This window comes from Miniopterus natalensis, chromosome 18 (genome assembly GCF_054644295.1).
Source record: "Miniopterus natalensis isolate mMinNat1 chromosome 18, mMinNat1.hap1, whole genome shotgun sequence".
In the NCBI taxonomy this organism is placed as follows: Eukaryota; Metazoa; Chordata; class Mammalia; order Chiroptera; family Miniopteridae; genus Miniopterus; species Miniopterus natalensis.
The window spans coordinates 9,539,953-9,609,981 of record NC_142098.1 but is presented as its reverse complement, the minus strand read 5'-3'; the positions used below and the strand labels follow the sequence as shown (position 1 = coordinate 9,609,981).

The window sequence follows — 70,029 nt, the reverse complement described above, 5'->3', positions numbered from 1 at the left end:
ACCCAGCCGGTTCATTGGCATCCACCGCATCCGTCCGGATCGGACCTCAGCCTCGCCACCAGCTCTTCCATCTCCTTTTCCTTCTGTGCCCCCCACATCTGATCAGGGACCAAGTCCTTCTTCAAAATTCCTTTTAGACATCATCGTATTTACTCATTAAAAAATCCTTCTAATTACAAAAAGGACTGTATGTTCAATGCAGAAAACTTGGAAAGCGCAAAGGAAAAAACATCCCCTGCAATGACACTACCACTTGATAATCTGATGTACACGCTTCCAAGGAAGTCCATCTCGATGTTCGTCGTAATAATCAGTAACCACGGCAAAGGAGAACAGCTTAAATGGCCACAGACTGGGAGGGGCTTTCATATCATGAGACGTGGATGCTGTTTTGTAACCTGCTTCTGCGTGTATCATCTCCAGTGTCACTGGGGAGCCTTCTATGAGACCAGATCTGAATTACCCTTTTTTGTTCTCGCCACACACTTTGAGGGAGATGTTGGCGCTTTTTTTTTTTTTTTTTTTTTAAATATATCTTTATTGATTTCAGAGGGAGGAAAGGAGAGGGAGAGAGAGAGACAGAAACATCAATGGTGAGAGAGTCATTGATCGGCCGCAGCCCGCAACCCGGGCATGTGCCCTGACCAGGAATCGAACCCTGATCGCCTGGATCCTAGGTCGACGCTCAACCGCTGAGCCATGCCCGGCCGGGCAGATGTTGGCTTTTTGTCTGTATTTAGAGGGGAGCCACTGGGGGGATGAGAGGTTAGAAATCCTTTCCGGAAGGGAGAGCTTAAATACACTGAGGCTACCAAGGACAGACAAGGGGAGACGTGAGGATGGGCACGGTCGAGTGTCTGGAAGTTCAGGATGGTCCACGCAGGTAGAACCAGGACTGATATGCAAGCTGCAGGGAGGTGAATTCAGCCCAGTGAGGGAGAACTATCTGCTCCAGAGGAATGGGACAGGTAGGAATCTGACCCCCCTCCCCGCTTGGTGACCCTGCTCAGAGCCACCTAAGAATCTCTTCAAGCTGACTGTGTCGCTCTCCTGTACTCCAGAGCTATTCACTGCTGCTCTGCTCGCTTCCCCAGTAACCGAAGCCTGAACCCCCAGCCTGGCACTCGAGGCCCTCCCAGACATGACCCTTCTCATTCCAGGATCATTTGCCGCTCCCTAGAGGTCCCCCTGGCCCAGTGGGTCATTCTCTGTCCCTCTGGCAGGGGGGGACTGTGGTGTGTCTGCACGCCTCGGCTCACTCTTCCCTCTCTTTAAAGCTTTGCACCCTGGTCCCATCTCCCCTTGCTCGGTCCTCTCCTGCTGCAGGCCCAGCACCAAGGTTACTGCTCCACGCTTCTACCCATCAAAAGGCCTTGCCCCCCTCTTCTAACTCCTGTAACACCAGCTGACGCCTCCCTCACAAAACCCACCCCTGTCCCCTTCCTTCCCCTTCCTTCGAGGCAGCGGGGTCAAGTATTTATGTGGCTCCTTCTCAGTGTCCCTACAAGGCTCAGGTTTCTGAGAAGAGGAGCTGCCTCTCGTTTGCCCTGTCATCCAGGGTGCAGCTCAGCGTCGGGACCCGAATGGATAAAGTTTCCAGATTCCTAAGCGTGGCAGCCGTAGGTCTGTCCACTCCAGGCAGCTGTCCCCGCGTTTATGGGTTACACGCGGCTGCTGTACCTCCAATTCCCATTCGCTCCTCAGGGCCCTCTGGAAGGACAGTTCACCTCCTCTCTTTTTTACATAAGAAGAACCCGAGGCCTAAGACTTGAAGCGACTCTTTCAGGGTTACCTGTGACAAGACCCACCTGGAATCCAGCTCAAACCTTTCGCTGCTGGTGGGTCCTCATTTCCTCTTGACGTCTACAGGGCACCCACCTTCGCCGCCTGTTGTGGACACCGCGCAGGGCCAAGTCCTGGGGAAGTATGTCAGCTTGGAAGGATTTGCACAGCCTGTGGCCGTTTTCCTGGGAGTCCCTTTTGCCAAGCCACCCCTTGGGCCCCTGAGGTTCACTCCTCCGCAGCCTGCAGAACCATGGACCTTCGTGAAGAACACCACCTCTCACCCTCCTATGTAAGCATGGGCATCTTTCAGGGGAATGTTTGCCTCGAAGGGATGCAGGAAGGCGCCAAGGCCAGCCTCTGAGCGGCTCATCCATTGTTCTGGAATCCTTAAGATACGGTAGATCCTTAAAACATTCCAGAACTCCCACAGCGTTCTAGAGCCCTTTATTCAACAAATATTTATTGAGCACCTACTGTGTGCCAGGCATGTTCTAGGTTCCTGGGCTCCATTAGGGAATAAAACAGATACCCCTGCCTTCATGGAGCCTGTGTTCTAGCAGGGAGAGATCGATAATAAACAATACGAAAATTAATATATAAGTGATATAATGTGTCAGAATATGGTAAGTGCTTTGGGGAAAAATTAAAAGTTGAGCAGCTGATGGGGATCAGAAGCAATGATTCTATTTTTTCTCCTGTCTTGAACTTTGCTATCTTTGGGGAGTGGGATGAGCCAGGAGGTGTGTGGGTGGGATTGCTTTGGGGTGTTGACCGGGCAAGTTCTCAATTCCCAAGTGTGTCTAGCTACCTAGTCACAAGGAGTAATTAATGCCTGGCGCACTGGGAGGACTCAATAAAGGTTACCAATTATCATCTATGCTGGCTTCTTCCAATCCCTTAGTAGGGCAAACAACAGCGCTTGCCTGGGATGGATGAGTTGATGGTAGACTCTTAGCACGTCAGGGCTGCAGGACCCTTACAGAATCACTCTCCTCGCTTAGGCCTGGCAGGTTGGGTCTCAGAGCCGGGGAGGATTCACTCAGGGTCACCCAGCACATTAGTGGCCGAGGCAGTTCTCCTGATACCGCCCTGCAAATATTTACCCTTACCTGTCTCGGGCTCCAGATGTCTGCTGCCAGTTGAGTGACTTCTCATGGTTAATGGAAGTCTCCTGTGGACTAGACCACCTGGTTTACCAGGTGGGGGAACGTGGGCAGCCTGCAGCCACCATGGGAGCCCAGTGGAGAGCCAGGGCTGCCTCCAGGGCATGCAGAAACTGTCACCTCCCAGGCAGGCAGGGGCTAGTTGCCTCCCCTCCTTGAGCCGCTGCAGAAGAAGGCTCCAGGATGGGGAGAGGAGCCCAACCTTCTTACTGTACACGGTCCTGGGAGACTTTAGTGAGCCCCAGGCCCCCCACTGTGACCCACCCCCTCAGATAGCTTCCTATCCACTCCAGCGCCCCCTCTGGGAAGAACAGCTCTGTGCAGGCCTAGAGCTCCCAGCGCAAGGCCCGCCTGAGAGCAGGGGATGGCTCTGTGCTCAGCTCTGGTTGAACCTCAGGACTTTTCCTTTCTTCTGCTCCTCGCAGGTGCTCCCAAAATCCAGTGACAGCCCAGGTGCTCTCCGAGCTCTTTAGCCTCACAAAGGAGGGAACTCCCTTCAGGTTTTCTGAAGACTGCCTCTACCTAAATATTTACACTCCCGCTGACTTGACGAAGAAAAGCAGGCTCCCGGTAAGTGGGCCAGCACTGGAAGGATCCTCTGGTGTAGGCTGGGGGAGGGCAAAGGCAGCTTGGGGTGGAGCGGCACAGCCACGGCTACTTCAGGGGCCTGGGGCTTTCTTTCCTCACCACAGGAAGCACAAGTTCTCCGTACTTCAGTTGGTAGCCTTGGCGCCTGGGGGGGGGGGGGGGGACCCTGCTGTACATCTGTAACCCTCAGTGCATCTCCACGCTCTCTCACGCTAACACAGGGACACAAGTGACCGCTGTTCTTTGCAAGAGTATGAATCTGATTCCCAGAGAAACTAAGACATCGTTTCCAATAAAGTTAGAGCTTGAAGGGATCTTACAGAGAAGGCAACGGTCCAACCCTTCCTTTACAGAGGGGGGAAGCGAAGCCACCCACCAGGGTTGGCACGACAAGAGCAAGAGTTTTCTGACCTCCAAACCAGTGCCTTATGGTACAGACAGGGAAACTGAGTCTGTGTCAGCAGCAAAGACCCTGCTCTGACAAGCCTCCCATGGTGACACAGAGGTTTGGAGACAGAGCCTGGGGCAGTCCAAGAAGTACTTTCCTTTGTCTTTGCCCAAATATCTGTGATTTTCTTTTAGCTAATTTCCCTTCCTTATTGTCTGTCTGGGTTGATGTCCCAGTGAGTCAACATTTCCTCAACACGCAGAGGCCCAGAGAAGGGGCAGGCTTCCAGCTGGAAGGTGGTGGGTCTGCTGGTGGCAAGCCCTGGAGTGCAGAGGGAGGGATGCGAGCACCCAGCGTATCCCAGGAACAACCCTTGCAAGATGTGCCCAGGGATGGGGGAGGGAGTCCCTGGCTCATGGCTGCATATTGAAGCAGCACCGCACACACTTGGATCAAAGAGATGGGACACAGGTTCATTCATTCATTCATTCATTCATTCATTCATTCATTCATTCATTCTTCTATTATGTACTCAGTGCCCCCATGTGCATAGCTAGACTTGGGTTTAGGGGAAAGGGAGAACATAAAACCATTACCAGGCAGGCCCCTCCTTCGAGGATCCCATCACCTGGGCTGCACAGACAGACCAGCTTCCTCAGCAAATTGCTGCTGGCCACCTGGGCTCAGCCTCCACTCAGGTGGTGAAGCTCAGCCCCTCTGCCTGGGGTAGGCAGGGTGGGAGATGTGGGAGGATCAGGCGCTCTGGGGGCACAGAGGCAGGAGAACCTTTCCTTATGGACACAGGCTCTGCAACTACAGGGCTTGGGTTTAAATCCTGGTTCTGCCTTTCACTAGCCGAGAGGCTGGCTCTGTGTCCTCAAAACAGGAATAGTGACATATGAGAACTCAATAGTGAATCCCAAGCTTTATCTTAGTGCCTGGCTCAGTACACGGGCAAGTACTCTTGACACCGTAGTTAGAAATGAAGGGAAGGTCTTATTCCAACCTAACAGCCAACCTACTGCACTGTGGCCATTGGCTGCAGTGTGCTGGGTGGCTCGGCATATGGGCTCTGGAGCCAGACTGCATGGGTTCAAGTCCTGCCTCCGCCACTTGTTAGCTGTGTGACCTTGGACGGGTTAATTGCCTCATTCTTTCTGTCTGTTAAATGGGACAACAGTAGTCTACCACATGGAGAGTTTATTTTAAAGTGCTTAGAACAGTACTTGGCACATAGTTCTTGTTAAGAGTTCTTTTATAGTTTCACTAACAAAATAATTACAATATTATTGTTTGAGCCACTCTCACGTCCCTGAAAAAGTGAGCTCTTTAAATATGAGAGCCACTCATTATGAATTGTGTCCACCCTCATCCTCAATTCTTACTTATAGAATTTTATAGGTTTTAAGATTATGTGTGTCAAATAATGGAAGACTTCTTGGAGGAGGTGGCATTTAGGCTGTTTTTTGGAGGACTGGTGGGATTTGAGGATGCAGAGGGAGAGGGGAGGGGTGTTAAGAAGAGATGCCACTGTGGGCACGTGTGCTGCTTGAGATGATGATTGACACGCACGAGAGGAGTTTAATTCACCACACAAGAGGTAACTAATGGAACTGAATTATAAGGGCTGCTTCAGGCAGAGTGTGTTGAGCTGGCGAGGGGTCCAGGCATGAGGCTGATGAGAGTATTAGGGAGAAGGTGACACCCTTGGCCTTGGCTGTTCCCATGATGGTGTTCTCAGCGTGAAGAGCTTCGGGCGGAGGCAGCGCAGGGGCTGGAGAGACAGGCGGGGCAGCCGGGGTGCACTGGGTGGGGCAGCGGCCTGGCCCCAGCTGGGAGAATGGGGAGGAGGGTGGCTGCCTGCTCCAGCTCTGCCGGGACAGATAAACTTTGGAGAATGGCCTCCCTGAGTCATGGTCAAGAGGGAGGTGACCAAACCAGACCACCTCTTGAGGTCCTTCCCAGCTCTGCTTCCTACAGCTAGTGTGGCTGCTTCCTCCCTGTCCAGGTGATGGTGTGGATCCACGGAGGTGGTCTCATAATGGGCGGAGCATCCACCTATGATGGGACGGTCCTCTCTGCCCATGAAAACGTGGTGGTGGTGACCATTCAGTACCGCCTGGGCATCTGGGGATTCTTCAGGTAAGATATTGGGCTCCTCGCTGCACATGGCCCTCAAACTGAGGGTGCTAGGACCCAGTTCTGGTCATGTCATGTCAGCCCTTAAGGAGATCTTTGCTAAGTTCCCTAGTAAGGCATCCAAATCCCTTCATAATTGGTTTCCATCTACCATCTCATTTCCCAGCCTCACTGCTCCACTTGCTTCTGAGCTCTTGCATGTGCTGTTTCCTCTGCCTGGAATCCCTATTCTACCTGACAAACTCCTATTCAGCCTATAAGGCCCAACTCAAATGTTACCTCCTCTGAAATACACATCTCCTTTTTACCTGTGCTGCCACAGCACATTGCACACCTCTGAAATGACAATTAACAGGACATCCGTTAGAGCAGCAGTTTAAACATCTTACCTCTCATGGGAAAGTAAGGAAGGGACAGACTCAGGGCTGGAGCTGGGAGGTTGTCAGAGCATCTAACTCCAGTAGACAACCTTCCCAGGAGGAATGTCGGGTTCACTCACCCCATTTCCTTCCGCATTTGGCACATGCCTGGGTCAAGGCTAGCATCTTCTCCATCCAGTCCCTGTGGAGACAGGAACCAAGTTTCCTTAGGACACAGTTACTGGTATATTTTCTAAATGCACTGGCCTCAGGACCTCGGACCCTGAGATGCTGCTAGGCTGGCTAGAGGTGGGGTGGACACTCACTGGAAAGATCTGTCGGCCTGGAGGAGGGTTGTAGGTGAGTCATGTCCCTGGATGCATTGCTTTCATTGAGATTCTTCATCTCTCTCACCCCCCGACCCGTTTTCCTGCACCCCTTTGCATTAAAACTGCCCCATCAGCTCTCCACGCTTTCTGTCCTTCCAGTCTCTCCTCTCCCCACACCAGTCAGGTTTCTACTCCGACCATGCCACTGGACTGTTCTGGTTGAGGTCACCAATGACCCACCCGGTCTTGACCCAACCTTGGCAGCATCCACACATGATCCTTCCCACCTGTTTGAAATACTTCCTTCTCTTGCCTGCATGTTCTGTACTCACACTTTTGTTCCCTGGGCCCCGGGGCCTTTGCACTTCCTGTTTCTGTTGCCTGGAATTCCTTTCTTTAGATTTTTGCAGGGCTCTTGTGCTCATTCATTCAAATCTATGCTCAGATGCTGCTGCCTCAAAGAGGCCTTCCCTGGACATATAAGCTGAAATAAGACCCCACTGCCCCATCCCTGCCTTTTCCCTTATGCTGTTTTACTTTTTCCTGAAAGCATTTTCACTACCTGGTGTTACAGTCTATATTTATCTATTCCTTTATGATCTTTACTGTGAGCTCTGTGTAAAGATTTTGCCTGTTTCGTTTCTCAGATGTGCTCCTGGCTCTCAGAACAGTGTTTAGCACATGGCAGTTGCTCAATAAGTAGATGCCAGGTGAATGAATGTAGAGCCCTAAATGAAACAATGCCACAGGAATGGGAGACAGTGAAAATCTCCGAGGCAGGGCTGTGGAAGGCTCACCCAGAGCCCCCAGCCCAATCTGTGGTCTTGAGAACCCTGCCATGATGACTCTACCCCCCCTCACCTCCCCCCCGTTTTTTTACTCACAGCACAGGGGATGAACACAGCACGGGCAACTGGGGTCACTTTGACCAGCTGGCCGCACTGCGCTGGGTCCAGGAGAACATTGCCAACTTTGGAGGGAACCCAGGCTCTGTGACCATCTTTGGAGAGTCAGCAGGAGGTGAAAGTGTCTCTGTTCTTGTAAGTGTTCCTGGCCCTGATGTGGCTGCTGATGGGGCCCTTGGAAGACCAGCCGTTCTAGCGATGGGCACCTTTATTAGCAAGACTTGGATTCAAGGCTGGCCCTACTCTGCGCAGAATCAGATGGTGGAGAGCTAATGACTAAACTCTCCTTGGCCCCCAGGAAGCTCAGGGTTCAGTTAGATTCCTGGGGCCGTAATAATCTCCAGCCCCAGCCAGCAACATTCCTCCTCCTCTAACTTGGCTGAGCTCTCTCCTTCCTAATCATTTTACCTGGGGCTCGCCTCACTTGTCTGGGGGAGCAGGGTGGGCAAATTACGAGGAGGAGGCAAGGGTGAGAGCTGGGCAGAGTGTCATTGTTCAGCTTAAAGCCAGATCTGCGTGTCCAGAGGACACGAGCACTAAGAACAGGGCAGGGGCCTCCTCTGATGGCTCGTCCGCACCCCCGAAAGGGGACAGCAGTCTCTGAGAAAGAGGGGGGCTGGGCTGGGGAAGCAGATGAGCAGGACTTGGGGGGAGATGAGAAGGTGGGATGGAAGTGGGGACCGGGCAGGGGATATACGCAGACACACCTGCAAGCCTGGTGTGGGGGATGGGGCCATAGGAGACCGAGGGAGGCAAAGATGGGGAACCCGGTTAGCAGGTGCTGGGAGCTGCTGGGGCCCCTCCAGCTGCCTCACAGCTGAGCAGCGGGTCAGCTGTGTTACTATAGTTTTAAAACATAGTATTTGCTTTCATAGTCAAATACTCAGAAGAAATTTTTATATTTTGTAAAGAGGAAAAGGAAATGTACAGATAAGTCTAAAGAAGAAAAGGAAACCCCACATGACTACGTCACCCAGGGATGGTCACCACGGACATTTTGATACATGTTTCTAGTCTTTTTTCCTTGGCTCACCCTACTATGGATCCATCTGTCAATCATTTATTTGTGATTTTTAAAAAAATATATTTTTATTGATTTCAGAGAGAGGAAGGGAGAGGGAGAGAGAAACATCAATGATGAGAGTCATCAATGGACTGCCTCCTGCACGCCCCAACTGGGGATCGAGCCCGCAACCCGGGCATGTGCCCTGATCGAACCGCGATCTCCTGGATCCTAGGTCAATGCTCAATCACTGAGCCACACCCAGCGGGGCTATTAGTGATTTTTAAAACAAAAACCTTCCTTAACATTATAATAGAACATAAATATGTCCCTAACCATTAAGTACTCTGCCATAATTTTATTTTTTATAGTTGCATAGTAGCCCATGGTGAGAATGAAAAATAACTTATTCACCCAACGTCATCATTTTGGAACCCTGGGTACTCTCCCAGTTTCCCAGTATAAACAGCATGAGCACGCCCACGGGGCATGGTGTGCCTCCATGATCTTTGTTTTTCTTTTTTCAATCCTCACCCGAGGATATTTTTCCCATTGCTTTTCAGAGAGAGTGGAAGGGGGGGAGAGAGAAACATCAATGTGAGAGACACATCAATTGGTTGCCTCCCATGCGCACCCTGATCAGGGCTTGGGATCGAGCCTGTAACCAAGGTACATGTGCTTGGCTGGAATCGAACCCGGGACCCTTCAGTCCACACGCCAATGCTCTAACCACTGAGCCAAACCAGCCGGGGCCATGATTGCTTTTCTTAGGGCGAATTCTTAGAAATGGAAATGGAGATGCAGAACTCTATCTTTAAAGTGTTACTAGGAATTGCCAAACTCTCTTTCAGATACTTTTGATTGTTACAATCAGCGCTTGCCTCACACTCTGCATCCTCAGCTTTCACCGGCTGAGGTTTTCTTGGAGAAGCCAGGCCTCGGGGTCAGCCTGGGGAACAGGCCAGGCCAGGCGAGGACCTGTCAAGTCCACTGAGCCCAGGGCCTCCAGGGGAATGGGCCAGGGCAGAGGTAGGGAAGCTCGTGAAGACCCCCTCCCCATGAGCCTAAACTCTCTTCCTCTCCATGCCCCTCCCAGGTGTTAACTCCCCTGGCCAAGAACCTCTTCCACCGTGCCATCTCTGAGAGTGGCGTGACCCTCACTTCTGCCCTGGTCAAGAAAGACACGAAGGCCTTAGCTCAGGTAGGTCACACTGGAGAGCCCTCACCCCCTTTGCTCTGCTCTCCTGGGGTCCTCAGGGGCCTCCACTCCGTGGCATCCAGCAGACACCGGGAATCACAGGAGAAAGGCCGAGCAGAGGAGCAGGGAGCCAACTCGCTCTCCCTCCCAGTGGCACTGCAGGGCAAACTGGGTCAGAGAGCAGAGCAGCTTGCCAAGTGACCAGCAGGTGACCAGGGCAGAGCTCTGACTCAAGCTCAGAACTCTGGACTGCCAACACGGTCACTGTCCACTGACCACACTCCCCAAAGTGGGCCGAGATGGGGTGCCGGGCCAGAGCGTGGGAAGTGGACTGCCGTGAAGCCTCATGTCCCCAAGGCCTGAGTTCTGGTCACCGTACCCTTGCAGCATGTGGGCCTGGAGAGGTTTCTCCCTGGGGGCCTTGTGACTGGGGTGGGTTCCTGGAGAATTTATTCATTGATCCATTTGTTCCCTCAACAAATAATTTTTATAAAGTCAGACATCTAGCAGCCTCGTGAGGCGTCCATTCTAATGGAGGCCACGGATTAGTGATTAAGTAATCATCCAATTATAGAATGTCAGCTGTGACAAGAGCAATAAGGAGAGGTACTTAATTTCAGGAGAGAATTCAAAAGGAGCACTTAGTCCAGGGTGTAGGGGGATGTTATCAGGAAAGGATTTCTGAAGAAAGTGATCGATAAGGTGAGATCGTAAGGATGAGCAGGAATTTACTTGGTGAGAAATGAATGTTCTAGGAAGCAGGGACATGTGTAAATGTCCTGTGGCAGGAGGAAGTATCTTGAGTGAGAGAGAGTAAGGCCGATGTGGCCAGAGCAAAAAGAGCAGAGGGAGCCTGGAGTGAGCTGAGGATGGGGACATTGGCAGGGGCCATGCTGCACAGGACCCTGGTGAGGACTTTGTCTTTATCTGGAGACTCTTAGGAATCCAAGGAAGGGAGAGCAACAAAGGGGTCTGTGGATGAGTGCCCGCTGGAGCTGGGGATGGGAGCATTGTAGTTGGGCTGTGAGAGTGGCTTCATGGTGGGGGGGGGGGCGGGGAGGTGGCAGGAGCCAGATTTAAAAGGGCTGGTAAGTAGGAGGGGAGGAAATGAAGACACCAAGAATTTTGAGAATGTTTTCCAGAACTCTTTGGCTGTAAACAACAGAAGTCCGCTTGACCAGGCTTAAGTCGGGAAAGAGGGAATTTATTTAAAGGAAACAGGTGGCAGAGATGGGGCTAGATTTCACTATTAAACAGGAACTAGAAATTGGCAAATGAAGGGAATTTAAGACTTTTATTCTTGCTCTTGTGTGCTTCCCTCAACCCCTTTAATGTACACTCTCCATGGCCCTGCCATCGTGGAGCCTGCCTTCTTCTATTTCAACTTCTCCTCTGGCCACACTTTCCAATATTTGGTAGAGGCCAAATGCTAGTAAGAGGATGAGCCAAGATTTGAAACCGGACAGTGGGATTCTGGGTTCCGTGCTCTTAAGCCCACTCCATGCTGCTCTCCTTTAGACATTCAGTTTCGGGATCATTTTGCCCATTTTATGAGAGATAAGGTAACTGAGACAGAGGTTGTATAATTGGCCTGACTGAGACCCAGGACCCATACCTGCTGGTCTAGAGAATTTTCCCCTACCCCCTACTGCCTTTAGAAATTGAGGTTGGGATAGAACACTTCCTACTGATTGACAAAAGGAACAAGGCTCTTGAATTCTGCTGTTGCCTGTGATCACTGCAGAAAATTGCTACCTTTGCTGGGTGTAAAACCACCACATCAGCGGTCATGGTGGACTGCCTACGTCAGAAGTCAGAGGATGAGCTCTTGGAGGCGTCAGAGAAAATGGTAAGTGTATCCATTCTCCCCTGGCCCTGTAAACATGGCCCCAGGCTTCATCATTCCAGCTGCCCCCTTGCCCCAAGAAAAACCGCCTGGGACAGCATCTTGACTCTCAGGAGTAATGTCACCCCTGAATCTGAATGGGGAATTTCTTTTTTTCTTTTATGTTATGAAATATCTAAAAATGTTAGCAAAGTCTAAAACTAACATAATAATCAATAGTGTAATAATTCCCCAGCTCTGTCAAAATTTACTCTTTTGTCATTCTTGTTTTCAAAGATATTTTGAAGAAATTAGATATTGTTTACTCCCAGGGGTAACTACCATCCAGCGTTTGGGGAATGGGGATATTAAGAACAAAGATTCTCAGAAAGGTTTTCAAAATTCATCTTGGTTAATTTAGAAATGATCAATTATAACCCAGTGGTGGCCCAATTTTCTAGATTTTCTGAGACCTTGCCTTAGTTGTGATTCTAGGGTAACCATCTATCCATCCATTCATCCATCCAACCATCCATTTATCCATCCATCCATCCATCCACCCATCCATCCATCCATTCAACCATCCATCCATCCATTTGTCATCTTATTATCTATCTGTCCACCCACAAATATATACAATTCATCAATATTATTTTATCATTCTACTATCAATGTATCCATAACTTTTATTAATCTATTATCAATCATTCACGAACCATCCAGCTACGATGTATCTTCACTCCACCATTCATCCTTTTAAAATCAGCGATCCATTTATCACATATATGCCAGTTATTACTCAACCATCCAATACATCCATACTCCATGTATTGACCAAATCCATCCATTTATCCATCCATCCATCCATCCATCCATCCATCCATCCATCCATCCATCCATCCATATATCCATCCATCCATCCATCCATCCATCCATCCATCCATCCATCCATCCATCCATCCATCCATCCATCCATATATCCATCCATCCATCCATCCATCCATCCATCCATCCATCCATCCATCCATCCATCCATCCATCCATATATCCATCCATCCATCCATCCATCCATCCATCCATCCATCCATCCACCCACCCACCCACTAGTATGGTGGAAGTACAGAGGAGAGGATCATTCGTTATGGTCAGCAGGGATGCCTCACAGAGAAGGTGACATTTGAGGACTGTTGCATGGCTATGGCGTGGGTCATTACAGGGAAGCTACAGTAGGATAGACACCAAGAGAATACAGCACCTAAGGCCAATGGGAATAATTCCCTTTTTTGTGGAGAGGGTATGAATGTGAGCCCCAAAGTAGCCTGAGTTTCTAGACATCCTGTCTGAACCCTGGGCTGTTGAATACATTCCTGGGCACCCGGGGGCTGGCCTCTCACACTGAACTCTGTTCTGTTTCCATGGGTTGAACCTAGGGTGGCCTTAGGGCTTGGATACTGGTTTCTCAGGCTCAAGTAAGGTGTTTTATTTAAAGAATTAAAACACAGCTGTTTTCTGATGCCTGGAAAGAGGCACAATTATTCCATGTGGCACAAGAGGACCCAGTTTGTAAGATTGTAAGGGGGAGAACTGGTGACTTTTGCAAAACCCAGAGAACCTAAGAGCCCATATTACCCTTCTGAGATTTTCTGCGATAATGTGGAAGTCTTTCCATATTTATCCACTCTCTCAACACACACACACACACACACACACACACACACACACATCATAAACACCTGGCCTGGCCAGTAGAGCTACAACTCATAATGAAGGGACCCTACTAGTTAGTTTCTGCCTGCAAGTCAGACCTGTTAGCTGCAGCGTAGCATTAAACCAGTGCAATATTGGTGAGCGTACACAAAGTGAAGCATGGGGTGGGGTGAATTTCAGCGAGGTTATGTGAGTGAGGACTTCCTGATGCAAGATGAGAAAACTCTTTGCAAAGTGTCTTGAGCAGAAAAAATAATGTATTGTAACAAAATCTTCAGATAACTGAGAAGTTCAGGAGTAGCTGGCTTCAGGCATGGCTAGATCCAGATACACATATGTTATTTAGAATCTGTCTCTACCCCTCAATTTTTTACCTCTCAGTGTTGGTTTTACTCTCAGGCAGGTTTGTCCCCTGGGGAGATTAAAGGCAACAAAAGCACTCTAGACATACATTCTATTGAAACTGGACACAATGGTCGGACTGCCTGTCACCACTTGAGCCAATTAAGCAGAGAGAGGGTTGAATCATATGAGCTTTTATTTCAATAATGCCAACAAATTGAGAGAGCAGGAGGATTTGCCCACATAAAATCTGTCCTCTCTCTCCTTCCTAGCTGGTTGATTGTATAGGGGTGAGGAAGAAAGGCTACATGTAAGGGGGAAAGAAAGGGGATGGTTGCAGGGTCTGTGGTTCCTGTGTCTCCTTCCAGGATCTTGAAATTCAATAACAAGGTAGTTAATTTTCAATGGTGTTAAAACCCAGTTCCATCTGAGATGAATGAAGATTTATTTCTGTGATATCAATGACATTATTCATGGAAAATTCATATTATTAGGTAAACTTCTCAAATGTATTATGATGGAGAAATCATGATGTCTCTGAGAGATTTCTTATAAAACGAAGCCAATGGATTGAGGGCCGCAGCTGACTTCACTACGATGATGATGTCACCAAGAGATTGCTGGAAACATTTTTGAGCAAATATTATATTAACTGCTTTTATCACTCGCTTTATGCATGAAACAGAAGTTCCAAATGCTTTCAGGTTACTTCTAAGTGAAGCCCATTTCTAATGGACAAAGATTTTTGATCAGCAAAAATAGTCAAAGAAAAGGTGCTGCAGGATTTACAGGCAACAATTTTAGAACCAGATTCCCAAAGTATTTTAATGAATAGCAACATTATTGAAAGAATTATATATAGCATTATTTAAGAAAATAACATTTGACTATAAGCCTTGCGCTTCTTTTTTGGAGAAATTTGCTTTCTGTTTTGCAAAATATATGATTTTGTGTTTTCTGTGAACTTTCAAAGACAAATATTTCAGGGGAGTGTGTAACATAATGAAGCACATGGGCCATGGAGTTAGCTAGGGATTAAATTCATGTCAGCCCTTTAAGTAGTGTATGAGACTCAGTTTCTTCATCTGTAAAATGGGGATAAGAGGACTTCAGTGGGCTGTTAGGCATGGCAATGAGTCAGGTACCTAGAACAGTGCCTGGTTTGTGGCAGATAATAAGAGGTAGTGATTATGAGTGCTATTTTTTTATGATATTATGTGTTTGACAAAAGGACTGTCAACTTTTTTCTTCTCATTAAATTATTCCCATTAGTCTTGAGAAATATGCTTTTCTGTTTTGGTTTTGTTACTTCAGTGATTGAAGTGAAAAGAAATTTCCCTGAAAAAACAAAACAAACAAGCAAACAAAAAACCAGTTCCAACAGTTCCTGGGACCTGAGAAAGGTCAGCATTCCTGAGGCAAACTCCCTGAGGCAGGTCAGGCTTCAGGCACAGCAACCAAGTCAAAGCACAGCCTGTCCTTTGTTCTCAAAATGCATTTTCTTTTCTAAGCAATGGACCCACCCAGGCCCCAAGGTGTGTCTTATCTTTTTACAGCCTCTGTTTTTCTTCTTGCAGCACACCCTCCAGTTTCCCAGGGTTTGCAAGACAACCTCTTATCTATAGTTGTTAGTAAGGTGGAGAATTATTGAACATCTATGGTCCGATCCCTATTAGGTGCCCTCCCCCCTTTCACAACCACAGTCAATTGAGCATGATCAACATCTCCACCCCCAGCACTATCTGCCTAGAAATCCCTTTCCTAATAACTCTAGCAAGAGTTATACTAGCCTGACGCGGGCACCATGCCCACCCATGAACCAATCTCTGTGGTCAGGAAGATGGGGCACCCCAGGTGTTATAGAGATGCCTGGGCTCACACAATGAAGTTGAGGGAGTCCCCTAAAGGAAAATTGGGGTGTGTTGTTGCCTAGGGAACAAGAAGAGGAATAGATGGAGGGCAGAGCAGGCACAAACAACAGACATCCTCTCCAGAGCTCCCCCCTCCTAGACCCTTGTGCTCATGCCCAGGGGAGCCAGTGTCCTGCCCACTTCCTCTTTGCCCAGTCCGGGTGGCACTGGGAGGGAGAACCTGGTACCTTCGGTGCACAGCTGACAAAGACCAGCCTTTCTCCCACGAAGCCTCCTCACCCACACCCTCTGCCTTTGTTTTCACAGAATTTTTTCAGTATGGATTTTCATGGAGATCCCAAAGAGGTAAGGACCTTTGGTTTCTTGATTACAGGTTTTAAATCTTGACACCGTTAAGCTCCAGTTAAAGATGAATAAAAGAATTCTCCCTGTGGACTCACAGTAACTCCTTGTGTTTATATTTCTGAAGCCCAGAGAGGGGCAGTGACTTGCCTGGGTAACACAGCTAGGAGGACCAGATGTGGGACTGGAACCCCTTCCCATGACTCCCAGTCCAGTGCTCTTAGTCATTAACTCTGTGTGCCCTGAGCCCAGCCTACACCCTTTCTTGGTTTCATTTCCTGCTCCCCAAAATGCCCCAGTGGGAGAAGGCTGGACTAGAAACTCCCACCACGGGAGGTGGAAGTAACTGGATGAAGGTTCTTCAGGAGCCTGCACTGAGGAGCCCAGGTCTTCTGCGAGGCTGCAGGTTGATTAGCCATATGGGCTGCACTGTTTGCAGGGCCACCAGGAAGGGAGCCAGGAATCTCAGTCCCGAGGACACCTCCCTCCTCCCAGCCATGCAGGAAACTCCAACAGTATCCCCCCCACCTCCTTCGCCCACTCCTCCCACCTTCCAAAGGGAGGTAACATCTTACAGTCCCGCCCTCTGCTTTCTCTCGGGATAGGAGCACTTATCTTAGAAGCTGTCTTGAGGATCAAGTGAAATTTATCCAGTCATTCGGCAAAGATTTCATTAGCACTTACTATGTGCCAGGGCCTGGGTTTTGAGCTGGAATGTACAGCAAAACAGGCAAAGCAGACACAAGCCCCTGCCCTCTTGGAGCCGGGAGAGAGCACCATCAACAAATTAAATATGTAGCGAGTCTGATGATGGCCGGCGCTACAGGGAAAAGACAGTGGGAAATGGAGATAGAGTTTGCCAGTGGTTTGAGCTTACATAGTGGGATCTGGGAATGACTCCATGCGAAGGTGACGTGAGAGCCAAGTTCCAGGGGAGGGGCGGGCCAGCTGTCAGGAAAAGTGGAGGCAGAGGAAATAGCAGCTGCAAAGGCCCGGAGGCAGGAGGCCAGTGTGGCTGGAGTCGAGGGAGTGAGGGGAGGGAACGGGCTGAGGCTAAATGGAAGGGAGGCGACGGGGTCGCTTAAAGGAATTGGATTTTGATTCCAAGCGAGATGGAACATCTTGGGGTTTTTGAGCAGAGGAGTTACGACCTTAGGTTTAACAAAGGGGATCTTTGGCTGCCAAGTTGAAATAGATGGTAGAGAAAGGACAGAAAGGCGCAGGGATACCAGCTGGGAGGGCCCTGTGCCACCCAGATCAGATGAGGCTCTTGTCTCTCCTGGACTTTCATTCCCTTCACCTCTACTTTCCTTCCCCGCCTCCCTGCTGCCATGCCTGATGCTGCAGGTCAGGGCACGTCACCCCCTTTTTACAGCACAAATCTCCTTGTCTCCATGGAGTTATTCCTTCAAAACACATCCGAGTGCCTGCTATGCACCAGGCATTGTGTGGAAACAGACTGCCCCCCCTGACCTCTCTCCAGTCTGCCCTGCAGCATCCCTCCAAGTCCAGGACTCTAGGGGTTTGAGTTCCTGGCATCCCGTCGCTCCTGCGGCTCCCCCTCTTTGGAAATTCCCACGTCTTTCTTTCTTCGCCTGCTGGTGCTGCTCGTTCCCCAGAGCCTGCCACAAAAGTCCGGTTTCCACGTGGCCTGCCCTGTGTCTTCCTTCCAGAAAGAGCTGCTCTGCTTGTTGGCTTGCGCAGCAGCCTGTCAGAGCAGGGGTGGCTCCCATGTCCTTCTCAGCGGACAGTCATATTGGGTTAGGATCTGGGCCCTGTCCTGCTGGGTCAGGTTCTCGTGACAGAACTGCAGGCAGCCAGAACTGGCCGCTCATTCCTCAGCCTTCGAAGAGCAGACATAGGCCCTGAGAACTGCAGGGTCTCAGAGCCTAGGCATGGCCCAGGCCCACCTTCCATCAGGGAGGGAAATGCAGCAGGCGGGACTGGTGTCCTCAAGCGGGATCTGTAATGACACTGCTCATGAGTCTACCTAATGCTTGCCAAGCCCTTTCAACGTACCAGGTACTGTGCTGAGCATTTCCACATGGTCAGTCATTTAATCCCCACAACAACCCATTTTCTAGATGAGGAAACTGTAGCACGCACAGGTGAAATTACTTTCCCAAGTGATCTGCTAGGAAGTGGCAGAGCCAGGTTTCAAATCCAGATTTGTGACCAGAGGCTTGCAGGAACCTAACCCTGTATTTCCCCTGGGAGCAGTGGCTCAGTGTTCACTAATTCCGAGTCCACGGTGACTCTACAGAACGTAACCACTGTGAAGAATGAGAATTGACTATAGCGAGAGAGAGATACATGTAGATATATGTACACTTCACACTGAATTTTTTATATGAAATAAAAATAATAACATAATATTTTTATATATTTCAATTTGAGGGAGATTTCCCCCCATCACCTGCCCATGCTAATCCCTCGGGGACTAGTTCTGCCCTCTGGGGTCACAGACTTAGCCCCTTTGTTAGGACCCTGAGCTCTGTGGTCGCTGCCCACAGGCACCCGGGTGTCAGTGCTGGCCCTGCCCAGGCGGGCTGAGAGGCGGGCACGGTGTGACCTGGAGACGGGCCGCACAGACACTCTTCTGTCCTCTTACCCAGAACCATCCCTTCGTGTCCTCTGTGGTTGATGGGGTGCTGCTGACGAAGATGCCGGAAGAGATTATGGCAGAGAAGCAATTCAACTCCGTTCCATACATCATCGGGATCAACCAGCAAGAGTTTGGCTGGATTCTCCCAACGGTGAGCACGGCTGGGCCTCTCAGACTCGCCTCGGCTCCCATCCCATCAGCCTCCCATCTCTGGTCGCAGGATCTTTTCCTCCTGACCCCGTCTGGGTTCAAGGCAGCTGCCCCCTGTGCACAAGTTGACATTTCCATGGAAACCTTCTCTGGGATGGCCCAATTGACACCTGGGTGGTGGAGGCCTGGGGACCCCTCTCCCAAACTCTCTGATTATCTCCAGCCCAAGAACCCTGAAATGTAGGTGCTGGGAGGGCCGGTAGAGAGAATTATATCTGCAGATGGGGAAACTGAGGCCTGGGAAGGGGAGGAGCTCAGGAGTAAGGGGAGTGAGACCTGGGGCTCTGCAGCTTCTCCCCTCGGGCTTGGTGCTCACAGTTGCTCCACAAATCCCCACGCAGGCTCTTAGTCACCTAATTAGAACGATTCAGAGGAGCTTGCTGCCCCTTGAGGTAAAATTGACCTCTCCAAGTTAGCAAGGGCTTTCCCTTCTGTCGAAGAGAAACAAAGCTGGACGCTAATTGAAGCAGTTTCAGGCTTAACTCAGAGCCTGAAACGAAAGGCTGGCGCCATCTCAGGGCTGCCGCGCAGGGGCCCGTCCGTCGACGAGGCCCGGGTCTGTGAAGCGGTTCTTACCTGGGGGAGCAGGAAGCCTCTCCTGTGTGTGTCAGGAGCAGTGCTGTGAGTCGAAGCAAGGTGCCCCTGAACCTTGGCAGCTCTCGTTCGCAGGGACTGGGAGACAGCAGGAGTTGTCCTGAGCACCTGCATTTCAGAGGGCTGGCTCCCAGGTCCTTGAGCAAACAGTATGGGTGGTAGACTTACCTCTCCAAGGGCAGAGACAGGATTCATAACTGCAAAGGGCTCTGAGAGGGGCTTCAAGGGCCTATCTGCCTAGCACCAGGCTTTGGCTGGAACAGTCAATTCTCCTGCAGCAGGAGCTGTCTCGGGGGCTGGGGTCAGTCATCCTAAGCTGCTAGGAGCCGCAGGAGAGTTTGGTCAGGCTCTTAGTGCGGAGGTGTCCATGGGATGGTTATGCGTAGAGCTGTTCTGCAGTTCTCACTTGAGACACGTCAAAGGTTATAGGGAAGGTCCAAAGCCACGATGACAGGATTCAGGGCTTCCTTGGTCATCCGAGAGGTGCGGGGGTATTTGTCGTCCACCCCAGAGCCCCATCCTTCAGCACCAGCTTGCAAAGGGCTGGGGCAGCTCCTCTTAACCTCTGCTTTGCCTTCTTTGCACTCCTTGAGTTCCTGGATATAAGTCCATTTCATTTATTGATTTTGCCCAACTCATCCAAGACCTTGCTGGTCAAGGCCCAACAGGTTGGCTGGTCAGTTTGGTTCTTCCTGTTAATTCCCAATGATTCACAAAAGCTAAACCATTGTTTTAACAGATGCTGGGTTACCCAATCTCTGAAGACAAGCTGGATGAGAAGACGGCCGCTTCACTCTTGTGGAAGTCCTACACCGCCACTGTAAGGGGCTGAGACCCAGGGAGGGACAGGGCATTGCCTCAGATCACTGAGGATTAAGTCGCTGAGGATTAAATTCCAGAATGAAGACTGGAGCCAGAGGGTTTTCTCCCCATTTTTTGCCTTTTCCACCTTGCCACTGGGGGAGGGGAGGGTTTGCACAGGACTTGAGAGTGTCACCATAAACACAAGCCTTCCTCGCTGGCTGGAGAAGCGGTGTCACTCACCGAGGGTGGCAGTCACTTACACTCTTGATCCATTTCAGAACATCCCTGAAGAACTGACTCCAGCGGCCGCTGAGAAGTATTTAGGAGGGACAGACGACCCTGTCAAAAAGAAAGACCGGTTCTTGGATATGATGGGAGATGTGTTATTTGGTGTCCCAGCTGTGATTATAGCCCGTGGCCACAGAGGTAAGTCCCAGAGACTGGACAGGAGGGGACATCAACCCCACCGACTTCGGTCTGTGTCCTGCCCACCCCTCAGCATAGACATATATGTGCAAACTGCAGAAGGTCAGGCCTCCTAGGCTGGTTCCATGTGGCCAGAGGTGGGGCACTGTCCTATTTTGGTTTCTGCCAGAAGAAGAATCTGAGAAAAGGGTCCAAATGCAACTAGTTTATTTGGAGATGATCCCAGAAGACACTGTTAGAGGAGTGGAGAGGTGACATGGGAAGGAGAGGGAGCCAGTCGTGCTGCATGGCCAAGCAAATACCCGCCATGAACACCTGGAGCTGGGGTGCCCTGGGCATCCAGCAGGAGCCATGTCTCAGGGTTACCCTAAGTGATGAAGGAGCCGGGGTATTTATCCTTCTACGTTGGTTAAAGACTGTTCACAAGGGGGTGTGAATTCCCTGGAGCGCCGACCTACTGTACTATGGGCAGAGTGGTCTTTGCTGGCTGAAGACCTCAGGCAAAGAGCTACCGATGCTGGAGGTGAAGTCAGGCTGGCATGCCCAGAAGTAGGAATCGGTGAAGCACCAACAGCATGTGCCCCAGGGGCTCCTCAGCTGAGGTTATGGGGTGTGTGGGCTAGATGGCCAATCTTGGAAGATGGGTTCTGGAAGGTTTCCAAGGTCAGAGCCAGTGGAGCTGGGGGAAGAGCAAAAGCAAGCGTAGGGTCAGGAGGGCTGTCCAGGACCAAGAAAACCAAAGGGGGGGAGCAGTGGCAGGTGTGGGGGCAGGTCCATGCCTGTGGCCAGCTTTTGTCCATCCCTATGTGTGTGGGGTCTACCACGGGGCCTTGGGCCTTCCGGCATTGACCCAAGGCTGTGTGGGCGGGTGTGAGGTCAGGGAGGGGTGAGCTCACCGAGAGAGGAGGTGCTCCTTCTGGGCCCTTCCTTTCCTAGGACCCCTCCTTCACCTAGTCAGTAAGCCGGGAAATGGTTCTCTGGTCCACACCTCTCTGTCTATGGTGCTGGGAGGGTTTTAAAGTTCTCAAGTGTCATAAACATGATAAAAAGTAGCTATAGCTGACCTCCTGTGTTTCCAGGTGTCCAGCACAGTGATGTTCATTCTAGTCACTGCTTCCCCCTCCCAAGGGTCCTGATGAAAGAGGTCAAATCTGTTCTTTCATAAACCTGGTCTTGCCTCTTGCTTCGTGTCTAATTGGCAGTACCCCTTTCTGTAATTTTTGCTGATCCCAGCCTGGACTTGATTTTTTTGGCTGATATCTCTTGACTTTGAGTTCAGGAGGGGTTTTTTTTGTTTTGTTTTGTTTGCCAGGACTACACAGATTTTCTGAATGTGATTCTTTCACTTTTGTATTTGTCTCACACTCTTTTTGATTCAAAAAACATTTCTGAATATAAAATTAATAACACAGTTGTAGAACGTTTTGAAAACCTGGGAACACATGAAGAAGAGACTCGATATCACCCACAGTTCTTTGCCTTGGAAGAACCCGCTATACATTTTCAATGTATTTTCTTCTAATAAGCTTTCCATGTCTTACATATAACTTGAAAGTTAATTTCATATTGTTTTTGTTCCTAGAACACTATGTGGTTGGCATCTCCTCAATGTCAATGTTTAACAAGGGGATCATGGGCCACAGAAGGGTTCATCTCCCAGACAGCACCTCTTGCCAAACCAAGAGGTGGGGAGGCAATAAGTAAATTACACCTTCCGGCTGGGATGGCAAATGTCGGTAAACTATTTTGTGGATGAATATTTAATGATGTAAGAAGTGATTACAGTCATTACCAGATAACATACCCAACATTATCCCAATTTTATTTAAATAGAAGGGATATGTGCTAAAATATTAACAGTGTTTTCTCTGGATGGTGGGATTATAAGTGATTTTGTTCATTTTCCTTTTTTCAACATTTTCCAAATTTTTACTGTCCCCAAGGGGTACCTATTGGGCTGCAGGTACCCTTCAAAGGGATGAAAAGTAGTCTGTTATCAGTGAAATATAGTAAACTGTATGTACTCGGGTGTTCCTGCGTGAATTCATCAATAGGCAGAGGGGTTTAGGTGAATTGACCCAATGCCCCTATAATAATAGCTATTTTGAGTGGATTTACCCAAGGTCTCAATCATTCATTCATTCATTCATTCATTCATTCATTCATTCATTCATTCATTCATTCAACAACTTCCTGGCTCAGATTTGTTCCACCTGCTCCCTTAATCAACTCTGGGAACTTCTCAGAGTCTCTGTTTCTCTCTTATGCTGACAACCCATGTGCAGGACACTGTCTAGCACACAGCTGGCGCTCACATGGGCAGCTGCTACTGATATGATTGTTGTTTTGTGCTCAGGACCCCAGAGGCCTTGGCGCCACCTAGCTGTGCATCCTGTGTTAATTGTGTTTTCTCAGATGCCGGAAACCCCACCTACATGTATGAGTTTGGGTACCGACCAAGCTTCTTCTCGGACATGAGGCCCAAGACGGTGAAAGGGGACCACGGGGATGAGATCTTCTCGGTCTTCGGGGCTCCGCTTCTAAAAGGTGATGGCCCTACAAGCTTGGAGATAGGAGATCTGTGGTCAAGGCTCAGTTCGGTGGCCTTGGGCAGGTTCCTCCTTCCCTCCGGGTCTTAGTTTTCCGAATTCAGCGTGACAGGTTGAACGACAAAGGTTCTTGCTCTGACATGCACGGTGGAGAGTGTGCATGCGTGTCCTCTCATTCCTGGTCACTCTGAAGATCCAGACCGGGGCATCAGTGATACAGGGCCATGCTCCAGGGCTAAAATATCACCAGTCACATCCCACTCACAGAGCCTATCAGAAGTAAGAGTAAGGCTAGAACTGGTGTTAACCTTGAACCAGGGCTAATGTACGCCCGCCCCTCTATCTACCCAACCACCTATCTACCTATCATCTATCATTTATCTAAGACTCTTATTTTTAAAAATGTAATGTATTTAGGAATATGATATTTTAGACAGCCTTCCACAAATGTCTTCAATACCGTAACTATCAGCAGTTATAGACGACTTGTGTGCGACCCGCCTCAGGGCTGTTGGACACACCAGCGCCATATCCTGACTGGATGACGCCTTAGGCTCCTTGGGCTCTGTGATTTTTCAGATTCTGTGAAAATGTGGATGGATGACAGAGATTAAGAACACACCCAAAAAACGACAATCCTGGGAGGTGGGGTGGCTGTAGCAGAAACCCTGGGTGTGGCATTGAGACTCTGAAGGGGGCAGGCGGGCACAGAACACAAAGGCCTTAGCTTGTGTGCTGACCAGAGTCCTTCGCCGAGTCCCCCATCAGTAACTCTCCAGTTCCAAGTGCACACAAATGACCCAGGGTCTTCGTAAAATGCAGCCTTTGACCCAGTAGGTTTGGAGTAAGAGCTCAGATTCTGGATTTCTAACAAGCACGCAGGTGATTTGGCTGCTGCCGGCCCATGAACGCACTTGGAGCAGCAAAGGCTTTTCCTCTTCTTCCCTCCAGACGGTGCCTCCGAAGAGGAGATTAAACTCAGCAAGATGCTGATGAGATTCTGGGGCAACTTCGCTCGGACTGGGTGAGCAGAGCAGGGCAGGGCTGGGGGGCCAGGGCATGTTTGTTGGGAGGAGTAGCTTCTAACATGGGGGGTCAGACTCCTGGCTGAGACCTCCGGCACGAGAGCTCTCTGAGGACAGACTGCCCGGGAGATGGTGAGGCCCGGGCTCCGGAGGCGTGCAGGTCCTTTGGGGAAGCTGGGGGATTCCTGCAAATTGCTGAGAGTTGTTTTGAGCACACAGTAGCTTTGGGGCATTTCTATTTAATTATTTTCTGTTCCCAGGAACCCCAATGGGGAGGGATTGCCCCACTGGCCTGTGTACGACCAGGAGGAAGGATACCTGCAGCTGGGCGTCACCACCCAGGCAGCCCAGAAGCTGAAAGACAAGGAAGTGGCCTTCTGGACCGAGCTCCTCACCAAGGACACAGCCAAGAAGACGCCCCAAACAGAACGCGTTGAGCTGTGAATGGGAGGCCCAGCCAGCCTCAAAGATCTGGGGGGATTTAGGGAGAATTGTACAGAAGATGTTTATGGGCTAAATAGGCATCTTATTGTCTGGTGGGAGTGGGCAGAGGCCACGGAAGGAGAACTTTTATACCTGTGGCCTTAATTTTGGAAATAATCTTTTGGTGACCAAGTCAGTGTCTGTGTCTTGAGCTGGAAGCTAATCCATCCCCTTGGCAGATGGTTGGGATAGTCCACTGTCATTCATCAAGGGCTTCTCTTCTCAGCACTGTGACCTGCCCCACGGAGAAGGGCATCTCGGGGGGGGGTGTGTGTCACAGGTGCCCACAGAGAGAAGCCACCAGTGGAGAGGAGACAGAGCACAGAGGGGACATGAGCCAGGCACTGAGAGTGTCTACTACTGAATTCAAGCTAGAAGGGCACCAGGGTGAGCACTTGACCACCTCTACATGTGGACACAGGGAGGCCCAGAGAGGGCAAGGAACTGGCTCCACACCACTCAGGAGTCATTGTCCCAACTACTGGAGCCAAACTGGGGCCTCCTCACTCCCAAGATGGAGTTCTTTCTACCACATCGCCCGGCCATCCCCAGGCTACCCCCTCCATGCAGGAATGGCACTGTCCCCTTGACCACGCTCTCTGCTGCCTGTCGCTGTGCGTCTGCCTACAGCTGCTCCCCAAGCCCCTCCAAGCTCCCGGGCACGAAACCAGCTTTTTAACGATACATTTCCCTTGTTCTGGGAGCTGTGAGAGGCCTGAGGCTTTGAGCAGAGGAGTGGGTGAGGGGATGCCCTTCGAAGACTCTCCTTCTGGTGGCAGCTGTCACACACACAGCCCCTAGGTGACAGATACAGCATGTTCCCACCCCACCCTTCCTCTCAATCTTCTGGCAAGCCTGGAGCAGGGAGGGGGTTATTTTTATCAGGTGGGAGAAATGCCCTATCCAAGGTCACACAGCTGGCACAACTGAGTGGACACACGGGAATTGGTGTCTGTTTTCAGATCCTGGTGGCTGCAGCAATTCGGTCCTTGGGCCGTCAGCTCCTTTCTGCTCACCTGTGCACTGGCACCAGGGACAGAAAGGAAGGCAAGTTAGCTAGTGACCAGAGGCTCTGCGGTTAGACTGTGGGCTCCTCAGTGTCAGGACCAAGGTCAGATTCGTTTTCATGGTCCCCAGCAAGTGACTGGCAGTAGAACTAGATGGACGGACTGATTGATGGCCAGCCAGATGCTTCTTCATAAGGCGGAGGTGGACAGCAGCCTTCGGTAATCTGGCGAATATGCCTCTGAATGCTCTAATAATAATAGTAACTGAGATTGTGTGTCTTCATGATCAATCACTTTTCATATTAACTCAAAGACTCTTCACAACAACCCTTTGAGGTACATACTTGATATCAACCCAATGAAGGTTACACAAGGCCCAAGAAAACTTAACTAGTAAGTGACAGATAAGACCAGCTACATCGTTTGCTGTGCAAAAATAAAACCAAGAGAAAATACTCTTATTTTAAAAATTATTAAGAATTTAAGATGGCAACAGCTGAGCATTAAAGCAACCGAGGAGCTTGGAGCCCTTCTGAGGGAGAGGGTCCCTGTGTGGCTGCCTGAGCCCTGGAGACAGAGTGGGACATGGACCTGGCCAGTCTGTCTCCAGAGCTAGGGTCCTTAAGTGCAAAGCAATCCTTCCTTCCTACACTGGACAAAGGTCAAAAGTCCTTATCTGGGCTTGCCCTGGCCTCTAACTTCATTCCCCTACTCTGGCCAGAGGCACCCATTTGGCTGAGGGTGATTCTCTGCTGTCCTCTTGTGGGCAGTGGCCATATAGCTGCACCTGCCTCAGGGGTGGAGCCAGGGCCCCAACCCCAGACCAAGACTCCCAGCGAAGTGCTCAATAGCAGTGACTGCCTGTGCGGACACATCCAGGGACAGCCTTCAAACTGGTCTCTTGCAGATTCTAGAGTTTTAACCATGCAGGGGCTGCTTGGGTGGGAGCTTCCAAACCTCATTCCTTCTTCAAACAGAGATTAACTGCCTTCTGGCCCACGAGTCCTTCCCAGCCTCCAAAACAGGACCAATCCAGTTCATGGCACCAGGGAAGTGCTCAGGAGAGTCCACTCACGTAACATTTCTCTGCAAAGGCTGCCCTTTGCCTGTCGCCTGGGCTGACCTAAGACTCCTAACTAGTCTCTCTGCCTCTATTCTCCACCCTGCAAACCAGAAGGACCCACTCGAGTCGCCACAGTTGTCTCCGCCTCTCCGCACACTTGCCCTTTGCCATGTGATTTGTGCTCCACTTGTTCAGCGTCTAGGCGGGCCTCTCGCGCGCTCCCGCAATAGTCTGGCGGGAGTGGTGGGTGCTGTGCCTGCCCCAGCTCCCTGGCGCTCCCGCAATAGTCTGGCGGGGGTGGTGGGTGCTGTGCCTGCCCCAGGGCCCTGGCGCGGGGATGTGCGGAGGGCTCGGCTAGGCTCTGAGCCGGGCCGGGAACAAAGAGCCCTGGTCCTGGCTTGCGTCGGCCTCGGCCTGGCAGCACGAGTGTGTGTCGGTGACCCCTGGTGGCCACAGCGCCCCGATTCCATTTTGATCAGCTTCTTCCATTGGCTAGGAAGGGGCTCTGTCAGCCCAGGGAAAGAGCGGCCAGCAGGGGTGGGTGGAAAGCCGGTTCGCTCGCCTACCCGCCCGCTCAGCCAGCTTAGTGGCGCCTTGGGGAACGCTCACCCCGGGGCTGTCTGTGCTCCCCCGCAAGACCTGAGTCCTTGAGCCCGAGCGGGTGACTGATCTGAACCCACAGGACAGAGACGCCCTTGTCTGTGGCCACTCGGCCCATGGTGCTCTCCGCAAGGAGCCCTGTTGCCAGCGGATGCTGGGACCTGGGGGGCGGAGAGCCTCAGGAACGGAGGCCCTGGCAGTGCCCTCCCCATACCCTCTTCCTAGGGCAACCCTGATTCCCAGGAACAAAGTCGAGAGGTTGCCAGGTTACGTGAGTCTGGGCAACTCGGTACAGGCAGGGCCTGGGTGAGGCCTGAGACAGCTGCTCGTGTCCAGAGTCTAGGGGGACAGACTCAGCCGCCCTCTGCCTCCCCCTTCTCTTTCTTCCTGCTTTTCCTGCTGCAGGTGGGTGAGATGTCTGCAGGGGGTTGGCCATTTCTCTCTCTGAGCATGGGGACCACATGCAGTGGGGAGCGGGACAGGAACCCCAAGGAGTCCGAATCCATGGGGACTTTCTTAAGTATCTCCGGGGCCATTTCGGGCTTCTGAGCACGTCCAGGTGGAGGCCCTCACTGAAGTTCTTATTCGGAACCAAGGATGCCCTGTCACCCTAATCTTCTTGCTTCTTGACAGACAGCCCAGGGGGACCCTCTGTCTGGCATAAAGAACAGAGAGTATGGGGTTGGGGTGTGTTTGCAGAAGGCCAGCAAAGGTATTTTCCCTGGGAGACAGAAGACCTCTGTTCAGATGAACTCTCTTCCTGTGTGACCTGGGCAAGTCATTTGTATTCTAGCACACCTTAGGCACTTAAATACATATACATGCATTCCTATACAGGTACTTATACAAGCATGTGTGTGTATATGTACATGTGTGTACGTATATGTACAGATTACATACATGTATATACATATAAATACATACATTTATTTTTGTATAAGTATTAAAAAGAGTGTGCCAGTGCTAGTTGAGGACCCATGGCCCTACCAGCTGGGCCATGTTATGCCTTTGTGTCTGGGGATCAGGAATATGGCAGTTCAGAGAGGTCAAGAGCACAGGCTGGAACCAGACTTTCTGGGTTCAAATCCCAGTCTCACCAACTGGTGTTATTTCACCTCTTTGTGTCTCAGTTTCCCCCAGTTGTAAATGGGGATAAAGATACTGCTTTACAGGGTTACTAGGGGAACTCAGAGAGATGAGATTTGTGAAGCACTCGGGAGAGGAGCTGGCCCAGGAGAGGCCACGTCTTTGCTAATCAGAGGCCAGCTCCCCGCACTGGCCTTGTCCAAGGTGCTGACGCTCCTCAGGTCTCCATCCTGGGGATCCTTGGCCGAGAGACAGGGATGGCCCCACTCTCTCTTTGAACAGAGCCAGGTACTCCTTGCGCCCTGTTTCCCTTCTAATTCCAAAACTCCAGTGGGGTCTCTATAAATTTAATTGCCTAGCTAATGATTCACATCTTCCCTCCGACGCTCCATGATTGTGCAACTCATTTAAAATGTGAGCTTTGCAATGTTTTTACTAGTGTCTGAAGTGGGTGTGCCTCAAATCTCAGCCCTGCCCTCTCCCTTCTCTCCAGCGATAGAGTATTGTTACTATCAAGTGACTAGAGATACTGGACATGGGGATCAGGGTTCAATGGCAACTACCAGGAGAGTTTGGGGGGCTGTGGTGCAAGAACAGAAATTTAAACAGGGACCTGGAAATGAGTTCAGGGTGGGCAGCAGGCAGATGGCTTGTTGTTGGGCTGACCATGGCCTTCTAGTCTGCACCAGGCCACTGTGGCCATGGGCTGGGCTTGCTTCAGGCCTCCCCTCTTCTGACCCTTAGTCTGCCCGTCCTAAGTGGGGACTCTGGAGTAGAGCCTGAACTGCAGGGGGTATAGGGACTGCCATTCTCTGCTGCAGAAGTAATGGCTCTGTTGCTCCTGTGTATGTCCAGGCCATGGCCCCCCTGGGGTCTTCTTTGGGGACAGAGATGATCTTCCCCGGGTTCCTGAAACCAAACCCCTTGCCTTCATGCCCTGCTAGTCTGGGCCAGCTCAGCCCCTCCCGGCCCGGGGGGTTGACAGCGGAGTAGCTGATGCACAAGACATGGGAAGCCAGGTAGCTGCCAGCTCTTTCAGAAGTCCCTGTCACCACTTCTGTCTCCTCTGAGGTCAGGGGGGGCCTGAGCCGAGGCCCAGCTGGAGGAGCAGCTCCCTTGCCAGCAGCCTAATGGGGGCTGACAGCGAGGGCACGTGGGGCAGCCGCGTCCTGCAGGAAGTTCACTGCTGCCTGGCAAGGCCTGTGAGGCTGGCATTTCTGGAAGCTTGAACTTCCTGCACAAGTGTCCACGTGCACTCAGGCCTAGGGACACTCACAGTTGGCTACCAGGCCCAAATTCAGACCTCAGGGACACCACCCCAAGGAGAGGACACAGGAACAGAGGCGCTATTTCAGCTGCATGAAAACATTGTGGTAACTGGGCTGCCTCTGAAATGGGCATGAGTGGAAACAGACATTCGTTCTGTAGCTGGCACGTGCTGAACACAAAACAAGGAGCTGTGTAGCTGGTGCCATTCTGGAGACAATATGAACAGCCAATCTTCCCAGGGCCCCACGAGGTGGCCACTATTGTCTTTCCCATGTGTTGGTGACAGCCTGAGGCCAAGGCAGGTTAAGCACCTTGCCCGTTTTCGCACATGAGCGATGGAACCGGGCTGTGCAGCCAGGCACCGTGGCTCCAGAGAGGCTGCTCTCGGTGCCCTCCTGACAACTCTCACGCGGTCTCATTCCCACCCTTTGGAAATAAGAAACCTCCAAGGTCTTGTGTAACTTCCTCCAAGATTCCACAGCAACAACTGGTAGATCTGGAGCTCAAAGCCAGCTGGAGTCTGACTCCGAATCCTTTGTTCTTTCCACCAGACCAAGGCAAACCACAGCCCGAAGGCAACTGCAGCTTACCTGCTGTTTCGTCCACATGGCTGCTTTCATACAGAAAGTGTTTGCCAAACCCTGCGGGGAATCTGTAGGATAAATGAAAGGCAGCAACTCCCACGTGTGTCTATCAGTGTCTGCTTAGAAAGGTAGTCATTCACATCTTAGTGTGAATGCTAGCTCCCCGAGAGTATCTCATAGAGCCAAAGACAGAAAGCACTTTACAGAATCACCTAATCCAACCTTCTCATTCTACTGATAGGGCAACCAAGGTTTAATTATGCCTTTTCAATGTGGCCCAGTCATAACATCAGAGTAGGTGGTCCCAAGTGGGCTCTGGGAGCCCAAAACATTTCCATAACCTTGACTCCTAACAGCAATGACCCATCCAGACTCACCTTGATGGTTCTATTTGAGGCTTCATCACAAAGTGAACCTTCCCAGTCCCTTGCAACAAGCACTCACTTGATGTCCAAGACTTCAGAGCCTTGCTATCCTTTCCAACAGCTCTGGGCTACCTGTCAAGACTTAACTGATAGTCCCACGTCATTTCCAAACATAATTATGGGAGCATGGACTTTGTGTCCTTCAGTGGCTCTGTGACCTTGGGTGGGTCACTTCTCAACCCTGGTCCTCCATTTCCTCATCTGTCCAGCAGGCAAATTGTTCTCGGTGCTGCCCAGCTTTCAGGACAAAATAAATGACATATTTGATGTGGGGTGGATTCAAATGGAAAGTCAATGTGATGCAGGCTGATGGTGGAATTCAGCCCTAGAAACGCAAAAGCAAAGCTAAATAACCAACCTGGTGTCACCTGGTCTCCATGTTCCACTTAAATACAAATGTGTCAACCTCAGAGGTAGGATTATACATTTAAACCCCTTCAGTCTCCTGCTCCGTGGGTTATAAAAAGAGTTATTTGAGTGAAAGGTGGGCCGCTATGAGCAGAAGCTCTTGTGTACTGGCTGGGGGCTGATCACAGACAAACCTATGTAATTTGTAGTATTTTACTTTTATGGCAGAAAGAACTCCACTACCAGATACATGGCACAGGAATATCCTTTATTATTCTATACAGTTATTTTTCCATGAAGAGAACACCTTGTGAAATAAATCCACACCAGACATAAAAATCTGCATGACACTGGAACAGTCCATGACACAGAGAGGGCACCATTGAAACGGTCCTTATTTACACAGACGTGGAGAAACAGAGGGATGAGGGCGGGCACCCCAAGAGCAAGTGCACGTGCACCAGTAGTTTGGTGACATCTTGGCTGCGGCAATAGCTCGCCTGTATAGCCACAGACCCGTGGATCCTGGGACTTACAAGGTCAAGGCAATGGGTTTCCTTCAAAATCCTCAAAACAAAAGGGTTGGATTTTAGGTTTTAAATACCAAGCGTTTCTGGCATCAGTTGAAGAAATATTGGAGAAGGTACCAAATGACTAAAAATAAAAATAAAAAAAAAATCAAAGTTCTGGAGGCCAGAAATCTGGCATTTCTCTGCTCCATAGGCTATTAGTCACCAGATCATTCTGGAAAGTTGTATCGTAAACGATGTGCTTCCTTCACTGTCAATTTAGCACAAGAACATCGTCAGGGAGACGTGAAATTTTTTTACCTGGATGGGACCTTTGATTATGTAATCCAGCTCTGCTTTTACAGGCAAGGAACCTTGAAGCTCAGAGAGAGGCAACCACTCTCCCCAGGAGCCCAGCTAGTCAGCTGCAACTCTCAATGCTGTGCTGTTTCCACCACACCACACTCCCTCTCTGTTCTTCTCCATTCCATGGCTTTCAAAGGAAAGAAACAAATGAAATGAGCTCGGTGGGCTTCTTTACTAAGAAATGACTTCTTTGGTAAGAATGTTTCAGCCTCACATTATCAAGGCTGCGGAACGGATCATACACAAAGAGACTGGCTCCCACCCGGGCGGGAACCCCCTCTGAGAATTAAGGCAGCTTTGGGGATTTTTATCCAGCAGGATATTTGGCAAGAGTTGGCCACTCCCTTCTCCTGGGTCTCATCTGCATCTAGAATAAAGACCAGCTAACAGGCGGATGCTAATTAACTAGATGCAGAATAGATGTCAACGTGATGGTCTTAAACGGATATTGTACATCTCATGGAAAATAATAATTCTTTAAAAATCTTGTAAAATATCAAAAGTGTCATATACAGTACACAGGAGCACCCTTATCCCGGGTAACCTCTGCTATTAAAAAAAAAGGGGGGGGGCACAAAAAAGAAGTCAAGCATTACTTATGAGAAAGCACATTAAGTGTGGGTGGAAGATGAACCCAGAGGTCTCCCAACATTTCCACGAGGACTTCCAAGGGCTTCCAGGTGCCCCACCGCCCCAGGGGCCCTGGGCTTGGGGCCAGCTGCCCCCCCCCCCCACTCCAGGCTCAGGAGCCAACATCTGCCGCACAGCAGCACCATTGCGTTGGTTTGGCATGAGTTCGGCTAGCACCACATCGCCGACTCACCTTTGGGACAGACAAGTGTCTGGAGGCAGAAGGGCCACATGCAGACAGCAGAGAAGGAACCGCAGGCTCTCTCAAGTGCGTTCCTGTCCTGACTCACAGGCCTTTCCGATCCTCTCCTTTCAGCCCCGGAGACTCAGCTTTCACATCCCACTGCCCCAGGGTGACTCTTCTCAAACGAGAGCGGCTAAGCCAGTTCCTCCCCCAACCAGCTAGAGGAGAGTAAACGACATCCTCTCCCCTCCCCCCTTCTCCCAACACCTTGTTCTCTGCTCAGAAACACTCCTCGGCCCCTTGACGGCAGCATTTGTCTTTATTTGTAAGGGCAGGCCTAGGTGGGTGAACCATATGGGGCAGGACATTTCCAAGTGCTCTGGGCTGAGAGTCAGGGGACCTGACTTGAGGGTACAATTGGGTAGCTGAGAATCTGAAATGCTGGGCCTTGGTTTTCTCATCTGGGAAATGGGGAGACAGAAGCTAGTCCTGAATGGGTGGGTGGGAAGTGACGCGGGTGAAAGTGCTTTGTAAAAAAATTCTATCAGCTAGGGAGGAATTGCCCTTCCTGGAAGGATTCGAAGTCACTCATGGACTCCATCAGTGACAGGTCACCCCACTCTCATCTCCCAGACCCCCACCTTATTGTTGCACTCTGTTGGATACTCCCAGGCTCCATCTGCCATTTGGGCTGCCTCAGACTTTGAGCTAGAGTTTTTATATGGAAAGATCAAAAGTCTCTCGATTCCCCTCTTTTCTCTAAAGAATGACCCAAGGACCCTGACTCAGCAGAAAACCACCTCCCTGCCCCCAGCTGGCTCTCACATAACCTTCTTCCGCAGGCAGCACCATCAATCAATCAACTGGGCTCGTGACACCCTACCTAGTTTTGTGCAAAGCATCTTCCGGATGTCTATCTCCCTACACTCCCAATGTAAGTGAAGAGGCCTATTTTTCCCCCCAAGACTCTGAAACAGGGGCTCCCACCATAACAGTGAGAACCCACAAATCTAGTGTTGCAATGTGGGTGTAAGAGACTCAAACTATAAACAGAAACCCCAAGTAGACGCCACCAACTTAACCAAACTGTGAATCATTTCTCTGAATGAGCAGAAACTAACCACTACTACCACCAGAGGGCACCACTTGCAAGTCTCTATCCAAAATTCTCTACAACTTCCAACCTGCTCCATCAACCCAGAATATTGTCCCTCTACCTGTGTGACAAGGTTGCTACGTGCTTGGTTCCACCCTGTCCTTCATGTGCCAAGTTTAGTCCATAATGAGATACAAAGGGAGTTTTCAGGGACAACCCCCATCAGTCGAGACCCCTGGCCCATGGTGGGTGGGATTTCCAGGGAAAGGCTGCAGGTGTCTAGGAACAATACATAAACAGCCAGCCTGACCTCAGGCACCCGCCTAGCCTCGTGAGGACAGCAGAGAATCCATGGTGGATACATGTCCGGCCTCACTGGGTCTCTCAGGAAGGTCTCGAGCCATAGCTGGGTTTCTGGGCTCCTTGAGCCAGACAGAGCGAGACCTCATGTGTCCTCTATGAGCCTGCCCGGCACTTCTGTAGAAGCTGCTCACAGGGGCTCATCTACAAATCAGACTCAGATTAACCTGTGAAAACTAACTACGAAGGTTTCTGCTTAAGATCCCCAAAGATCTCTCCACGGTTCCAAAGACCTCATGACAGGGACCAATACACCAAAGCTCCTGGCCACGGTTCAGACACCGGAGGGCTGATGGTGGGGCAAGCTTTTGTTAGGGTTTGGTTCATGGTGTCTGACCCATAGCAACATGTTCCCTCTGACTGGACGGACTGAGGGTTTCTTTTGTGACCCAAAGTACAAGTAGACATGGTGGGGAATTCTGCCCGAGCCATGGACTCAGCTTGAGCCGGCTCTCAAAGTGGGTGAGCGGTCCCCAAAACAAAAGAGGTTCTATAGAAGTCTTTTTCCTGTCCCCGCCTCTCTTTTCCCTTGAGGCTCACCAATCCAGGCTCACAGCCCCAGGCCCCAAGAACAGAAGGTGAAGGAAAACCGGATCGCGAAGTCATTTGTAAGTGGGAGGAGGGGGAGGGGTGGGAGGGAGCACCCGCCAGGAGGGGAATCCCGAGACAGCATCCGGTGGCGAAGCAAACACCTTGACCTGGACCTGGGCACGGCGGGGTTCCTCCTGGGGGCCAGGTTCAGATGGCCAGCCAGTGCTGCAGCTGCAGGGAAGAGGGCCAGGCCTCAGAGCTTGACGGGCAGGCGGGGACAGGAGGACCCAGGGCCAGCTGGGAAGCGCAGCAAGAAGCAAAGGGAGGCAGAAAGCATCCCCTCCCTTCAAGGACCCCAGAGAACGTGCAGACTGATTCCCTAACTGCCACTGAGGCCCCAAAGGGCAAAAGAGCCATCCCAAAGTCACACAGCCAGTCTGAAGCAGGGCGCTCACCTGGACCCTCCCCCACCCCCTGCCACGGACATTTTTAAGGGGAAAAAAGTCAACATATTACTGATATACCCAAAGCGCTTCCTTCAAGATAAGAAAGCCTCAGCTTAGCTTGGTGACACTCCATGGTGACAACTCACAGTGGGAGAACAGGGCTTAGCAAAGTTTGGGCACTTGGCATTCCAGGACCAGAGCAGAGAGACAAGCAGAAGCTGGCGAAGGCAGAGGACAGGCCCCTCCTGGCTGCTAGCACCAGACCCCCTGCGCTATGGCCCACCGCTGCTCTGGGGTTTCTGGCGTGTGGCATGTGGTCCTGCCTCGGGCAGCCGGCACACAGCAGGGAGCAGCTAGGACCCTCCCTGCGGCGCCCACCCAGAATGGTCCGGGCTGCACCCACCTGGAACTGCCTGATATCCCTCTGGGCCACCAGGTGATGCTCGTTCTCCGGCGTGAGGCCATAGGCCAGTCTCTGTGAGAGGTTGGAGAAGGGGGTAGGCCTCAGCTAGGCCCAAGGACACCCTCTCAGCGGCCCAGAGGGCACCCCCAGATAAGGGCCACCTGCTATTTGGCCCTGAAGTCCCACATGGACAGCGCACGAGGTCCACAGAAGGCCCCCTACCCTGGTCAGTGCCCTTTGAGTCATTTATCCAGCTGCTGTGGTCAGAGCCTGGGGTCCAGAGTTGAGGAGACCCACACAGTCTCTGCCTGGGAGGAGCTTCCAGCTCAGGGAAGGGATGAGCATTGGACAAATAAACACACAGGCAATTTTAACCCCAGGATGAGAGTCAGCGCTGTGGAGGACAAGCCCGGAGCACAGAGAGCGCGGCACATGGGACTGGCCCTGCACGGGATGGGGGCAGGCCTCCCCCGGGCGGGGCACCCGGCGGGACTCAGGGACTGAGGGGCTGCGTCTGGAATGGGTGACTGATCGACAGGTGGCGGGAAGCCCACCCAGCTCCCAATGTGTGAAGAATAAAAAGCTGGAAGCGGGTCCTGGTTCCCATGCCCGGGATGAACTCACAGAACACAGACTGTCCAGGTGAGCCAGCAGCTCCTGGACTTGGAACTCCATGGACATGTCACGAGGAGCTGGGGGAGGGCAGCCACAGCCCTGCCTGGGACCCTCTGCCCCAAGTCCTATGCGGCTCACTCCCTTAGGCCCTCACTTGTTCACCTGGCCCCTCGTTAGGAAGTGAGCTCCAGCCCCGGCCGGTGTGGCCCAGTGGGTGGAGTGTCGTCCTGTGCACTGGGAGGCTGCCGGTGTGATTCCCAGGCGGGCCCGTGCCCCGGTTTCAGGCTTGGTCTCTAGCGGGGGCCATCCGGAGGCAGCTGATGTGACTCACATCCATGTTTTTCTCCCCCCCACTTCCTCTCTCTCTCTAAAAAATCAGTAAGAAACTCTTTTTAAAAAAATTAGAAAGAGAGAAAGAAAGAAAGAAGAAAGAAAGAAAGAAAGAAAGAAAGAAAGAAAGAAAGAAAGAAAGAAAGAAAGAAAGAAAGAAAGAAAGAAAGAAAGAAAGAAAGAAAGAAAGAAAGAAAGAAAACTCCAGGAAGATTTGTCTGTGCTGGGAATACTCTGGGAGGTGAGGACAGTGTCATGATCCGTGACGTGAGGGGGTAAAGCAATGAAGGAACAAAATCTTTATCTCACAAAGTAAGGCTGTCGGGAAAGACCATCACCACTACCTACAAAGGAGGGGGCATTTTAACAAGCGAAGGGGAGGAAACACGTTTCAAACAGTCATCCGTGTGCGCAAACGCCACGCACACAGGTAAGGGGAGGAAATGCCTTTTGCAGTTCTCCGGTTTAGGCTGATCAGGTTCAGGTTCAGGGAAGAGGCAGGTAAAGGCTGACACACCAAGTCACAGTGAGCTTGGACCAGGAGAGCTGGGACATCCAGGGACATGACAAGCCTTAGAAGGGGACAGGGGAGGGCCCCAGTGATGGCTGCCTGTCTAACTCATCCTCAGGGGACTGGAGGGCTGAGCGTCACCTTCTCCTGTAAGTCGCAGCAGGAGCACGTACATCACTGTGCTCCTGACGTATGACACAGTGTCTGGGACACGTGTTGAATGTCTGCCAGGCACCAGGCACCGTGCTAAGCACTCACTCTCTCCTTCACAATCCGTATTATTGTCCCCAGGTCACCAATGTAGAAACTGAGGTTCGAGGGGGTACATAAGTGGCTAATGTGGTGGGTCTGTCTGACCCTAGTGTCCGGGTCCTATCTCCTCTCTCACCCCAACAGAATGACTCAGATGGTCCCTCCCATGCTGTACCCCGCCCCCCGCCCCCGGAGGGCCACAGCTCACCTCCCAAAGGGAGCCCCTCGTGCTCAGGAACTTGTAGACGATGTAGGTGGGCACCAGGGTCATGGAGGAGAGTGCGATGCCCCACCCGACCCAGTTGGCCCAGGGCGGGAAGACGTAGTCGTCGTAGGTGAGCGGCTTGAAGTTGATGATGCTCACCACCACCACAAACTGGGGGGGGACAGAGGGGAGACAGAGGGGGAGGGAGGGAGCAGTCAAGAAACAAGTGATGACAAAAAGGAGGCAAAGACACGGGGAACAAGAAAAGGAGACAAAGGAAAGTGGCCCTGGAGCCGCCGGGGACCTGGCCCAGGCTGGAGACCTGCTAGGTAGACGTCCCCCACAGTGTCCACGGGCCTGAGCATCCCCAGCACCCCGCCAGAGGGACCAGGGCTCTGCATCCCAGAACCTCCTCCCCTAAGAGGCCAGTGTGCCCACCCCACCCCCAGCCCGGGCACAGCCCCCTCACCCAGGATGCCCGGGCCACACACTACGCACCAGGAGGAAGGCGGGGCTGACAAACTTCCAGCACAGTCTCCAGTACAGGCCCGGCTTGAAGCCCATCATCTGCTCGATGTCATTGCTGAACCTGTCCACACCTGCACACACGGGCAGGCCTGTCGCTGTGGTCCCCAGAGCCCTGGCCCCCCTGCTGCCCATTCACCAGGGTCTGGCCCCAGGAGGAGAGGCAAGACCTGACACCCTGGCACTTATTCTTGGGGACAGGCACCTGGCTGCTCAGAACATGGGAGAGGGCACACTCATGAACAGCGTCCGAAATCCAGGTTTACCTGGGCATCCTTGCTTGCTGGATCTGGCAACCTTACTCTAGAATGAATCACACGGCTCGGGGAGCAGCAGCTCCTCCAGCTCCGCTTTATAAGCTGACACTGGTGCCTTCGGGCCTCCTCGGCCCGTTTAATGGGGTTCATGCAAAAATAAGCTGAGGGCCGGGGGAGCTGTTCCTGACCAGGAATCCACTCATCTCTGGAACTAGCCAACAGCTGCCATGGAAAGGAAGCCCCTTTGCTCTCCAGGTAAGAAGTCTCCAGAACACAGGGCCCAGCATGTACCGTAAAACCAGGAGACGCCGATGGCCTCCATGAGCACAGCAAACAGAATGGAGGTCCCCGCGGCAAACGTGTCCAGCAGGGTGAGCACGTATATTCCACCCTGGGGCAGGGAGGGAGAGAGCCTGAGGCCACTGGCTAGAAACGGCCACCGACAGTTACATCCATCACGATGCGCCTGTCCCGTTTCCCATCCCACTCACCCGGAACCCAGTGAGAACGTGGGTGACAGGGTGCGGGTGCCGCTGTACTGACGTTATTTACTTGTTTTGCATTCTGATAAAGGTTTCTGGAGGCCCTGGGTCTGAGGGCGGGTATTTCAGCCAGCGAACAGCGAGACGGGTGTCACACCAGGGGCGCCTGGAGAGCCCCAGGCTCGGAGGTGGGAGATGACAGTGGGGTGTAACCCCAGGGGATGGGCCGCAGGGTGGAGGATGTCGGGGTCCGCCCTGAGCTCATCTGGCCCCGCCCACGAGGCTGGACTGAAAAGCAGCCCCCAAGCTCCGGGTGACCCAGGGCCGGGCCCCTCTCACCTTGGTTATGCAAAACAGGGCCAAGAAGAAGGTCCCCAAGGTGACGCCAAGCGTGAAGAGTTTCCGGTGTCGCTTCAGGACCTGGAAGTCGTCGGCCAGGCCCGTGATGACGGCCTCCATGCCGCCCATCTGGAGGGAACCAGGCAGGGTGGGGTGCGGGAAGGGGGGACGCCTGGGCCTGGGCCTCAGGCTCAGCACCCTGTACCTCCCGGGGGTGGGGACTGAGCACGGACTTGCCTCTACGGAGAGCTCTGCCTGTGCTGCCCTCCTCCCAGCCTCTCACCCCGCTTCTGCCCCATTCTCCACCAAGCGCAGGACCCAAACGACGTGGGGGAGCGTGAAGAGCTTACTGTCTCCCCTAATCAACAGGCACCTGTCTCCTGCCCCCCACGGGTTCTGATGAGCCTGCAGGAGAGTGAAAGGCCGTAAAATGTCCAACACCCATGCGATGTATTTGCACATAAACAGGGTCTGGAAACAGCCACCAAGGGGGAGCTTCCAGTGCTGGGACTGTGGGCAGCAGCTCCTGCCAAGGATTCTGGCTGCTTTCCCCATTACCCCGCAGAGCGGTCACCTCCAGCTCCACTCTCAGAGTGCGAGAGGGTCTCTTAGCCCACAGCTATGGGCAGATTTATTCTTAATGGCCTCATATGAGTAACAGCCGTGTGTTTGCTTAAGTGATACCCCAAGAATGGGACGGCAGACAGGCAGGACTCAGGCCACCACTATCAGCCACATGCCTCCCTCCTCTCCCCTTGGTGGGCATTGCTCAGCAAGACCAGGATTCCTTCCCAGGGGCCTGGAAGCAGCCTCAGAATCCTTCTCAACACACTGCTCCGGGCAGATTTACTCACTGAAAGGCAGAGAGGAAGCCTGTCTAAGACTTCCTGCAGACTTACAGGCATGGCCCTAAAGGTAGACATAAATATAAACAGAGGGCAGTCGACCTGACGGGACCGATGGGTCAAGTAAAAGGCTCTAAGACACGAAGGAGGCCCCAAGTACTTCTGCTGGTTGTTGGTGATGAAATGATAATGGGAGGAGGGCCTGGCTCAAGAAGAGGCGTTCCATGCCCGCCTGAATCCATGCCCATCTGCAAGGGGGACTGTGGGGCTGGCTCGTCTGTGGTCCCTCTGATGTGGATTCCCACGATGCCAGTGGATTCCTATTGGTTCTCGGCTTTGGCCTAAGTCTTGCCTTTCTGAGTGAGGACTCCCTTTCTTGTCTGCATTTAAATAGGGCCTTCTGGAACCTACTACTAATTAGGGGTTCGAATGGTGGGAATTTGAGGCTGAGTCCTGTGTGTATGTGTGTGTGTGTGATGCGTGTGTGTGTGGTGGGGAGAAGGTCAGACCCAGTGGCCCTCATGCGTGTGTGTGTGTGGGAGGGGGGTTGCTGAGCAGGTTCACTCACTGAGCTGTCAATTCCCAGAGCCAGGAGCATGATGAAGAATACCACAGCCCAGAACGTGGATCCCGACAGGGTGGAAATGGCTTCTGGGTACAGGATAAAGACCAGGCCAGCTCCTGTAAGAAACAGCAAGGGCCTTGTCAATGGCTGGGGCTGTTGGTCTGGGCTGCAGGTGGGAGGACAGCATTTTGAGGCCCGATTGGCCTGTGGCACTTGGTCAGTCACGTGTGGGCTGGGAAAACCAGGGTCTGAAGATGACAGACAAAGCCAGCCCCAGCCTGCTGTTCCTCACACACCAAGGAGGTGGGCCTCGGGCAGCCAGACCAGAGAGCAGTGCCTCGCCTGGAAAACCACCGGCCACATGCTGAGAACCCCTCCTCCTGCATACCGCCAGGGATCCTCTTTCTCTCACAAGCTCCTCAGGAGCCGTTAGAGGCAACCCCTTCCCAGGTCTCAGCTTTTTTTTTGTGGCCATGAGAATACCGGAAACAGTGGAGAAAGACACAGACTCCAGAGCTGGACTGGTCAGCTGGATGACCTTGGGCAACTTAGCCTGAGTCTCAGCTTTCTCATCTGTAAAGTGGGTCTATTTACACTCTCACTTGTGAGAACTAAATGAAGGCAGGTCAAGTGCTCAGCACAGGGGCTGGTACAGAGTGGATGCTCCGAAATCTGCCCTGCTTAGCCGGACTCAGAGGGAGGTTCGGTTACATCCACAGACTGCCCAAGACTGCCCAGGATTCCCACAGACCCGAAGACAGCCCATCACGTGGGCAGTTTGGAAACCTCCATCCAGCCGCTGTAGAGCTGTGCAGCCGTGAACAGAGGTGGGTTTCTCAGCCCCTCTTCCTCAGCGGCCTAGGTCTGCCCACTCACCTTCAGTGGCAACATCCTCGATGTTGACCTTGTGTTCATGGGCCATGTAACCGAGGATGGAGAAGATGGCAAACCCAGAGATAAAGCTGGTGATGCAGTTGATGGTGCTGGTGAGCAGGGCGTCCCTGGGGGAAAGAACCACTGTTAATTCAAGTTGCCTGACTCTCCCTGACCCCGCGCAGTGACCACTGGACCGCCTATGCAATCCGCAGCTCCAAATGCCTACAGTTTCCTTGCTTCCCCGTGGATCTCAGGGCCCCACCAAAATTGTGTGAGTACCTATAGGTGCAGGAAACAGGTCAACAGCTTCTGGATGCAATACCCTGAGACCAGAGTCTGGTATCAAATTCTTGTTGAGGAACTGAGTCACCAGTCTCTTTCTCCGACCAGCTTTCCATGGCTCCCTAGTGTCTCTCAACTTCTCACCCAGGCATCCAAGAGCTTTGCTAAGCTGACCCAACCTTCCTTCCAGGCTCATTTTCCATAAGGCCTAATACACTCTGAACAAAACCCGGTCAACTTGCTGGCGCATAAGCATCTCACCTCCCTGGCTTTGCTCAGGCTGTTCCCCACCAGGCATGCCATCCTTTCTGTGTCTGCCTGTCACAGTCCTAACTAGCCTCCAAAGCCCACTTCAAACTCATCTCCACGCTCTTGTTGATGCCCCATCAGAGGGCTAATGACCCCTTTCCCTTGGCCATCCCACAGCCTGCCCCACGGGTACGCATTCATCCTGCTCTGTCTGCACCAGAGGGGCTGTGGTTCTGTCTTCAGCCTTTGATGGAGTGACGGAAGAGGGCCCAATGCGTGCCCAGGTGTAGGCTCTGCTGCCCCGTGCAGACCTCTCAGTCTGCCCTGCCAGGGCCTCACCGCTCATGCGACTAGCCTGGATATTCCACCCTTACCTGCCTGGGCCTCAGATGGACAGACAGACAGTGCTGTCTGCTCTGAAAGCCACACAGTGTCAATCTGGCCTCGCTACCCATCCCTAGGATCTCCTGGCACTAGGAGCCTCAACTTTCTCAGCCCCTCACCCAGCATTTGTTTCAGAGGTACCTGAATTGAAATGAATTCATCAGGACCCCACAGGCCATGTCAGCACTCATAGAACACCCAGGATGGTCCGCTCTGCCTCATTCCACGAAGGAAGAAACCCCAGAAGAAAAGTTGACTTGTCCCAGACCAGCCCCCTCTCTCTCATCCTTGCAAGGGTCAGTCCCCGGGATTGAGAGCTTTCCAGAGCCTCGAGAAGGACCTTACCTGTAGCAGTTGTTGTCAAATTTGTTGTAACTGGCAAATGCAATCAAGACTCCAAATCCAGCCCCCAAGGAAAAAAATATCTGCGTTGCAGCATCAATCCATACCTGAGACGAGCAGACAAAAGCCATCACCCTCTGCTTCCTCGTGAATGGGGTTCTCTCACTACTCCAGAAGGGCAGGGACACCCCAGGGATGCTCTGAGACCCGAGAAGAAGGGGTCTGAACCAGAGATGGCAGCACACAGCACCCCCTGCCCCAGAACCTGGACAAAATAACTGGACAGAGAGGCTGGGGTCTCTCTAGCTTCTCCAGGTCTTGGGTGGTCATGAGTAAGCTTACCCTGGAGGGACTTAATTTGATGTCCTGATTGTCAAAGAAAGTTAATAAACTAACAGTTCCAGGCTGTGTAGATGGAGTGAAGGCAAAGGGCTATGAGCACCTCGGGAGTTATGGAGACGCTATCTTCAGAAAGGGATGTGTTTCCTAGCAGCTCCTATCGGCCCACACAGTGGTGACTCCCGGGGGCCAATGGGGTTTCCTTGTTCCATCTTTCGAGTGATGACAGCACATGGCTGGAAGCCTGGAGACCTGAGCCCCTGTCCAAGCTCCCACCTCATGGTCTGGTCCTGGCCGAGTTCATGCCTCTGTACGTCAGTTTCCTCATCTGTGTAGTGGGGACAATGACACCTAGCCCACCCCAACTAAGCGGCCACTTGGACTTGTGAGACTCCTGCCATCGCTCCACTCACACTCCTGGGGCTCCCCCTACTTTGCAAGCGCAAGTGTAACGAGGGGGGCAATGTGATGGAGGCAGGTAGGTCGGCTCCTGGAGACAGGGCCCTGCTCAGGTTCTACTCATCAGAGAGTCTTAGTCTATTTAAACAGGCGCAGAGCAAACAGAAGTCGGGGTGTTTCACAGTTTACAAGGCTGATCCATGCCTTATGCCCTGTTACCTTTCTGACCGTTACTGAGGACATAGGTTTTCCTATTGGTTACTAGGCTATAACCTTGTGGTGTGTTGGGACGTTATAACTCCGGGAGGTGCGTGGTGGGAGGTGTCCCTCCTGGTCCTATGTTGCCAGAATCGTCGTGGGTTCGAGGAGAGTGTGAAGAGGCCTTCGGGAATTGTGAGGGATCGTGCCGAACTGCTGTCACTGAGGCGGGGCTGAAGGAGGAGGCTGGAGACCATCTCTGCCCTGGTCTGAAGATGCTCAAGGCACTGGGAACCTCCAGGTTTGCCTCTGCTCCCAACCTGCCCCACTGCTTTGGACTCTACTCCAAATTCACCTCCTTTCATTAAAATCTGGGTCTCTGGGCAGGACACAAAGCTGGAGAGGGCTGGGGGGAGGCAGCACGCAGGGTCCAGGTCTCCCCATGGCTGGTGCTGCCCCTATGCCGTCACCACGGGATGGTGGCAAAGGCCAGCGCTGGGGACTAGAGAATGGGAAGAGCCCTGGGGTGGCTGGGTGGGTCAGGGGCATGGCACAAGGCAGGGGTCGGAGCCAGGGCAGAGTGTTGGTTCTCCTGAAAAGAGGGGCTACAAAGGCCACCAGGTGGAACCACGGAATCCCAGACCATCAGAACCGGCCAGGCTCATGGGGACCCACAGGGCAAATCAAATCGGCCCTGGTCGCGTGGAGACGCCACAGCTCAGACAGGGAAGGACCGTCTCAGGCCACGCAGCAAGCCTGTGGCAGAGCTGGGGCCGGGTCTCCTATGGCTGCCTGCCCTGGGACCCTCCCACCCCGCCCTCGGTGGGGGCCACCGGGCACTGACCGTGGCCTCCTTGAGGCGGTGGAAGTCGATGTGCAGGTAGGCGCTGATGCCTTTGGAGGCGCCGGGCAGCGTGATGCCGTGGACCAGGAGCACGAACAGCACCAGGTAGGGCAGCGTGGCCGTGATCCACACGACCTGCCAGCGGACAAGCTCGCTCAGAGAGCAGGGCCCTGCCCCGGGGGCCTCCAACCCCCCCCCCTTCCTTTACCCGGTGCACAGGCCTTGAGCTCTGCCTCCAGGCCCGGCAGGGCCCCACTCCAGCACAGCCGGCGGGCAACGGGCCACGCCCTGGAGCGGCTGGGGCCGAGAGGAGAGTCAGCCACACCGGGCACAGCGTGGCCATCCGCGCTGGGGGTGTGAGGACAAAGGCCGGGCTCTCCTGCCACCTGCCACCTCCTCTTCTAAGAGGCACCTCTCATGACCCATTCAAGTTGCTCAGGAAGAACTAAGCACAGCCACATGTGCCCTGGCTCCCTTCCCTCCACCCTTCTCCCTCTCCCTCTCCCTCTCCCTCTCCCTCTCCCTCTCCCTCTCCCTCTCCCTCTCCCTCTCCCTCTCCCTCTCCCTCTCCCTCTCCCTCTCCCTCTCCCTCTCCCTCTCCCTCTCCCTCACTTAAGCACATCCTTCCAAGCTCTTTGTCCAAGCAGAGATGTGGCCGGGCAGAGAGCAGAACTCTGGCCTTTCTTCACCTTAGTGGGGATGTCTTGGGCCATAGAAAGGTGCATCGCCCAGAGTCTATAGAGGAAGAGATGCTTCCCAGACTAAAAAGAACCTTTTCCCCATCCTGCCCTGGGGGAGGAACAGAGAAGAAAGGTGGGGAGGGGAGGTTATGTGGGCTTCCTCCCAGCTCTGTCTCACCCTTGACCAACACTGAAATACTCTGGGGCAAGTGATCGATAAAAAGGTCAAAGTTTAGATCCCATTGGAGTTTCTGATTTCATTGGTCTGGGGTGGGGCCTGCACCTCAGTACGTTTTGAAAGCTCCCCCTGATGATATGAACCTGCAGTCGAGGCTGAAAAGCACTGCCACAGGCAGATGCAGCCATGGGCAGCCGCGGGAAGCAGACTGTGCCCCCAGCAGAAATGCACTCGGGGCTGGGACAGCCTGACCCAAGGCAGAGTCAGCCGAAACACAAGGACACATGACTTAAGGACCAGATGGCCCCTCCTCTCAAAGCCCTGACACTAGGCAGCCCCGAGAACCTTTACACATCCATAGGGAGAGAACAGAAGCCCTGAAACATGTCTGAGGACCAAGTTCTTTCCCAGCCTAGAGGAAGAAAGGCTCAACACAAAATTTGAGGTGTAGAAAGTAAAGTCATACGTGTTCCCGAACTATGTTTAAAGGGTGGGGTTATTCTCATCTATCTCTCCCACCAGACCATAAGCTCCTTTGAAGCAAAATACCCATAGCTTTCAAGCTCGTATCCCCAGCGCATGGCGCACATGGGTGCTTAAAAAAATGTTTGTTGGGTGGGTTGATGAGTGAGTGGACAGTTGTAAAATGAATGACTGGATTGATGGATTGATGGATAGATGGGATGATGGATGGACAGGTGGGTGAATGGATGGATGATTAAATTGTTGGGTGGATGGATGGATGGGTGGATGGATGGATGGATGGGTGGATGGATGGATGATTAAATTGTTGGGTGGATGGATGGATGGGTGGATGGATGGATATATAGTTGGCTGGATAGCTGGAAGGTTAGGGGGGAGTTCATGGTTCAGTGGGCAGATGGACTGTAATAAATCAGAGGGTTAGCGGATGGCTAAGTTAGTCAAAGAATGAAAGAATAAGCGAATGAACAAACGAGTCAGAGAGTAATTAAATGGTTGGTCATATCTTCTGAGGGAATCAGTAGGGGAATCGGACTCCTCTGTTTCATGTTACCCAACTGTTCCTCTAACCCTCTCTTGCTGCATGGAGGGTCTTTGCAGGTATGGGCTTTAGATTTCTGTCTTCCCCCAGGGGTGCAGGAAGTAAGAACAAGGAAGACAAATTGCCAAAAACAAATGAAGAGGAAAGCCTGCCTTAGAAAGTGAAGTCACTGCATCTGGATGGCCTCACAAAAATTCTGGATTTATTCTCCCAAACTGGGACAAATGAGCCTAATTGCTTGGTGTCGAGCACAAGAAGGAGCCCTCAGATATCCTCGTTGAGTCCTACCTGCTGTGTTCCTCTACAACTCAGGTCAACAGCTATAGGTCCACTACTCAGCCCAGCAGAGCATGAAAAAACACCACTCCACCCACCAAAAAACTGCATCCCCTCTCTCACTCTGTCTCCCATGGGGTCTGGAGTCAGCCCTTCACTGGCCATGCCTGAGGCTCCAACATGGATTCAATTTTCCCAGGAACACATCTGAGCTGACCCTGACCACAGTCAAGCATCAAGAAAGGGGAGTTTGCTTTGTTCATGCACATGTGTTCAAGTAAACGATCTGAGCCTTGTTGAAAGTTCTCAGAATTGATGGCAGGAGTGTTCTGCTGCCTAAGATCTTGTGTTGAAGGGGAGGATCTTGGGTCCTGGGCCAATAGCTCACTCATGCTCACGTGTACCCTGTACACACACTGGGTGAACAGAAGGGACCCTTGGGCTGTGTCAGCCCCACCCCAGGCTCCTCTGCTCTCACATTTTCAGCTTGCAGTGACTCTCTGGCCATGAGAAACCAGACTTGGTCTGTCTTTGAGCATGAGAGGCCCATTGGTTTTGACAAGTGTCATCAGGTCCCGAGGGAAGACACTGCTTTCTATCACCTCAAAGCCAAATTCTTCTCCACCTTGTGTTTCTGTGGACACAGGTTAAAATGTGCAAGGTTCCAGGGTGCCAACCTCCATGGCTGATAATCCCAATGAGGAAGATCTTGGCTCCACAGGAGAAAGAGCTTTCTAATGAACAGAGCTCTCTAAAGAGGAAATGAGCTGCCCAGGGGGGTGTTGAGGTCCCTGTCATTGCAGGTGTGCAAGCCTTGCTAGGATCCAAGCATGAGGCAAAGGATTACTTAGGTCAAGGTGAGGCCCCTGGACCAGGAGCATCAACAGCATCTAGGAGGGTATCAGAAATGCAATTCTCTCCTTGTCCCCACAGAATCACACTCTCAAGGAGGGACCCAGGCATCTGAGAAGCCCTCGTGTGATTCTTATGAGCATTAAAGGTTGAGAAGTGCTGTTCGAGGTCACCTCTGAGGACTCCCCTAACACAGAGATGATAGAAGATGCATAAGTTGAACCTCCAATGATTTATCGTTTGTAATCCCCTGAACTGGTTTTAGGGACTTTCACACTAATAATGAAGACATACTAAGATTTATGGAGTGAGGGGTACACACTGATGTTACTTAAGAAAACAATGAGCTGGCAATATTTTAGTCCATTCATTGTTCATACCCAAATGATGTTATTCATTATAACTGGGTCCTATGGAGTCACTAAAGCAAGCCAGGACCAGCCTATGTTGACAAATTAGTGAGAAGACTTGGCTAGAATTATAACTTGGACTCAAAAGTTAACAAAAAAGACATTCTTATTTAAATAAGGTTTACTTTGACTTGGTCCAGCTTTCCCTCCCCGATCCCACCAACTTTGCTAGAATTCAAGAGCGTGTTCTGTCTTTCCCCATTCCCCAAAGAGCCCAAAGCCTGGCAGTGAAGGGGCAGAGTGAGGTGGCTGACTCTGGCCAGTTCTGTTGTCTTGATTGAACTCCAGGCATAAAGAAGTCCAAGGTTTCCGAGAGTTGAGTTCAACGAGTAAACAGCAGGTGGAAGCCTGGGCCTGCCCCTCCCTTCCAGCCCCACAGGACCTCGGCAGAGTTTGAAACCCACAGAGCACTGGAGGGGGCACTGATAACCGGGACAAAGAACGACACGGATCGATTGTGGATCAGTTTCCATCTGCCAGCCCTGTACTGAGGACCTCTCGCCCTACCCTCCCAACAGCCCTGGGGGTGGGCACCATCAACACTTGCTGTCACTTTGCAGGTGAGGAGCGTCATTCGTCCTGAGGTCACCCAGCAGCAAATGATGACACCTGGACTCCAGGTGGTCTGACCACCAGGCCACGTAATTAATCACTAACTCTGCTGTATATTTGAGACCCAGGTTCGAGTCCTGGCTGTGCTAAAGACTGCAATGAAACCCTGTCCCTCTCTAGGCCCCAGTTTCTCCATTCCTACAAGCAGTAGGAAGTAGATGGTCCCTGAGTGTCTTCCAGGTCTACATACAGTGCTGGCATTAGGCCTGTCGTCGCTAAGAGCCAGCCCAGCCAAGGACTGCGAGATGGGGAGGCAGGCAGAGCTCCAGGATGGCAAGCTTTGGTGCGCACACAGCTGCTCGGCTCCCTGGGGGCTAACTCCTGAATCAGATCTCCACCCTCTGCCCTGCGGGGGTCCGTGGGGCAAGGTCTCAGGGTAACGGCTTTCCCTGGCTCACACTGCGCCCCACCGCACCGTCGCAGCTGGGGCAGTGGAGTGACACATCTTCCCGAGCAGGGCTCCCACGTGCCCAGACAGGAAGTGTGAACATTTGCAGTTCATCGCAGGCGCTGTGGCAGGGAAGCCTGCTAAGGAGAGCGCCGCGTCCTGTTCCAGACGCAATCTGGAAGGAATAAACAACGCTCTTGTTTTTTTCCTGGGCCAGTTTATAAAAACAATTAGAGACAGGGCACAAGAATGTCCTACGCGACGTCCCTCCCCACAGACTGCGGCATTGACGCAAATGTGGGCTGTGGCTTCTATTGACGTGTTCCCACCTGGGGGCTTCGCTGGGGCGACATTCCCGCCCAGCCCCTTATGACTCTCCCCGCCAGGGGACATGGGTCCTCCAAAAGTGCCTTTGCACAGAGGAGCCGAGGCGCTCAGCTCCATCACTCTGCCTGCAGACAACTCCTTCTCTGCTCTGCCAAGGGCTACACGGGGCAGGGCAGGCTCTGCCCCTCTGTGATGGCTGCAGGGAACTTAATCTCTGGGTGGGGTGTGGCATTAGAAGCCTGTATGGCCCCACATCCAGGCCAGGAGCAGTAGTGAGGCTCCTACACCTTCAGCTCTTACCGCTGCTCCTGATGCCCAGGAAAGGCTTCTGCTCCTCTGCCTTTGCTTAGGCTGTTCCTCCCACTGAAAACCCCTTCCCTCTACCTGTCTCCACCCGCGCCTGTCCTTAGAGACCTCGCCTGGGTGACACCTTCTCCGTGGTCTTTGCAGACCCTCTCGGATGATAGAACTTCCCTCTTCCACTAACGCAACCTCTCACACTACTGTGCCCGTGAGGCCTCGTGGCACGAAATACCTTCTGCACTGAGACAAAACACATGTAAACATACAGATGCTCGGCTACAACACAAAGTCCGCGACACAGCTCTTACGCTACACTATGTGCAATGCACTCTGTTATTATCCAGCCTGTTTCGGTTTTGTAAAATTGTTTGTGGAGACCCACTAAATTGATTTAATAACAGTTTAAAAACCCACAGTTTGTATTTCTGCTAAAGTACAACCTGACTACCTGATTCAAAACTATCTCCAAGGTAAAGGTAAGTTTAAAACAGCAAGATATATAATAGTGTGTGGCCATTAATCTTTATTTAATAATGTTTATTAATAGTTTGTGACTATTAATATTTATTTAAAGAGAGGGACACATATGTCTCTGGATAGAGTCCCAAGAAACCAATGACATTTTTTGGCCCACACCTGTCTATAACACACATGAACTCTAAAGCAAGAAGAACAAACCTGTCTTATTTATTCTAGCATCACCAGTACTAGCAACAAGCCTGGCACATAGTAGGTGTCCATAACTATTAATAAGTTGAACTGAATTCAACAGAACATTTAATGAAGGTTCTCAAATTTTCAAACTTATTTATCCACCCACTCTTCTTCCTTTCTTCCTATTTTCCCTCATTAATCCTTCAATAAATATGCACTAAAAATTTATGTGCCAGATGCTGGGGTGGTGGTGGTCCTTGCCTGGTTTTGCTCCATTTCCGAATTCCTCCCAGACTGGCATTCTATCTGGGTTCTTCCTTGGGACAGACACTGTGTCTCCAACATGCTAATAGGAAGTCCCACTTCAAGCTCTTCTTGAAAGGTCTCATCTCCACTGGCTGTTGGTCCCTTGCCTCTATCTTTGCTCTCAATGGCATGACCAAGAATGCTAGGAGTACCAGAGAGAACCTGACACACCCCACTTTGCAAAAACGTTGTCTATCTAATGAAGCATCTCACAAATTCACATCTACCTGATGCTTGTGGCAGACGGTTGCCTTGTGACCCCCCACTGAACCCACACCAGTGCGGAGTCCCTTCCCACAAGACCTCTCTTGGCCACTGGGACAATAACAACATGATACAAGCAGAGACTGAAAGAGACACTTGCACATCGGGGCTTGTCTGCTGGGAACATGCACTTGGAACTCAGCCGTCATGCTATGAGAAGCCCAAGCCACATGGAGAGGCGATGTGGAAACAACCCACAGTGTTCTGACTGACAGTTCCAGTTGAGTCCCCAGCTGGCACCAACTGCCACAGTGCGTGTGCCGTCTTGTACATCCCAGCCCAGTCAAGCCCCAGGTATGTAGCCCAGGCAATATCACATAGTGTGGAAGAGCCACCCCGCTGAGCCCAGTCAACCCACAGAATCAGGAGAGATGATGGAATAGTTGGTACATTACATCACCACATCTTGGGGTGGTCTGTTACCCAGCAATAGCTAACCAAAACACTGGAAAGAACAGCTCCCAGTTACACCCCCTTTAATGCAGTCAAGCTCCACATGGAACCCATCAGATCCAAAAGGGGTGATTGTTCCCATGACGTCCCTTAGCCTAACAATCAGCAGGGGGCCATGACCTTGAGGGGCTGGTTTCAGGGAGACGAGACACTGAGGTTCAGAATGCCAACTCTGGCCAGGCCCTTCTAAGTCATCTAACCCACGCTCCTCTCTCCAGGATGTCTAAGCCCTTGGGGGCATTCAGCACTGTGTCAGAAGAAGCACAAAGCCCCAGGACACATAGATATCTTCTAGAGCATTCTTTTTTACTCAAAAATGCAGAAAGGGGAATGACTAGTTTATAATGAAGCAATGGTTATGTGCCAAAGTAGGAGAGAACATTTACATGAAGTTTCAGGCCAGAATTCAAGATATATCAAGTACATGTCAATAGGTTGCTTTTTGTGGCAGGGGACCAATATGCTTTTCCCCAAGGCTCTTGGGGTGTCCCATTCCCAGGTCCCTTAAGGGAGTTTTGGTGGAAAAGCGTGGGTACCCTGGTCCACTTGTAGCCCCCACACTACAGTTGGAAGCCTGGGCTCGGGGAAGGGAAGGGATTTGTCCGAGGTCTCCCAGTGAGACAGTGGCAGAGCTGGGAGCAAACCCAGGCTTTGTGCCTCCAGCTTCACCTTTTCTTTTCACCATCTAACAGTTACAGCTAGAAAAAAATAATTTTTTGAGGCCAATCTCCCAACTGAAAGAGAAACAGCTCATTACCTTTCCTGATGTTTTCACACCTTTCCAGAGGCTAAAGAACAGGGTGACAACAACGACCATCAAGCAGAGCACAAGTTGCCACTGGGGTCGGCCGATGTCATGGATCCCACTGCTCTCATGAAGGTGCAGGACACCACGCCTGCCAGGGGGACCGGGGACGAACCAAGGAAGACACCATCAGTCAGGGAAGACACCCAAGGCCTTGACCACAAGCCAGTCCCCAAAGGTGCACAGTGGTAGAGACAGGCCGTGGGCTGCCTGGCCACAGCTCTGCACATTTGGGACTGCTCTGTGCATCCTCGGTGCCCAGGACTGCCCTCCCCGGGCCTGTTAGTCGCCTGGGAGACTTCCTGTCTGTCGATGTCTAGTGGGCAGAAGCCAGGGATGCTGCTAAACATCCAAAATGCACAACATGGTCCCCCTCCCCCGACATAAAATTATCCAGCCCCAAATGTCAAAAGCCCCGAGGTTGTGAAATCCTGGTCTAAAGCATAAAAAACTAAACCTTTCAGAATCTGAGGCCTTTCACGATGGTCCCGAGTCCAGTGCAACCCTTCCCTCACCACACCCTCCCTGTGGCTGCTGGCAGTGGTGGCCAGCCAGTTATTCCCTAATCACATGAGGCCCTCATTGCTCTGGGCCTTGGAATTTCTGTTTCTGTGTGTCTAGGACACACTTCCCAGCCCAATTTGTCTGCTTGGCAAACTTCTCCTCATCCTGTTAGTCTCAACTCAAAAATAATGTCCTGACTTGGGCCCCTTTCCTATGGGGAAGGGGGGTGGGAAGGGGAGGGGAGGGGAGGAGAGGGGAGGGTGGCAGGCACTGAATATATCTAAAAAGACAGAGAATTGGAATTGGGTACTAAACCCATCTGACTTAATTCTGCTTCTTCCCATTGCATTATGGGCCAAGTGCTGGATGCCTCTAGGGTCCCATCAGATGGCAGAAATACCCCCTAACAGGCCCAGGGGAGCCCACGTGCAGGTGAAGCCCACTCCCAGGGCTGCAGTGCTTGTGGAGATATTGCAGGGGTGCGTCCCAAGCAAAGGAAAGGAATGCGACCCAGCCTCCTCTCCCCAGCAGGCCCAGTCTTGGGGGTTAGCACACGTAGCTGGGGTTTGCTGCATTTTTCCAGCAAGTTAATGGAAATGGATCATCATGAAGTTTCGGGCTTGGGCCAGGCTTTCCGAAGCCTACGGGCCAGTGGGCTTAGTTTCTCACTTGCCGCTTAAGCGCGGGGTGCTGGGGGGCGGGGGGGCGGGAGCCCTCTTCCCCACCAGGATCAGGGGGGCAGGGGTTCTTTACTGCGGGGAGGCCCACCAAGGCGCCCTGTTGCAGATAAAGTTACAAGCGTCGGGGTTTCTTTTAGCCGCTGGCTCTGGCTTGGGCCCGGAGCCCGGGGAGGAGAGCAGTTTTGTTCCCTTGAATGACAGGTTCAATCCTTCGGCGTAAATGAGTACAAGGTGGCAACAGCGCTGGCCCAGGCCCCGAGGAAAGAGAAACGACTGACCTCCTGGGCGCTGGCACTCAGAGTCCCTACTTGCTCGTCCCAGACTGAGATGAGGTGACTGTTCTGGCGGAAACATTTGGCTAACAGGGCCATGTGCCATTAACCGAGGAACCCGGAGGCCACTCAAGGCTTAGTGGCCCAGAAGCTCAGTGAGCAGGCTCCAGCGAGAGAGAGGCTCGGCGTGGACCCGGCTCGCCTGTCCCCAACACGCCCGCTGCGGGCTCTGGGGGGTGAGGAGGAAGACCCGAGGGGGCCTGTCTGCGGGGGGGAGGGCCGTGACTCAGGCAGGCTGGGTTCTGGTCCCAGCTCTGCCTCTAACCTAAAAACGGAGCCTCCACATTCTTATCTGTACAATGGGAATAATCACCACCAACATGAACTGCGAAGACTAAATGGGACTTGGATGTGAAGGGATGCTAGGGGCCTGGCTCATGGTAGCTAGGAAGCTTGGGGGGGGGGGGAGGGCTTAACAGGAGAGGGAAGGAAAGGAGAGGGGAGGGAAGGGGAGGGGAGGGGAGGGGAGGGGAGGGGAGGGGAACTCTGTAGAGCAGAAAGCTGTTAAAATAAGCCTTGGATTCTGCTTCCCACTCCATCCCCAGTCCCTTCAGCTCCTCAGCGCTTAAGAATGTCACCTTTCCCACTAGAGTCTGCTCACAGCTGAGCCTGGAGGAAGTCTACGGCTGTAATTAAAGGAAGCGGGGTCTCAACACCCAGCTCACCTCTCCCTCCTGCTGGGCGTCTCTGTTGGGACAGACTTCCTGGCCATTCGGACAGTCAGAGGAGGAATCAAATAATAACTAGACTAGAGGGGAGGCTGCCATTTTCCATTTTAATTTGTAAGGACAAGGATTGCCAAGAGCAAAAAGAAAAATCCAGCTTTTCCTTTACCATGCGATGATAAAGCAGCCAGTGTGGAACCAGTTGCATGTGTGAGCAGCACCCTTTCCTGCTGGTCCAAACCACAGTCATAAACTAGGAAGGCCTAAAACCTCCACCCGCAAGCTCTCCAGGGGCTCTGGGATTTTCTGAGGCAATGTTCCTCAGGAGAGAGCAGAGGAGGCTGTAGCTTTTCCATGACGTCACATTGTGGGGACATCAGCCTGACCTCAGCAAGAATCTCAGCCTGTCTGAGATGAGACAGTGCAGAGGCCAAGCCAGAGGCTCTCAACCTTGGCTGGCTATTAGAATCTCGGAGGAACTATTAATACAAGCCCCTGGCTGACCTAATCAGTTCTTATGACACCTCCTCACAGTAGCCCTCCCTGACCACCTTTCCCTCCCACAATCACTTTTTACCACCTACCTGGTTTAGATCCTTAAGAGCACTTACACTCCCTAAAATGTGTTTTATTTCCAGAACTCTCTAAAACATTCTTGCTTCCTTACCCGTTTCCCTGGCTGTTGTCTCCCCACCCCCACTCTCCTGTGCCAGGACCCCGGCCCCTCCCGCTGGCTTGTGCACCGCTGTATCCTCAGCTCCTGGCCCAGGGTCAGTCCACGCTGCAAATGGTGACTGGCGTGCCCCCTCCTCTCCTGTGGGTTTCCTTAGTGTCGGGATCAGGTCCTGCCCAGCACAGGTCCCTGTGCCCATGTGAGCAGGCCGAGGGGGGAAGACTTACTCGTAAAACTCTGCTGCGGGCGTGAACTTGTACTTGGAGTACTTGGTGTGGCTGCCCAGCACGGAGGCGTTGAGGAGCTTGGGGTCGGTGCAGTTGGGGCTGTTCCAGGCGTGGCCGCAGTCGGTCCAGGGCAGGGTGAGGGTGAAGGAGGAGAAGAGGTAGTACAGGGACCAGGCGATGATGACGTTGTAGTAGAAGCCGACGTAGAGGGCGATGAGGATCACGGCGTAGCCGACTCCTGGGGGGCAGAGGGCTCAGGCAGGGCTCCCCCAGGCCCAGCCCGAGCCAGCTGTCCTGGCGGCCGACCCGCACCTTTCTTCTTCTGTAAGACGGCCAGAGCCTCTCTGTGTCTCCTAGGCACCCCTATCCCTTTGCCCGGGGGCTCTCTCTGGCCAGTGGAATCCCCTCTGCCGATGCACTGGGCAGACTGGGTGTGCCAGGGCCTTAATGTCCCCAGGGAGCCGCAGGGACAGGCATTGGAGAGTAAGTATCGCAGCGCCCTTGCCCTGGGCAGGACAGCACTGAGGCTGTGAATGAGCCCCTGGCCCTCGGGGGAACTGGCTTATTGACTGCCTGCCCCTCCCTATCCCCTACTGGTGTCCCCTGGGATCGCCTCCCCAAATAACTCCTTACATTGAGATCCTTGCCTCAGGACCTGCTCCTGGGGAACCCCAAACAAGCCCTCCCTGATCAGAACTTCAGCCCCGTGTCCTCTGGGTCTGATCTGTGTGCCAACCGCATCTTCCTGAATGTGTCCCAAGCTCCTTTAGGGCTAGTTCTACGGCTTTTGCCTACAGTAGACACGTTTCTGGCCTGCTCAGCGTGGCTTTAAGAGGGTGGTCTTAAGTATTCTTGTCATGCAAGGTTTGAACGAGGCTAGTCCCTCACTCCTTTCCTCTAGCTGTAAGCTCGACTCAGGTCTGACCATCAGAGCTCTGCTTCCCCATGGCCACAGTGACTGGTTGAGGGATGAGCAGATGATTCGCGCCAAGCCAATGACAGCCCTTTCTGGGACCGTTAGTGAGGCTCTGATGCTATAAGAGGGGTTGTTTTACTTTGTCATTGTTAAACGTGGTGGGATTCACTCCTGTTGCTGACGGCCAGCTTTGCTAGTGCTGAGGAGACCGTGCCTGAGACTGATGCTAACACCCAGGAAAACAGAGAAGGATTGGGAGAGACTCCAGATAAATCATTCAAGAACTTGAATCAAGCTGTACCTGAAGCTAGCAAGAAATTTCTGGACTTTACTGTATCATAAGCCAATGTATTCTCTTTTATATTGAAGCCCCTTTGAATGGGATTTCTGGAAATAAAAAATAATTCCCAACTAATACACTGATGGCTTATAAGCCTCTGGTACCGGCCTGTATCTGCTACAGGACAGAGCAGGTGGGAGGTGCACAGGAGACACATGCGGGCTGAGAGGAGGCTCAGAGGAGTCACGCAGGTGCTCAGTGGCCCCTGGGCCCAGCTGGCTAAACAGCACTTGGCAGACACTAATTCTTACTCCACACCCTTCTCACAGCTGTATAGGGGCCCAGAAATGGCAGATGCTGTGACCTTTTCCTCCAGACATGCCCTTGGTCCCAAATGCAAGCAGGCTTCATCTTACATCCCCGCTGTGACCCATTAGTTGTGGCTGTTGTATTAAGGATCGTGAGGCAGCTTGCTGGCTGAGCCAGAAAAGATCTGTGATCGATTTATCACGTCTGCCACGGGAGCAAGAGGGGAGAGTAGTGGTATGTGTGCTGGGTACTTCTGACACTTCTGTATTTCCCATGCAGGGAACAGACACCCTCTGGTCACTCAGCTGTGCAGCCTGGACTGGAAAGTCAGGTTTCCAGACTTTCTAGGCTAAAGCTATTCATGAAACACCAAATGCTCTCCAGGCAACTCTGAAAGGTGGACACGCTCATTGAATCCCACAAGAAAGTTGGTCTACCTCAGGTCCCACCTTTGGGGCAGATTCTCCACGGGCACAGGGAAGTCTTTCCGGACAACCTTTGACTCCCCCAGCCCTGTTCGTTACCTTTAAAGAACGGGCAGATCTTCCACACTGTGGCTGCCCCTTCCCGGTTGAACTGGCCCAGAGCCAGCTCCATGTAGAAGAGGGGCATCCCAGCGATGATGAGGAACAGTGTGTATGGGATCAGGAAGGCACCTGGAGGACACAGAGGCAGGGTGTGAGCCCACACCCCCTGCCAGCCGGGCCTGCCCCGCAGAGCTCTTGGACCCAGGGCTGCAAGGGCCTTCATTCCTCCTCTCGTCCTGCCACTCCCTGAGGGGGACTATGTGGCAGGCAAATAGGAGATACACAGAATAATTAGTACAAATAATCATAACAGCAATAATAATACTTTACCTGTACTAATAGCGTAATAATGAGGCATGTAATCAAATTTAGTAAAATCTGGGTTAAAGCTACCGAGGCATGTTTCTTGGAGGACTCTCCTGGCCTTAGATATACAAGCACACACTGTGAAGCACCATGGGGTGGATCACAGGTAAGTCTGCCCCAAGTTTATTTAAATACCGACCTTTTCTTTCATGAATCCTCACTCTGGGGAATGCCAAGTGCCCCAAACCTTTCCTTCTGTAGGTAAGAAAATTGGGACCAGAAGGGGAGAGACAGTGCCTAAAGTGACATGATTGAGCTTCTATTTTACTCAGATCTATGTAATTTTTAAAAATCCTTACCTGAGGATATATTTTTATTGGTTTTAGAGAGAGAGGAAAGGAGATGGAGAGAGGGAGGAACATCGATGTGAGAGAGAACCATCAATCTGTTGCCTCCCGAACACACCCTGACTGGGGATCAAACCTGGGTAAGTGCCCTGACCGGAAATCGAACTCACGACCCCCTGGTGCACCCAATGATGTTTAACCAAATGAGCCACACCAGCCAGGGCACATATCTGTATCATTTTAAAGTCACATAGGGCTTTCCCACCCACAATCTCACTGGATTCTTTTCAGTCCCACAACATAATCTGACAAGGTCATTATGACCCCCTGGGGAAACAAGGTAAAGAAGGGAATCGAATCGGTCCTATTTGCACCGCTGATAAGAGACAGAGCAGGATTTGAATCAAGGCAGTTGAAGGTAAATAGACACTGGAACAAATTGGCCAGAGGCCTAAGTCTCTGACCAAGGAAGGTGCCCACTCAGAGCAACTAGAGGGGTCCCTTGACAATGGGCAGCAACCGAACCCTGGGGGAATTCCAGGTGGAATTAGACACGTCTGAGTGCCAGAGACAATTCTCAGTGTGCCCAGAACCCTGGGGTGAGCTTAACGGGCTCTGACTCTGCAAGGTGGCTCACTGGGATGCATGCCCTCAGCCCGGCTGCAAGCCTGACCAAAGCACAACTCCAGTTTCTTTTCCTGGTGTGGCTGGAGGTGGTCAGGCCAGATGCACACTCTTCCCACCATTGGCCTTTGACAGAGATCCGCAGCCTTGGAAACCAAACACTCCCTGTCCTGTCCACACCAGGAAAGGGCAGAAATTGGGAAATATTTAATGATGGCAACATTAGAAATATAATGTCCCCTACTGTGTTTCAGGCACTTTGCATGCAATGTCTCATTCGATCTTCACGACAACCCTAAAATGCAAAGATTATTCCTTCCTCCATTTTACAGATGTAAAAACTGAGGCTCCCCCAGCTAGCAGAGAACTGTGGCTATCACATGACATCCAAGGTCAAATTCACCCTGCTCCTCAGACTGTCAGTTCTCCACTTTCTTCCCAGGAAGTCCAGGTCTCTTAGGGACAAAGCATGAAGTGTTGGTCCCAGTGCTCTGAGACCCAGTCCCTTCTGTAGCCGGAGATGGGCCAGCAGGGTGCGGAGTAGGAAAGAACTATCAGGAAATGAGTACGTCCTATGTATCAGGCAGGGCACTGGGCTCTGGACATCTGTGATCCCGTTTACCTTTTCCAGAAACTGCCTGAGATTGCAACTACTATACGCATTTTTCCGAGGAGGAAACTGAGGCTTGGAGAAATTAAGTGACGTGACCATGCTCACCCAGCTGGTAAGTGATGGATCTGGGATTCAGACCCAGGTCGGTCAGAACTTCAGAGCCATTCTCAATATATTCTGCAGATTCCAGAACATTCCAGCTTAGATGAAGGACAGAGTCTTGGGGGGGGGGGGGAGTTCTGAAACTGAGGATCTGGGCTCATTTGTTGGTCATAAGCTGGTCCAATGCTCCAGTCCCTGCTCCAGGTTGGACTTCTTTGAAACAGCCACATGCCACCCTCCCTCTTCCCCTCCTCATTTCTTGTTTTCAGTCTCCACCTTTGTCCCTCTCCGCCATAGAGAGGGCTGGTTTGGCACTTGAACCCACGTCTGTCCACAATACTGACAGTCAAGGTGGTGCTGATGAAGGAAGATGGTGGTGGTGACAATGAGGTTGATGAAAATAACAAGGACCATTTATTGAGCACCTATTATATGCCAAACCACACACTAAGTTTTTCCATAATTATTCATTTAAAACCATCCCTGAGAGAAAACTGCCACTGATCCCATTTAACAGATGAGGAAACCAAGGGTTAGAAAGGTCAAGTTGCTTGTCCAAACTAGTAAGAATGCAGCTTGGCTTCAAACCTGGATCTGCCTGAGCCCTGCTCTGCCTTGTGGCCACTTGCTACCCCCATGGGGGCCTGGACCCAGAAAGTACGGAAAATTGATGTATTAAAGTTTAACAGGCCCGAAGTCAGGAATCAGGGGCCCAAGGGACTTTGCGGAAGGAGAAGTCAGGAGTCACGGCTCAGGTCTTGGCACCGTGCTTTGCCACTGACGGTCCTATGCTCTTCTGCAAGGAAGGGAAGAAGCAATGGGAGCCAATTAACGGCGTCGCATGTCGGTCGGTGTTCTCAACCCTAACACCCTGGGTAGCACTGCCAACAGGCTGGAGAATTGCCCCCTCTGAAATTTACTTCCTCTTGTGCTGGCTGGGAGCCCAGCCCGGACAGGGGAAGGAGGATGGGTCTGCACAAGCCCGAGGCGCTTATCTATGACAGCGTACGAGAGCATGTGACGTGGGCCAGCCAGGGCTCCGGGCGGAAACAGGCCGCGAGCACGCGAGAATGATGAAACGGCTGCGGAGGAATGAAAACCGCAGCTGCCCGCAGCCAGGGCCTTTTTCTCAAAAAGGACGTTGACCGGCAAGTTGGCCCAGGCCCCCTTGCAGAGGGTCTGGAGGGAGCCAGGGCCCAGCCGAAAGGTCAGGAAGAGTCCACCGAGGATGCTTCTCTTGGAAACAGTCCTGAAGCAGCCCCTGGGAAACTGAGGCTCAACTGCACATCTTCTAGAAGTTACTGCCTTGAAGGCAGGTAGCTGCCTTGTTTCCATGGCCCTGCTCCATCCCCGTGTGGGGCCGTCTGAGAGAGATGCAGGCAGGGCGCCTCTCCCAGGGGTCGCAGCTCCTAGGAGTCTCTACCACATAGACGCACCACAAGTGCGCACCGTGCCTACTCACACAAAGGGACACATATGCTTCTGCACACCGACACGCTCACAAACACACAAGGAAAACCCCGCCGACTGTGAAAGGGACTCCGGCCAGTAGCCTTTGGGTGGCTTTAGTAAGGAAAGCAGCTGTCCATCACCTCTAGCCCAGCACACTCTGCCTGTACCCCACTATTCGCGATGAACCCTATTGCTCACAGAGGGGTTCTGGAATCCTCTGTGCAAGTGCTGAGTCCTCAGGAAGGGAAGCCCAGTGGTTGCCAGGTTCTGGGTGGGATGCGCTGGAGCAGAGCCTAGGTGGGTGGGGAGGACCCCAGGAAAGGGGAGGGAATGCCTGCAGGAGGGGCACAGCAGGAGGCCAAATGGCTGGCCAGGGAGGAACTGAGGGGAGGAAGAGGGAGTGTGACCAGGGAGGGGCTGCAGGAGGAGAGGAGGGCCCCCCGAGACCTTGCTGGACCAACTTCCCAACTGTTGAAGGCACAATTTCATGAAGTGCATTCCAGCCACACCCTGATATACTGAGGAGCGAAACCCCACAGAGCTGTTCTCTGGTGCCCGCAGCTCAGCTTACGGGCTGTCGCTGCCAGCAACCTTCACCAGAGTCCCAACTAAAGCTGGGTCAAGGCCTAGGGCAGCTGGGTTTGTCCCTTACCCGCAAACATTCCCAGGGCACAGTAAAGGTCAGTAAGGAGAGTAAGACAAGGGAAGACAGAGCTGCCCCCAGCAGGCCGCCCGGGGCACCTGTGGGCAAAGGCTGGCATGGAAAGCTGCACTGCACGAGTCTAGCTGCTAAATAAAACATGCGCTATCTGTGTTCATAGCAGCAGAGTTTACAATAGCTAAGATCCGGAAACAGCCCAAGTGCCCATCAGCAGATGAGTGGATAAAAAGCTGTGGGACATTCACACCATGAATACTACGCAGCTGTAAAGAAGAAGGATCTCGTACCCTTTGGGACAGTATGGAAGGACCTGGGGAAAACTATGCTAAGTGAAATAAGCCAGGCAGAGAAAGACAAACATCACATGATCTCGCTTATACGTGGAACCTAAAGAACTTAATAAACTGATGAACAGAATAGATTCAATGACATGGAAGCATAGATGAGACTGACGAATGTCAGAGGGATGGAGGAGGGTGGGTGGGTGGAGGGGAAGAGAGTAACCAAAGAATTTATACGCATATATGCACAACCCAAGGACACGGAACAATGGTGGGGAGAGGGACTGGGGAGGGGGATGGGATGGGGTGGAACAGGTCATTGGGGAGAAAAAGGGACACCTGTAATATTTTAAACAAAAATAAAATTTAAAACAAAACAAACAAAAAAACATGCACTATTTTCCTACCTTGATGGCTAGACCTTGGCAATGGTGCCAGTGTAAAGTTCAAGTTCAGAGCCCTCAGCTCCTGGTGCTCTGAACTGGAAAGTGGGGGCATGGGGGAGCCCCATTTGCCCCACTCCCCCCCCCCCAGCTCCATCCAGAGAGGTGCCAGGCCTTCCTCACATGCACATGGTCTCTTGTGCCCACAGGTCTAAGCACTGCACACAGCCTCTGCAGAGAGTGGGTGCCGGCCTCCCCTTGGGCCTGGGGCTGAGCCAACGTCTAGCACAGTCCATGTTGCAGAAGGAACCAGTTAAAGGGCCATGCATGCAGACCTAGAGGGGGTTGGGGTGCCTGGGCAGGGAATTCCAACACCCAGTTATCTGGAGTGTGGTGGGTGTTGAGGGGCAGTGTTCTGGGTGGGCCCTGACCCCAGTGAGACGAGGCGCAGGGCAGAGTGGGACTCTATAGCACAGGGTTCAGGGCAGACCCCTGTGACGTAATAAGAAATACATATATTTGGTCTATGCTCCGAGTTCCTGACACAGAGCTCCTGCAACCCCTGTAATCTCCCAAGCGATGGGATTAATAGAGTTTCTAACACAGAGCTCCCAAATCCCTTGGGTGATAGGAGTGGCTTTGTTCTGGTGAAATGACTCAGTGGGCTCCTGGATGGTGACTCGTGACCAGAAAGGCCAAGCCATGATTAGAAGTTTGGAGCTTTTAGCCACCCCCCATCCCCTGGGGAGGGAGAGGGGCTGGCAATGGACTGAAGATTGACCATGCGTAGGTGACGAAGCCTCCATAGAAAACCCTGAACTACAGAGCTGGGAGGACTTCCAGGTGGGCGGACACATCCACGTGCCAGGAGCTGGCACACCCCAACTTCATGGGGACCGAGTTCCTGTACTTTGGATCCTTCCAGACCTCACTCCATGTGCCTCTCTATCTGGCTGCTCAACTGTATCCTTTATAATAAACTGGTAAATGTAAATAAGGGTTTTTTACTGGGTTCTATGAACTGTTCTAACAAATGGTCAAATCTGAAGACAGGATGATGGGAAGCCCTGATTTACAGCTGGTTCGTTAGAAGCACAGGTGACAACTTGGGACATGGGACTGGCACCTAAAGTATGGACAGTCTTGTGGGGTCCGCACTAACAGCCAGTAGATAATGTCAGAACTGAATAGTAGGCCACCCAGCTGGTGCCCGGAAATGGGGAATGGTCAGTGTGGGGAAACCCCCCACACATTTGGTGTCAGAAGAATATAAACCTAAACGACCTTTCTTTTACCCCCTTGCCTGGATCTAGAGACCACTCCGGCCACCTCGTCCTGTTTTTATGGCTCTGTGACCTTGAGTAAGAGCAGAACTTCTCTGAGCCTAAGTTTCCCTTTGTAAGTAGGGCTAATGATACCTATGTCACTGCTTTGCTGTGATAATTATAGATCATGGAGGCCAAATACCTGCACTTAGTAGGTGCTCTATAAATGGGAATGTCACCCTGCCTTCATACAGGAGAGCAGATGGGACACAGCTCTGTAAGCTGGAAACCATGGCTGAGGATCGCCCGTTGGCTGAGGGTGGGTGGGCCTTTGCAGTGCACAGCCATGGACGCCTGCCGGAGGCTCGCAAGCACAGAGGATTTTGAGGCAGGCCCTTGGGCTCCTCATGTCACTGTTCCCAGTGAGGCTTGTATCCAAATACACTGCTGACCACGAGCAAGTGCAAAGCCAAGGAGCCCCCCAAGCCACCGCCACCAGTGCTGCCCAGGTCCTCTTCAGGAATGAGGACCTGTGCCCCCAGCGGGGACTGCTCAGGCCTCAGCTGAAGAAAGCCATGTCAGTCAAGGCCACATGCTTTTCACAGCGCAGCTGGCATCCAATGACTGATCAACACTGGGACATACAGTCCCTGCTTCTTGCCCAACTCAGGACAGTCTGGAGGGCCCTTCTAGCCTCAGGTCCCACCATCTACCGGGGCTCTGCCCAACCTCTACCCGGCCGCTTCCTTCTTCCCCACATCCCTCCCCTCAGTCTCACCTATGCCCCCATTCTGTCCCGTAGAGCTACAGACAACACAGCAAATCAGTGTTTTCCAAAGCAATTCTTTGTACCCTGAGTGCCAGGCATAGGGTCCCCCTCTGAGTTTTGCTAGTTAAACAGCTGGCTCCCTGTGGCCATTTCTGTAGGGAAGTGCGCCAGTTCTTAGAATAAACCAGACCCAGATCATTCAGGTGTGTTAACCAGGAGCCACATGGTGCCAACTAGTGTCTCCTGCCCAAGACTGACCTCCTTGGGGCCCTCAACAGCCACCATGGGCTCTGGGTCCCTATAATCTCAACCCAAGTGGGGCCTTGCACCCCTCCACTCCTTCCCCTGCACTTGACTGGGTCTAGCCAGGAGCTTCTGCACAAGTTCCCCCTGCTCCAAGAGGGGAATGCCACACAAAATGACAGCTGGTACTTTTGGCCTCAGAAGGGGTCACTCCCTCATCTTCATTTTGGGTCCTTCCAGCCAACCTTTGGGCCTTAGCTCTGAGACCCGGGAACACACTCACTCCCCTAAGGGTTTGAAGCTCCCTCCTCTAAGGAGGGCAATGGGGGTGCAACTCAGGGAAATGAGTGTTAGAGCTACCCCTCTTTATGTGGTAATTCTCCCTCTGCCACTGGCTTTGCAGGGTCTGGACTAGATTTTTATTAATGAAGCTGGGGCTCTCCATACAGCTGCTTGAAGGTTCTGGTTTCCCACCTCCTCTATCCCGTTTACTTTAAAGCAGGCGTGGAGAACTTCTGGCCCAAGGGCTGTATATGGCCTGCGAAATCATGTGGTCTGGCCCTGCCAAAGCAACCACAGGCAGGACTTGAAATTCAATAAATCTAGGAGCTTTTTTAATAGCTAATTTTTAAGTTGATAATTTTGTATGGCCTGTGAACGATGTTATCAATATCCAAATGGCCCTCAGCAGAAAGAAAGGTTCCCCACCCCTGCTTTAAAGGAACAAACTACAGGGGTCTGGGATGCTCAGATTACATTAGAGAGGGAAATATAATCCACAAAGAACAGAGTAGGACCTCCTCTCCCTCATTTGGGATCTAATACCTACAGTAATAGGATCTTAAATGACATTAGCTTTTAGGTTATCTACAATAGACTATGAGGCCCCTGAAGGAAGGAATTGCCTTTTGCTCATCTTGATATTCCTGGCATATGATGGACATTTTGTAAATGTTTTTCGGTTAAATAAATGGATACTAGCAGTGACTTACACGCAGCTAATGAAATCCCGAGAGCCTTTCTCCACTCATGCATGCTCTGACCTAATGCTTACTTAGGCAGTTGGGTTTGGAACCGCAGGGTAGAATGTAACATTTATCCCCGTGAAATCCCATCGTGCTGGAAAAGATCTTTTGGGCCAGTTTGGAGCAATGGGCCAAATCATGCTGGCGACCTCAGCCCAATGTCTTAGCTTCAGCCCCCAGGGAGCGCCTCATTCCTGCAAACCTGTCAGCCATACCAGCTGGCTGGCTCATGGGCATCTGAGCAGAACTTGGCTTGCCACGCTTGGGGTGTAGACAGCACCCTTAGCCAGATGTGAGGGCACTGAGTTTGCAAACAGCTGCCCTCTGTACCAGCCACCACCTCCTCCTGGCCTCAACAGCCTCAGCTATTTTGGCCAAGAGAGTTCCTAAAGGGCTGTGAGTACCTGAGAGCCAGAGCTTACTTGGGGAAGGAAGGGAACTCCATTTGGGGCCCAGAACCACGTGGGACCCCATGAATGTGGGGAAACATTAATCCCCATTCTCCAGGCGAGGAAACTACAGAGAGACAAGATTAGGCTGTCAGAATATAGAGGGACGCCCAGGTCTTCACTCCCCATTCCCCAGGCCCAAGCATGACTGCTTCCATCACTTTCCCGTGGATTTCCTCTTAGAATCAGTCCGCTCCCTCTCTGGGCCTAGCCTGTGGTTAGAAATCACTGAACAATAACAATGACAGTAACAACTCCATTTATTGAGCCGGGCACTGTTTTGGGTTCTTTGCATACGTTCTCTGTAATGTCCTATCACCCTGCAGGAAGGTACTGTTACTCTCCTTTTCTGCACAAGGAAACTGGGGTGCAGAGAGCATGGGTGACTTGTCCACATTTCCAGGAAATGTCAGATGGGGATTCAAACCCAGGTCTGCCTGAACCTTAAGACCCGTCAGCACGACATGTCTCAAACGGAAGCAGCCATTTGTCAAGGATAATTCACAATGGGAGGGAGGCAGAAGTGGGGACCCAGTCGACCGGCCCACTCTCCCCCTGGAACCAGCAGAGGCCAAGCCCAAGACCACAGGTGCAGGGCGAGGTCTAGAGCCCTGAAACAGCCCCGCTTCCCGGCACTGCCTCCCTGCTGGAGAAGGTTCTGAGTGAAGCCCTGAGTGGCTTTCCCACCAGAAGCCTCCCGCGCCCACGCACCCCAGCAGCTAGCCTAGGGAACATGTTCACGCAGACTGACCTTTCCCAGCAATTCATCCAGGAAATATTAGCCAGGGGCTTAAACTATCAGCACCTCTATCATTTCAAAACAGCCTCCAGTCTGGAAAGGCACGAACAACTGGACTCGGAGGTTACCATGCTAATTCTGGCACCAGACGAGCACATGGGGTGCCAAGTAACAGGGCGGTGAGTCCTGGCTTGGGTGCAGCGCTGGGCAGGGAGAGGATCTTGGGAAGGTCCTCTAAGCTCACCTCCAGTTGCAATGGGGAGCTTGGGCTCAGAGAGCGACTGCGCCATGCCCAGGGTAACAGAGCTGGGGTTCAAACTCAGGTCTTTAAGCTGCTTCCACAATTCCAGATCCCTACCTGCCAGCCCACCTGCCCATCTCTAGGGCTGACTTCAGAATTAATTACTGGATGAGAATTGACCCACAAGGAGCAACCTGGAGGTCTCACCAGAGGTAAAGCCCAGAAGGGACCCGCTGAGCATCGCCTGGAGGTGGTGGGGAGTAAGTTAGAAAAAGAGCTGCCTCAGACTGGACTCTGAGACAAGGGCTGCCCTGCTGCCTTGTGCCAGCCACGGACACCCTAGCGAGAGATGGAAATTCACTGGCAATACTTCCCCACCCTTAGCCTGGTGTTTAAGGTCTCCACGGCCAGGCCCCAACTTGCCTCTCCAACCCTTATCTCTCCCAGCTTGCCCTTTGGCCTGCACTCCAAGCCTCTGAGGTGATCCATGTGCATTCTCGATCAACTAGAACATCTGCTTTTCTCCCCCAAGGCTTGAGCATGTCCCTCCCATTCACAGGACCTGAGTTCTACCTACAGCCCACCACCTCCAGTCTTTCCAAAGCAGTGCTTGTCACCTCCCCCACCCATTTCACAGGTCATCATAATGATGTCAATAAGGAGCCTCAGCTACCTGGACTAAGCCGTCCTCCATGCCACGCTCCCATGGACATATTTAGTCTTAACAACAAGCCTCTTGAGTTGAACACCATTATTTCCACTTGACAGACAAGGAAAGTGAGGCTTGCAGAGTCACCCAAAGTCACACAGCTAGAAGTTGGGATCCAGGCCGCTGATCTCGAGGCTGTCAGCCGCCCTCGCCCCAGTGCCCACAGCATGGGCACCTCGCTTGTTCGTTACCACCAAGGGTTCTGCTGTTTCTGGAGAGGCGTTAGGCCATTTCATGAATGCATTCATTCCATAGAAGTTTGCTGGGCACCTTTTACCACATTCCTAGGATCTAGGCCTTATCTTGGACATTGGAAATACAGGGATTAAATGCCACAGTTTCTGCTCTCAAGGTGCCCCAGCCTGTTGGGGAGGCAGACCCATGAAGAGACAAATGATGGAATGACTTGGGATGGGCATGGGCAGGCCTAGCAAGCCTAGGAGAGGGGGCTTCTGGACAACTTCACTTAAAAAAATGGAACCTGTGACAAATTTGCTCTGTCTTGTGCCCTAAGCACCTGGTATGTCACCTTGCATATAGCAGGCACTCTCTCTCTGTGTGTGCTGGTGGCAGTGGCCAAGTGCACACACAGTGCCAGGGAAAGCTCTAGGATGTCTATCTAGCCATGTGTCCTCTTGGTCATCTGAGCTGTTTCAGCTTCCACACTTAGAACAATGGAAATGACTTGTAGCAGAGTGACAATGAAACCCTTAGGTGACTACAGCTCCAGGCAGGAAGTTAATACATCTAGGTGATGTGGGAGAGCCTAGCCTTGGGCCTCACTGAGAAGAACCCGATAAACATTGCTGATTAATGGTAGAGCCTTCTGTGTCTACGGACAAGCAGTCTCAGACAGTCACTGAGGACATGCTGGATGGCGGGCCTAAGGTCTCTCAGTCTGCCTTTTATTCATCACCTCCCTGCTAAGATAACATAGGATCTGCATTTCTTCCTTTCTTGGGTCCGAAGGGCCATATGCTTAACCCTGATCAGAAGCCCTTGAAAAGCTACAGTAGCCAAATGTGAAATAGCTTCATCTCTGGATCATATTTCCCATTTCTCACCTAAAGTGTGAAGCAAGTGTCTAGAATATACACTGAAGCAAACAGCGGGGTCCCAGGCCCTAATGTCCAGTTCCCAACCCTCTCCCTGCCCCCCTCTGACCCCCTGGAGTCCCGAGCCAGAGCCTCTGCCAGGCAGGATGGTCCAGTGGATAGACAGGTTTCCGGAGCTGGGCCCCTTTCACCAACTTCTGCCCCTAGATCACTTTCCCCAGGCTCTGTGCAGGGGATCCCTTAGCTCATCCCAGCAAAGGGGGCAGGACTGAGTGGTTTGGGCACCCAGGAGTAAAGGCCCTGAGGAAGGAGCTGGGGCCTTAAGACCCAGTATCCTGTCCCCTAGGCTGCTTCCTCCAGGGCTCTGCCACCTGGTTGGGCTGTAGTTGGTTTCTAGGCTCTCATCCCAGGGTGGGTAGGTAATGTCACCCAGCAGGGAGAAAAATAACAGAGTCCCACTGCTATTTCTAGGCCCTATCTCCCTCCATCCTGCCATGGGCCAAGACCCCAGTAGATGGAAGCTCCAACCCTATCATCCAGGCCTTCCGCCTCCAGGACCAGGCCAGCTCTTGGGATCTACTGACCAATGCCTCCTAGGCTGTGTGCTCTGGCCCCTCCAGCAAAACACCACCAACTCGGAGTGGAGTTCTAACACCAGCTCCTCTCTGTGCATTTCTGTCCCAAGCGCCCAGGGCTTCCCAAGTGCCTTCAGAAAACCCAAGTCCTCTATCAAGCTTGGAGTGCTGGATTTAGGGACACTGTGTCACCTCCTGTGCACTTTTGGCGCCCTTTCCTGAGCTCTCCAAATCTCCACCTCCCTTCCTGTGAACCATCAAGGGTCAGGGGTCCTCACCCAGCCTGGTGCCCGATTCCCTCATCCCAACCATGCGCCTATCCCTGTCCAAGTTCATGCCTCAATTTCCTTCTTCCACTGGGGACTCCAAGGCGCTTTTGTGTGTGAGCCTGTCCGGTTCCTTCCTGCGCCCCAAACTTGCCCGTGTGCTTCCTCTTCTCCGTGTGTATCCCAGCTCCTCTCCCAGCCACTGCTGCAGACAGGGAGCCTCCCACGTCCAAACCCCCAGCGCCCCCGGGGCTCACCGCCGCCGTTCTTGTAGCACAGGTAGGGGAAGCGCCACACGTTGGCCAGGTCCACGGCGAAGCCGATCACCGACAACAGGAAGTCGATCTTCTTTCCCCACGTCTCCCGGGGCCGCTCGTCGCTCGCGCGGGACGCCAGGAGGCACTGGACACCATTGCGCTCTTTCACCACCACCGACTCGGCCGCTTTGCGCGCCTGCAGGGGCTGCTCGGGGGCCGGGTCTGCGCCGCTGCCCTCGGGCTGCACCTGCGGATTCATCCGCGCCAGGAGCATGGGCGCAGCTGGCGGGGGGCACGGCCGCGGGGCTGAGAGCGCGCCGAGGCTCTGCTTGGATGAAGGGAGAGGATGCTGTCACGGGGCTGGGCCGCCCGGGTCGCGCCTCCCGCTACCCCCCGGGAACGCCGGGGACACCTCGGTCAGTGCGCGCCGAGCAGACGCGGGATTCCAGAAACGAGCGCGCGTCTGTTGGGACAATTTGGAAACAGAGGTAGTGGCGCGCGGGACTGTAAGGGAACTTAGAGGCGGAGACCGCTCCTGCCCGCCCAGTAGGGCCGGCTTGGGACCTGGCCGCCCTTCGCTCATTCGGCCGCTCCCTCTCGGTCCCAAACGAGGTTTGGGCACGCCACGGCAGAGGT

General features: G+C 52.3%; 2 protein-coding genes across 3 annotated transcripts in view; one reads left to right on the top strand and one right to left on the bottom strand.

Moving 5' to 3' along the window:
- CES1 (carboxylesterase 1) overlaps positions 1 to 24,601 on the top strand; it is a 27,538-nt gene extending 2,937 nt beyond the window's left edge. The window contains exons 2-15 of one of the 2 annotated variants that reach the window (XM_016221008.2): positions 7 to 9; positions 1,870 to 2,074; positions 3,374 to 3,518; positions 5,933 to 6,066; positions 7,638 to 7,791; positions 9,756 to 9,860; positions 11,602 to 11,706; positions 15,909 to 15,947; positions 18,560 to 18,700; positions 20,093 to 20,173; positions 20,436 to 20,583; positions 22,999 to 23,130; positions 24,084 to 24,156; positions 24,418 to 24,601. In XM_016221008.2, the coding sequence (XP_016076494.2) occupies positions 7 to 9; positions 1,870 to 2,074; positions 3,374 to 3,518; positions 5,933 to 6,066; positions 7,638 to 7,791; positions 9,756 to 9,860; positions 11,602 to 11,706; positions 15,909 to 15,947; positions 18,560 to 18,700; positions 20,093 to 20,173; positions 20,436 to 20,583; positions 22,999 to 23,130; positions 24,084 to 24,156; positions 24,418 to 24,601 (1,649 nt within the window). The remainder of the gene's footprint in view (positions 1 to 6; positions 10 to 1,869; positions 2,075 to 3,373; positions 3,519 to 5,932; positions 6,067 to 7,637; positions 7,792 to 9,755; positions 9,861 to 11,601; positions 11,707 to 15,908; positions 15,948 to 18,559; positions 18,701 to 20,092; positions 20,174 to 20,435; positions 20,584 to 22,998; positions 23,131 to 24,083; positions 24,157 to 24,417) is intronic. The other variant, XM_016221007.2, reaches the window with a different exon arrangement.
- Positions 24,602 to 34,905: 10,304 nt separating this feature from the next.
- SLC6A2 (solute carrier family 6 member 2) lies at positions 34,906 to 69,676 on the bottom strand. Its single transcript, XM_016221006.2, has 14 exons — positions 69,394 to 69,676; positions 57,029 to 57,160; positions 55,000 to 55,237; positions 51,871 to 52,009; positions 44,387 to 44,521; positions 42,610 to 42,713; positions 41,350 to 41,474; positions 40,477 to 40,589; positions 39,064 to 39,192; positions 38,534 to 38,633; positions 37,959 to 38,059; positions 37,464 to 37,631; positions 35,548 to 35,619; positions 34,906 to 34,929 (listed from the first exon to the last, which is right to left on the bottom strand). The coding sequence occupies exons 1-14, from the start codon at positions 69,665 to 69,667 to the stop codon at positions 34,906 to 34,908; spliced, it is 1,854 nt and encodes a 617-aa protein (XP_016076492.2). The 5' UTR covers positions 69,668 to 69,676.
- Positions 69,677 to 70,029: the final 353 nt, after the last annotated feature.

Bases quoted from the DNA above. Each gene is read 5' to 3' on its own strand.
- SLC6A2 (XM_016221006.2), bottom strand. From the start codon at position 69,667: ATGCTCCTGGCGCGGATGAATCCGCAGGTGCAGCCCGAGGGCAGCGGC. The intron at 37,632-37,958 runs GTGCGTAGTGTG...GTCCCCCCCCAG, and splicing joins TCAGCCCCGCCTTCCTCCTG to TTTGTGGTGGTGGTGAGCAT. The intron at 35,620-37,463 runs GTGAGCTGTGGC...AACCTCTCACAG, and splicing joins CGAGGGGCTCCCTTTGGGAG to AGACTGGCCTATGGCCTCAC.